This window comes from Ptychodera flava (assembly GCF_041260155.1).
Source record: "Ptychodera flava strain L36383 chromosome 3 unlocalized genomic scaffold, AS_Pfla_20210202 Scaffold_26__1_contigs__length_13983176_pilon, whole genome shotgun sequence".
NCBI classification, from domain to species: Eukaryota; Metazoa; Hemichordata; class Enteropneusta; family Ptychoderidae; genus Ptychodera; species Ptychodera flava.
Window position 1 is genome coordinate 11,837,048 of NW_027248280.1, and position 72,089 is coordinate 11,909,136.

The following is a 72,089-nucleotide window of genomic DNA, read 5'->3' on the forward strand; positions in this document are numbered from 1 at the left end:
ATATATATCGGATATTTACGCGCGATTTCACTGAATCTAGTAACGTCTAGTATCGAAGCTAGAGTCAGTCCTTGGAAGTCGGGTTTGGCCAGAACTGTGAGGCGGTGAAATCTCCGATATATAGCGGATATTGACGCGCCACTTTACTGAATCTAGTACCGTCTATAGTATCGAAGCTAGAGTCAGTCCTTGGAAGTCGGGTTTGACCAGAACTCTGAGATGGTGCAATCTCCGATATATATCGGATATTTACTTGCGATTTGACTGAAATTAGTACCGTGTTTTTACGGTCTAGTATCGATATTAGAGTCACCAAATCGGCGAAAAATATCGGATATATATCGGAGATTTCACAGATCCGGCGTGCCGTGGCACAAGGCAAGTCATGCAAGTATCATCTAGTATCGATATTAGAGTCCCCAAATCGCCGATAAATATCGGGTAAATATCGGATATTTGAAAATTTGAAAAATTGAAATAATCTGCCACGTAGTCGTGACAGTCCCTCCTCCAAGCAAGAGACGTCCTTTTCAGGCTCCCTGGGTCAACCCATGGAGGTAAGGGTCAGCCATAGTCCGTATCGTGTTGAGGACTTGAGGGTGAGCATATCAAGGTCCGCATTGCCATAATGTTGGCCAGAAAATTCATCGTCGATAATCCCCTCATTAACTAATACTGTGAGCAAACTAACTTCATTTACACTTCGCCGCGAAATGTATACAGCTGGCACTTTTCGCATCTGATTAACAGGCGTTAATAGGTGTCAAGTTAGCATCGGGGAAGTTGTAATGTGTAGTCATCAGAGACGGCTAATATTTTACACGTAAAAACTGTATGTGGTATTGGTTAAAAATCTAATACAACTGATTGAGAATAATGAAACCGGCAAAAACTAAGGAGGAGTTTTTTTAAAAAAATACCTTAGGTAAAGGCATAATGCTGTATATAAAGTCTTCGCAGTGGGTAAATTAATTGCGTCATTCGAACGTTTTTGGACTCCCTAGAATATTGTCCATCAGCACAACAACAAACCTTAGGAGGATTTCGGGTCGTAATCAGAAACTTTGGGATGTGAAAAATACGCTCGGGAAATGACATGTTTTTATCGATATCTCGCGATCCGTGCGCAGTCGCCACGTCAAATATCGACCGTTGGCAATAAAAAAATGTGTTTTAAAAATGTTACAAAGTGGGAGTGCTTTAGGGTGTGGTTGAGAAATTGGGTATGGCATGTACTTTCTTTTCCCTCACTTTGACAGTATTATTTTTTCGATCGTCAGTCTATTTTTTCTGAAGCCAGTGGAGGATGAAATGATTTGTTCGCCCTTACCTATAGCCTTTTTTTTCTACACATCCGCCATCCAATAAAAATCAAATGGTTTTCCCATTGTGTAAAGAAATCAGTACCGGCGTTGCCCGGTGCTATGAGCTCAATAGCTTCACTTTTCACTTTTGATTTCGATCTGTTTGGAGGGCACGAGGTGTAGCAGGGGTTTGTAGGGAGTGGATGAGAAGAACGGTATTATTTCGGCTTACATGGAAGCGTGCAATAAGTAAGGAGATACAAACTCGAAAATTGTTAATGCGGCAATTTCGATGACATTGTCCGGTGATATAATTTCAACAATTGGCGGAAATGGGAGAGTAGAACTGTCTGTGCCACAGATCGAGCCAAAAATTTAACTCAAACAGCGAACTAAAACAAACTGGAAATTCTTCACCACAAAGGAGAGCAATATTTGACGCATATATGAACGTTTTACAATTTATTGCGTTGCGGTTATGGGGTGTACAGTCATGACCTAAATAGCAACGCCGCGGCTATTATATGCAAATGTAGTTTGTAACCATAGGCTTTGTATTTCAACGCAACGTCACTTGTCTGTAAATATAACTGAACCTTCTGAAGCATTCGGAGCACAGAGTGCCAGCTGATAGGTGTAAGTGCTGCCTTCTAGATTTTTGATGTCATACTTCTCTCTAGGATAAAGGTAAGTCACGAATTGTTAAAATACACCATCCTAGAGGCCGTGATTTGAACCAGACCCGACCAAACATAACCAGACACAAATAAATGTAAACGCAAGATCAGCCTGATTTTTAGGCAAGTAGGTTTTGTGGATTTTTTGTTTGTCGAGCGAGGCCTAAAACCTTTTCAAGCCACGGCAGAAATAGTAATATTTTAAAATATTGGTCATTCTTCGACAGGTTTTATCTTATAACACACATATACCATTCACCGCGTCGTAACATAGTCTACCGTCGCTATTATGATTGCTTTAAGAGCGAGCATTGGATATTCTGTTACACGGAAGCGGACCTTGCTTTTAAACAATTTAGACTCGGACACATGACGGAGGTTAATTTTCGTCTGCACTAAGTCTAATAGTGTGTCAAACAAGCCTATAATCAGGTAGAATCAGGTAGAATATAATTTGATTTATATCTACCTTTATTATTAAGCATAATCTGCTTCTCAAAGTTATCGATCATGGGCGTTGAGGAAATTCAAACCGTTGAGTATGAATCATTTGGAAATTACATCCTCGACGTCACTGGTTTGTTACCGTTCGCTCGGAGAACCTGCGCTGACACGAATTAATAGCATGTGAACAAGTGGGGCGCAGCTGTGTACAGTGACCTTTGAACACGATGACAATCAGGGTCATAAAGTCCAGACATTTGAAGTGCATGTGAAGTTTTCTTATCATAAATACCTTGGGAGTTTGATACATAATGTAGGCAATTGTTAAAATTATTTGTAGTTTCCATGCGGTAAAAGAGGCAGTTATGCGTCCTTTAACGTGAACGTGAACTTTTTGAGAGCGAGGAAGATAGAGTTAGTTGCCTGTGTAAAGATTAAGAATTATTTCATTCGTGATAGTAAATGCTTACTAATTACGCATCATTTTGTCCAATAAATCGAACGGTAGATGCAAACTTGATTAGTAATTAATTTTTGTTGGTAGTCATCAAAGAACCGCGGGAACTAACTTGAAATAATAGCTGACTATAATTACATATTAAGTTTCTATCCAATTAGGATACGTTTCCCCGAAGTCCTGAGGCAGGCGAGTGAATCAGTTCCTTCAATGGCATTGCAGGCCGTGAATAATAGAAGCGTAACCATGTGAACTATAGGAGGTGTGACAAACATTTTGCTGATTAAGTTGTTGGTGTTTCTGTCGTCGCCACTAGCGAGTTCGCACTCTGATCATGAACTGTGACACACACTAATCTTTTCCATTAAGTGTAACATATTACATATTCATCAAGATTTCAACATATCACCATAAAATCCTCCCATAAAGGTAGTGCGCGCCTAAAATTTTCCCTAAGGAAATTTTCAACCATTGTCTTTTAAAACAAAAAACAAAAAAACAAAAAAAAACAACAAAAAAACAAACAAAGAAACCCCACAAATCTGAGAGTAACCGTGGATATTTTGGCACTAGACGAACAAACTACCTAACATTTACCGATGTTTGAAATTCAAATGGCCGCCATTCCAGTGTTAAAGCCCCACTAGCTGTAGCTTTACCATTATTTTTATGATTTTACATTCACACTAAAATGAGTTTGTGAGAGGTAGAGCAGCACACTGTCCGAATTTCTGTCCCCGAGTCGCATTCTTCCCAACCCGGTGATTGCTGCATTGCAGCAATCGATACATGCAATCATTATGTCATCTAAGAGGATATAGTTGAAACCTGACAAAAGGACGAATCTATTCATACCGAACTCTGTACCGTGACGAGCGTCTTAACTTGCGGGGTCAATTAATGTCGCACACAGGCTGACACTTTCGGTTAGTTTTTTTTTTCTGTTTCATTATTTGTCAAATAATATTATGTTAATTGAGCTGTCCCCAACCATATCACTTAACAGTCAGTAACTGATCATCCAACGAAAAACCCAGGTCTTAATTCCATCCCGTATTTCTAGGGTTTTATCAAGTCATAACCGTAATGGTAATGATGGTACTTTCTTTGTGTTCACTTATTTTATTCTCATGCGATGCTTTTTTTTTAGTTCTATAGATCCAATCCTCTTCTGAGCTGTGTCTTGATAGTTTCAAATGTAAATATGGATTCTGTTAAAGTTTGCGAAGAAATCTATGGAGCCCTTTTGCAGTGCGCTGTTTGTAAGAGTCGCTTGAAGCAACCTAAAGTACTGCCACACTGCTCCCATGTATTCTGTCGAGGATGTCTGGAAAGTGTCCTCCGCGTATCACGCGGTAAATTGTTGTGTCCGACTTGTAGAGCCGACAACACCTCAGCTGTTCTGGATGGTACAGTCGACAGCCTTGCGGATGGTCACTTTATAAACAAGCTGGGGGATATTGTCAGCAGACATCGGGATGGGCCTGGTAACGCGAACCGACACGTTCTATTCAGCTCGGCTAGGCATGGCTCAGCGTCCAGGGGTCTAGCTGGCGCCAGCGAGATTCGTTCAGCGGATGGATTTAACACATCAACTCCGCCGCAACTGGAGTGCCCAGTGTGCTCAATGCGATTCAACGACCTGTACTTGCTGCAGTCCCATGCTGAGGTGTGCACAGACGATCAATACGGTGGGTTCTTCACTTGCCCAAACTGCAGTAACGTGTACCTTACGAATGATATATTCACAATCCAGGCTCACCTGGTCGACTGTATGCCCGACGTATCAATAACAGGGGATGCGGATCACCGACACCAACCAGGAGGAGGTGCGCGAGGGCGCCGTAGGGAGAATCGCGAATGGTTCATGTGTCCCAGTTGTGACGCCATCTGCGATGACATGGCGTCGATGGAAGCCCATGTAGCTATCCATCACGGGCAAGAATCACTCGCTCCGAGTCAAAGTCAAACGAACAGTAGTGAAGGAGACACTGGACGTTCACCTTCGAACTTGATATTGGCATCTCACGAAGCATCTGAGAGAGAGCAAAAGAGCGAAAATCCCGCAGATTCACCAGATGCTCCAAATCATCTATATGCTTCAGTCGCAAGTGCAGGATATCTTGAGGCCAGTGAAGTCAGAGTTGAACTTGACGATGGCTACCTTACACCCGTTGAGCCATCTGTTCCGCCTCGCACTCTTCAAAATCAGCAAGAGCCGACGGCGACTTCTCGTCATGAATCAAAGTGGAAACGTAAATTGCGAAAATGTATAATCTCCTGAAGGATATGTATATTGTTGAAAGATACCTGTCGCCAATCATCTTCCGATACCAGGTGTGACACCAAAGTAAAATAAAACAAACAAACAAACAATCAAGAGAACAGAACGGGTAAATCTGCAATGCGTCGAGTTATAAGCCATAATTAACGTGCTGACATGCATCAACGTAGAAGCACATTTACTAAATATATTTACACATACTATATCCGACCGATGTAAACGAATAGAGTGGACGGTACATTACGGCACCGTAGTACGCCGACTTTCTAGTAAACGAATATTATATATATATATATATTACAACTTTACGAATATTACGACTATACATTTACGAATTTGTTTCGAAAAGTTACTTTTTATATACAGTAAGCGTTTTATTTACACTTAGCACACAAATATTTGCGAAGTATCTATTGCATCATTTGAAACTTTTTCAATCAATCATTCTTTATGAAAAAAATATAGAACATAAAAAAGGATAAGGTCATAACACAAATCATTACTCCCGTTCTCTTGTCAATAATTATTCAGTTTATGCAGGAGGTCGTGATTATTTTCTGTGCTTGTCTTTTCTTACATCGAACGACGGAACGATGATAGAAAACAACACGTATAGGCCTATATTCTACTTTGTACCAAGTGACAAGGAAGAGACATTTTATGATGTTTAATTTCTAACTTTGGCAATTCTGTAATATTTTAACGTTAGCTTTTTACACGTTGGCATCTTTAATTGAAGCAAGCGACAAGATTGTACACGTGATGAATGTGCCCAGGTGGCAATCATTTAGTTAAAGTGCCGGCGAGCAAGGAATATGTTTGGAGATGCAACACGTTATGAAGAGTCGGCAATTTTTTTTGTATTACGTATACGAGACGGTGTGTCTTTAGAATGCAATGTGTATTACCTTTTGAGTAGAGGTAGCAGGTAGACTTAGTAAGAGAAGTAAAATTGCATCGTACTAAATGAGAGAAATGAAATTCATTCGAGAGGGGGACGATTATCAGAAAGATGAAGTTGTACCTCAGGCGTTTACGTGTTTTATACGTAAATAAAGCCATCAATTTCAGTTCTACAGGCGTGTTCGTCTTCAAATTACACAAGTACGTACGGACCTGTGGTATCCACTATATATCAAGGAGTGGACGACGTCCGACTACTGATCGCAACAGACGGGTGAAGCTAGTCCCATGTAAACCCAAGAGCGAAGGTGGAGACAGTTGTGACACTTGTAGAACTTTTAGTTACTGTCTCCTTTTTTTTATAATGCTAATTTTGAAAACTTTTGAATGTGGAAGTATGCTCGTCATCTAAAGGTAGTACCTCTATATGATAACTGAATTCATTATGTGGTGTCCCGTTCTGAAAATCTTTCAAGCAAATCGCTGATCAGCAAGTTCTACACTGAGTCAACAACAACCTAGATTCTTCAACATCGGCGGTTAGTACAAATATCAAGTGTCTCCGTTGCACCTGCAAATATAAATGCACTTGTAATTAAACTGAAGCTGGTGAAACTGCTGATGCTTTCTTTTGAGAAACAGTAATTTATAGTGATGAGACGATTGTCATTTTGTGGTCTGGATAAAATACGGTGTGTAACTGTACGCAGCGACAGTGCCAGCACAACATGTGTAAATACCTTTGAGATGCACTTTATCATTGATTGAATAAGGTATGTACTAAAACTGTCCTGACTTCATGCGCCATCAAATTTCGCCCTCGTTCACTGACACACCCTCTTTCTGACATTCGTGACACTGGTCACGTCCAAGATTAATATTTCTTGGCTGGGCTATATCAAGATAACCTGCTTGCTTTGTTGGGATTGCACTTTTTTTATCGAAAATTAGAAAAAATAGTTTGATCCTCTATGACTTTAGATGTGTTATGGAACAGACAGAAGTTAAAAAATACACTGTCGATGTATGTTGTCAAGTCCTATCATTTTGCCACTATTTTATTAATTTATGCTCTAAAGATCATATGTAATTGTTTACATTTCACTGCAATATTTAAATCAGTAACAAATTCAGTGAAAACATTGCTTTGGTTCTTCCTACAAAAAAAACCCAAAAACTATTTTGATGCAGGACTCGGACTGACAATGGGAAGAAATCGTCAAAGCGCAGTAGAAAAAAATCTTCTGCGATTCCAGATGTTTTTCTATGCATTTTTGGAGCTAAATTTATTCCGAATTTTATCACGTTTTATAGCTTTTTTGTGTAAAATCATTAAAACACACACAGTGAAATAAAAATCCAAGGAGAGCAAGTACCAAAAAGCGACTGAGGAAGAGACCGCACACTGGTTTCGAAACGTAGCGTCAAAGGATCACGCTGTCATTTAACAGCCAGGTTAAGGCTACGTCTCGCCATGGCTTATATCTACATCAAGAGCCACATAGACACAATCAAACATAAACACAGAGAACGACACAAATAGTATAGGCGATGTGTGGAGCCGCTAACCCATTTCATCTAATGAAAATAATATGAATCGAACAGTAAAAATCTTCTCATGTGATCAGTATAGTATACAACAACACCGGAGTAAAATTTGACCCGAGCGCGTTCGACAGACGCCACAAGTACCTATCAACCAAAATTTGCACGGTGAACCCCGATTTTTATTCTTGATTTTGAAAGAGAATGGTTGAAAGATTTCGTAAGGACATTTTCAGAAAAAGTTAAGCTCTTCACTTTCGAGGCGCATATCACCTTAAAGAACATTGAAATAAGCTCATATATATTTATTGGCCAACGTCTCAAGCTACATGTAGATATTTGTCAAGCAAATCCACAGGGGGCAGATGAAAGTCCCCTGGGGTGGGGAGGAGGGTTTTTTTGTGCAACGGTTTACCTTATTTGGTTTTATTAATTTTGACTGTGATATTTCAAATAAAGCTTTCGACTCCAAACTGTCTGACTGTGTTTTCAATACCTACAATTCCTTATCTCCTCTTCAACCAGTGCACATACCACTGTAATTGCTGCACAAACATTGCCAACTTGTTAATGACTGCGCGTATCAGCGGATTAGCTATTTAAGTCAACACCACAGCCGTCACACACGTTCCTTATGTTAATGCGTGTGGGACGGCTGTGGTGTTGACTCAATCACTTAATCCGCTGATACCGACAGCGGATTAGCAAGTTGGCAATGTTTTCGGAGTAATTACAGTGGTGTATACACAAGTTGGAGAGGAGATAAGGACTTGTCGGTAATATATAAAGCAGTCAGACGGTGTGGAGTTGAAATCTTTATTTGAAATACCACAGTCAAAATTAATAAAATTACTTGTAGTAATAAAGAAAGCAGTCAGACGGTTTAGAGTTGAACTTTATTTGAAATATCACAGTCAAAATTAATAAAATAAAATAAGGTAAACCGTTACACAAAAACCCTCCTCCCCACCCCAGGGGACTTTCATCTGCCCCCTGTGGCAAATCCCGAACAATGGGTCATGTTTTGCCATATACATCGCTTGATGTGTTTAACTTTGGCGGTACACACCCGTATGAAAATATTAAGAGTAGACCCGGGGCGGAGGTTGTCTCAATATTATCATACCAGACCATTTAGAAACTCCACATATGGCATAGCAGTCACGGTGGTCCTACTGGGTTAACTCGATATGAAGTCACCTACGTATTGTGTTGCCTATTGTAGTTGTGTATTTCCTCTGAAGATAAAATTTACCTGCTGATAAACCAGGCAATTTCCCTCATATGTGGTAGGCTTACGAATGACTTCGCGTACTCTTCACATAGGAATATGCTCAAAAATCTTAAACATACGACAATTTTACAGCGAAAACGGAGTCAGCGTGGACTCTCTGTTGTGCCGCGCAACAAATAAACACAGCCACTGACGTATTTTACAGATAAAACACACAGACAATGTAGCAAATGCCACGAAATAATTTTTTATTGAAAAGGCATGTTGATGTTTAATATCAGGACTTATAATAACTTTTTTGAACTTGTTGATTTCATCATGGATGTGTTAGACAAATATATCAATGTCTTGAACAACAAAAAACTGAAATAGTTAAGCTTAACTTTCAATATTATAAATGATTTTATCCAATTCAGAAACTGAAGCGAGGGTTTTCCGTCTTTGGGAAAACAATTTAAGCTAAACACGGACAGTGTCTGTGGAAAACACACTAAGGATAGTCTCTGGTGGGTGCGGGGAGGGGCAAAGGAGTCGGTCAGACGGCCAATGACGGTGTGCTCGCTATCGTCGGAATTTCATCTTGACGTTTATAATAGACGTAGGGTGATGAAGGTGGCATCGAATAATAATGCTGGCAACAATCTATATTGAGCTGCTTGCTGCGGTGTTTGTTTGTTTGGTTCGCTGAAGCTACCACCTCAATTGACCAAGGACGTTTGTGTGGATGCAGATGCAGACGTTGATACCGAGCCGTTCAACCTCCTTCTGTAGAGGATTTACCATATTATTGGTTTTATTCTCAACTCATAATGAGGAACTTTTGTTACAATAACAATACAAATTGAATATTTTTGTTTGATTTGTGGGATTGATTGAGACGGTGTGCCTTTAATGGCGTTTAGTTTGGGTGTTCTGTCTGAACAATTCGTCAGTGACTGCGTTTACTTTGTTGCGCGGCACAACAGAGAGTCCACGCTGACTCCGTTTGCGCTGTAAAATTAACAGCTTGAACTCTTGCCAATATTTTCAGGGCGTTTTGTCCAACGAAAAATTATAAGCGTATTTTCTTTTATTATTTAAGCATTCAAAAATACGAATAATTTGACTTGTATTTGACAAAGACATTTTCAATATACAATATATTTATTGTTAACGTTGTCCATATCAAAGACATGACTTTAAGTAACAATTTGAAGACGCACATTTTCTGTGCACGTACATCTCACATGCAGACACATAAAACCCGCTGATGAAGCAACAATGCAAAACAACCAGTTTGTTATCTTATGGTTAATGAGCCTCTTAGAAACACACTGTAAAACAAAGATCTTAAAGATTAGTTCAACGTTACTTAACATATCTGTATGGAGACAGCAGCTATATACTATAAACATATATCGCCAGATGACACTTAAAGCGACTCAACAACGAAACTATTACAGGTATGAATAGGAAAGCTGGTAGCCATAGGGGCATGCAAGAATATTCCAAATATTGCAAATACTTTCAAATACATTTACTCTAATAAAGAGGTCTACAGTTATTAAAAATATAAAATATAATATCAAAATATATCGACGAAAATCGTACATGAATGTTCCAGCACTCATTTAGTTGTTATGCGATTGGTTATGACAGTGTCAGTGATACGATCAATATGGGCATCATGAATTGATAAATAACTTCGATAGCGGATTATGTTTTAATTTAGCAAATTTCAGATTTTTTGCATTAAGCGTATTTGCACAAACTTCAGTACAAAAGTTAATCATTGAATTTCTGTCTTCTCTAATTGATAGTCCTACATATTATTTTCACTGCCAGTGGCTGTTTCGTCATCACCCATGGCGCGAAAGAAGTAGGTCAGCAAAGACGCAGCGGCAACAGCAAGAGGAATAGAGATCCAACCAATGATGATGGAATAACCGAATGAATGACAGACACAATACCTTCCAGGGTACCATTTGTTCGTTTCGACTGCATACACGGTGGTTCCAATCAATACCAGCAACGCTACAATAACATCACAAAACATTAAAAACCATTAACGGGCCTCTCTCTCTCTCTCTCTCTCTCTCTTTCTCAGAAAGCATAGTAGTTTAACAAGTGTTGCATTAAATATTGCCACATGCTTCGTGACTATGTTATCCGTGCTTATTTGCAGGATGTAACTGGAGACATTGGCACAGGCGCATGCTGTGCGCGACAAGCAATGTGAAGCAACCAAGACGTACACATTCCATTGCAGTCGGAGGGTCTATTTTAGGCTATTTATTTTTCCGTTGGCGATTGTATTGTATTTTTTGCTCATTTTACAAATATACTAACGAAGAAGACGAAATAGGAGAAGACGAGAGAGCGTAAATGTATAGTGATATTAATGATAATATTGATAAGACTCAAAAGCGTATATTGCGCACCTGTTGCGCCGAAAATCAATCCGTTGATTATCCAGAAGCGTGGTGTCAAGCGTTTAAGGAAGGCGTTATCGGTCTTTCCAGTGACTTTGCCAATCAGTGCTGCCAAAGCTATTAGCCATGATGTCCCGGCAACTATGACTGCAGTCAACATAAGACCCCGGGCAGCTCTAGCGTGACCTGCATAGAGAGAAATCAGAACATATTAAAGACAAAGGTGCATCACAGCTACAGCAGAACTGTATTGTAAAATTGGGAAATAAACCCTATCATAATTGAACTCATATTAGATAGACCTGAGTATAGACCGAAAGATCCGTCGCTCGAGGGTGCTCTCGAGGCTCTCAGAGGAGAACGTAGAGAACGCCCTCGAGTGACGGATTTTTCAGTCTAAACTGAGTACAACAAAGCAAATGCTTTAACAATTAATGTCTGTAGCATACATATTCGGTACAGTGTGAAAGTAAGACTCATAAAGAACTATACTTTATGCGAATAAAACATTTTTTGTCGTTATGCAGGCTGAAAAAAATCTTTATTTTCTTTTTCAACCTTTGTATGTTTGTTATTTGCTTTGTAAGTATGATCTAATTTCAATTACAGTGGAAATTGATTGAGTGTCTGGTTTGCCTTGCAAAGCTCGACGAGTCTGCATGTTGCTTATCATTACAAAAGTCAACATTTGCAACAAATAGAGTCTTTGGTGTTAGATTACTGCGCGCGGCGAACGTTTCCCATACACTGTCTGGTCGACAATCACGACAGCCGTTTCAGCATGCCACTCACAACAAGCTTGACTCTGCACTACACATCGTCAAAGTTTTCTTTCGGGTATTTACGTTAGTTTGGGAAATACAACTCCGACGAAACTCACCAGCATATTTTTTTCGTGTCGGATCTATATTTTGAAGATACACATGTAGTCCTCAATATCAACCGGACTGACTCTGGGCGTTCAGTTGAACACTGCTTCAGTAAGGTGAAGAAAATGTTGAAGGCAGAGAGACACCGTCTCCTCCATGCTAACTTACCCATTGCCGTATGTGATGCCGTCCTGGAAATTACGTGCCAAAATGCACTGAATTATTTCAGAAACACTGGGTGTGTTATTTAATGGCACAAAATGTAATGTGTTGATTGAGAATTGCACTTGATGGCATAATAACACTGTTCCTCTCGCCTATTTTGTAGCTGTGTCATGTTTTTAAGGTTGAGAGAAATGTCAAGGACGAAAGTTTCATCCAACTCAGACAAAATGTTCGCGAGGCGAACATTTCCCAGACACTGTCTACATGGTCTAGTCTACAATCACGACAGTCGTGTCAGCATGCCACTCACAACAAGCACACTGCACTACCTATCACATAACCAAAGTTTTCTTTTAGGTGTTCATTGAGAACTTTATGAAGAAACAAGTAAATTCTTTGCAAAATAAACTTTTCTTCTCCTCTCGATATCAGTAATCACGATAACAATCCCTTCAGCATACAGTCTGTAGCATGTCAAGTGCAGTCTGCTCTATCAACAAGTTTCCTCAATGAATATTATCAACCAGAAAACTCTTAACACTCCTGCATGAAACTTTTTTCCTGTTTCTCTTTTGTCTCAGTTAAAAGAAACTTTCTTCACTGACACTTCTCTCAAATACATGACACAGCTAAAAAACAGACTAGTAGAAAAGTGTTGATTTTACACATGCAAGAGCAATTCTCAACACAGTACATTTTGTGCCGTTAACTACACACGCAGTGTTTCTGAAATAATTCACTGTATCCCGGGCGGCATCATACACGACAACGGGTAAGTTAGCATGGAGGAGACGGCGAATCTCTCTGCCTTCAAAAATTTTCTTCACCTTGGTGAAGCAATGTTCAACTACACGCCCAGAGTCAGTCCGGTTGATGTTGAGGACTTTTTCGAGATGTAGATCCGACACTCGAATAGTATGCCAGTGAGTTTCGTTGGAGTTGCATTTCCATACCTGAAAGAACTTTGATGATATGTAGTGCAGTGCCAAGCTTGTTGTGAGTGGCATGCTGAAACGACTGTCGTGATTGTAGACTAGACAGTGTATGGGAAATTCGCCGCGCGTTGTAATCTAACACGAAAGACTCAATTTGTTGCAAATGTTTACTTTTCTAATGATAAGCAACAAGTAGACTTGTTGAGCTCTGCAAGGCAAACCGGACACTCAATCAAATTCCACTGTATAACTTTACTATCCCAATGCTAAATAACCTCTATAACACATGTGAAGATCACTTTCCAGCCCATTCGATATCGCACATACTTCCAGGATTGTTCTTTTGAAGAAAATAATGTGAATTTTCAAATAACAAAGAGGTCTGGAAGTTTCTGTTTCAGCCTGAAAATTTACGATTAACTTTTGTTATAAATTGGGTTAGTGTTACAAATAGGGTTTATTGTTACAAATAGGGGTGATACATCCATAGGAAGGTGGATCGTACGGTTTTTCTCACAGAGGTGCCCGCTTCCAAATGATGGCAACTTTGCTACACAATGAGGCCAGAAAATTTTTGACGATCCAATTTCAGGTTAGTACGGAACACAAATAGCAGCAGATATCGAGTGTTATAATCTACAGCATGAGTAACGGCCAGTACCTGTAATTATTTCAAATAAAAGTGATAAAAAGTTACGGTCAAGTTCGCTTGTCGGAGATCGTCAATCACTTTTGTTCTTTTATAAGATCTTTGGGGGAGACAGTAGTTTTGGTCAGAATTCAAGGGCTATATTTGGCAGCATAATCTGGTCAGACGAGTCTTTTCGCGAGCCGTGTATTTTGTAGTTGATTTGTAATATTTGTAACATAACAGATGACATGCAATCTAGATCTTTTGGGACACCCCTCAACGCGTACGATAACAGCGGCTCAGATGATATGACGTTCTTGTCTTTATGTTCAAGTTTTCTCAAATTCTCTCCGTTGCTTTGTTGCCACTGACTGGCGCTCGGTCCATGTCAGCCAAAACGACTCCGTAAACGGTCTTCACTACAGCACGGTTCCTCTAGAGGGACCGTGACCACAGAAATGTTGTAAAGAGCGAAGACAAACTATTGTCTGAGAAACGCTCGTAGTTAGTGATGTTAGTTGGTTTTCAAGGCGCGTGAAGTTAAAAAAAAGAAGCTCATTGAATCACAGTACGGAGATCCTTTTTTACCTTAATGATCACAGACACTGCCAATCTTTATCTACGTACATAGCAGGTATTTTTGTTGCGTTGTCAACCACTATGTTCTATACGCTTTGTCACTCATTATCGGAATCGCTTGATCATAATCTTCCCCGGCTATGAACCCTTTCTGAGATCGAATGCTGACATAAAATTGCATTATATTTACGCTTGTTTAGACAGCATCGAGATGCCTCAGCAGTCCCGACAGTTATATGTAGGTCGATCAATTAATACTGTCAAAAACTTACAGCTCATCCGTCAACATATTTTGCATAATCCCTTTCCGGGCACTCCCCATATGTATTTATTCATCGGACACTGTGCACATCGTCCTCTGAAAGGAAACATCGCTCCCGAAAATCGCCCTTTTTAGCCTTATTTTGACCGTTGACAAGTTAAAGAGTGAATAAACTGTTTTAGTTGAATAGTTGCGATTGATTTCACTATCTTGTTTTGGTGTTTTATCTGTCGAGTGATTTTTTATGGTTATTCAAAAGGAAAAACTGAACCAATTTAATAATTCGCTTTTTCTCAGTTCAGCATTTTGTCATTTTGCAGCACGCTCAAAAGAGGTTAACTCGAGAACGCGTGAACTGAAGTTCACCAGATTTTCACAGATGTTTGTCGAATACGTCGTCTCTTAAATAGTGTTTCAGTTTTTTTAATTTAGGTCTTTAGAGTCGAGTTATCTCTGTTTAATTAGATGGTATTGTGAGACTAATAAGTTGATAAACTTTGATTCAGCACTGTGAAAAAACTAAAGCCTCTTTCAAAAATCTGAGACACGTTTTGTAGCCAGTAATCTGAAGTGCCCCCTCCCGCTCTGACTTAAACTTTTCTACGTGAGCTTACCCATTTTCTTTATACTTTTACTAAAATCTTAATAAAAAATCATTGCTCATTAGATTTCTTGATCAAACAATAAAATCATAGAAATAGCATTGAGGTAAATAATATATAATACTTGGGTACGTAAAAAAAAAACTTGACGGCAAAATTCACGGTTGAAAAGAAGTCATCGCAAAGGTGTATTGCTACCTTAAGAGTGTGACTGGCAGAATGATCAAGAGACTGTGTTCTATATATGAACTGTTAACAAAATTGAAAAATAAACAAACCTATAGCTGCGCAAATAAATCGTTCTGCCGTGGTCATTATAGGATATACCTTACCAAAGGCACTGGAAATTTCGCCGACGCGAGAAAATCCACACGCTGTTGAGGCAAAAGTGGGCGTTTCTGCACTAAAAACATATCATAAATATTTCAATGAGTTAACTTTTACAGATCATTAACAGCGCCGAGAGCTAGGAGAGCCTTAGTAGGGAAACACAATATTGTACAACTTTGAGATTCTTAATATATGTCTTACATACATTTGTTAAAGCCAAAGCAACCAGTGCAGTGTATGCGGAAGACTAATTCGGCCTTACTTGCCGCGTAACGTTTTACGTTGTTCCACACCGTAATTTGGCTTTGAAGACACAATTAACATTTCAACGTTGAGTTTCATTGGAATCAAATTGTTTAATTTCCCCCATTAAATTGAACTCTCGTGAACTAAATGTTTACTTTTAGAAGTCAACCGGGGGTTAGAGGTCTTACGTTTACGGTTAGTCTCATAAAAATGGCTGTACGAGTGCGACCCGCTTTTTATTCACCTCAATTAGACCGAGACTAAGAGGTACGTCCAGTGAAACCCGAGTGTCCACATCGAAACCGTTTTGTCGATTGGCGTTCTTTTACTTTATGGCTTCACAAACAAATCACCGGAATTCCGTGTTCAGAGCTGATTGCCAATGAATGTTTATCTTTGAAAGTTTCAGATTCGAACATGAAAATACAAGATGTGGCACGTATTAGTCCATAACTGTTGATTTATACAATGCCTTTGGATGACAACGAAGAAGTTAAGGTCCGGTCGAATTTTGATTCCCAGAGTTACATAAAATAAGCAGATCGAATGGACAGCTTTCACGGTAAACTCATGTCAATGTATACCAAGTGGCATGATTATTTTGCATTTTAATTTTTTAGATTTGTTCAGTAGAACTTTTCGAGTGTTTTCATGTTGTTTCGCGCCATGTTAAGTGTTGAGTTTTGCTTTGATGTATTGTATTTAGCTCCTTCATTTTACAACGTCTGCAATCATAACTCAGAGATACATGGCATACCGTTCTTATCACTTTAATCCTGTATCAATATGCACTGAAGTATACCATATATTGCGGGTATGAGGACACAAAACTTTGATGAACGAAACGTGTTTTTCATGACCCCATTTTGCGGCCGATTGATCCCTTTCGAAAAAGTGGCTCCTCACGGCAGAAATCACTGTACAGGACGCCGTTCTCCCCACCCAAACTTGTTCCCCCCACCCAAACTTGTTCAGTTGTTGCATTCCTTACAGTGTGACAGGCTGGGAAGCAAATATGCGGGTTTGGTCCTTTTGTGTCATAAATACTTACTTGGCCCAAATAATGTTATCGAAGATCTCAGCGATCCACATCAATCCAGGTCGACTCAGATGTATGCGCAACTGTCACGAAACTCTCAAGATACAGATGTGTAATTTACACAACATCTGTAGATCAAAATGTCCTACTTCTTAATTTGAAACTTTTACGCGACGCAAATTCAGATACTCCAAGCCCAAGTAAACGTGCCGTGCCTGGCAAAAAATTGTACAGCAGAATTAAAAACTCGGTATGTTCTTCATTATCTGATTACACTCCGTGTGATAGGTCAGCTCAATTTTTTTGAAGACAAAATAACATATATTTCAAGGTGTGTAAGGGTGGCTCAAACCTTAAACTTGGACCACTAACTGGGACTCCCATCCAGTTTGGTCAAATTGTAATGCGGGATCTGTCCCGCTTGGCCTCTAGGACTGGCCACAGTACGCCAATAGGACAGGTCACAGTTGGCTAAAAAACATTCCGGGACCGGTCCCTGTTGACCTCCGGGACTAGTCCCAGTTCGCTTCATAGACACGTCAAGTTTATGAATGGGGACTACTATGAAAGAATACAGTTACTGGTAATCTGCAATAATAATAGATTCCGACTAAGGCAAACGAAATGTGTGCGCACATAGGTCTTTGAAATTTCCATGAAAAAATATCTGTGTGTTTAAATAGGATTTTACCCAGCAGCGTTTCTGCCTAAGACTAAAATTTCACATCTTATTATATAATAGTATAACTTATGATGATGAAAAGAAGTGCTGATCTGATTCTTGAATAGACACTTATATTGTTGCATGAAAAAATTATGAACATATTACGTGTGTGTTTTAATGTTCTTATGTGTTTGTATACCGCCTTCCCGCTTATGTTTTAAAACATTTGAGAGGGTGCAAAATGAAGAATTTCATTATTTTGGCCTAACTGTGATGTAGACATGACAATCTTAGCGGTAGTACATCCTGTGCTATGGTGTGTGTGGAAATCTATTTGTACTGATCAGGTGATAGAGAGACCATGTACTGATGAAAAAATGAGATGAAAACAACTGTCACGGTGCAAGATTAGCTACTCAAAATGCGTATGTTTACAGTAAAAAAAACCAACAAAAACACTTTGAACGAAAACTCGCCAGGTTTAATAGAATTGCAGTTCATTTGAAGTATGAGTGATATCTTAATTTGGACCTAGTTTTATTTCTAAAACATATATACTTTAACAGGAGAGAGGCAATCATCAATTGTTAGGTCTACAACAATAGAAATGCATGTACAGGCACAATCTTTTCCTGGTAATGGAGGAAACATCAATGAGGTGATAACATTTTAAGACAAAAGGTTTTCAATGCACAAATTAACCAAGCTGACAACAACAAGTACTACCTCAAAATTTCGTAGATATGTAGCATGTCTGTCTCAGTGTTCTTTATTTCAGTCTGTATGTCTGTCATAGCTCTATGGAACTATGAGTCCCAAAATTGAAATGAGACCACACCGTGCTAGAATGAAACGGTAAGATTTTAACTTTGCCACACAAACAACAGACTATACAATTTTTACAACACAGAAAACAGAAACAAAACAAATGCATACTATTGCTACCAAAACATAATAGCGGGGTGGTAAGGATCTAGTGGGGTGGGAAACCGCTATCCAATTTTGGTTACATCTTAGTTCACCTATGGGATCAGTCCTAGAGTTGATCTTTGATCGGTTTTTGAAGCAGACTGGGACTAGTCCTGGAGGCCAGTTGGGACGATCCAAGAGTACATTTTAAGCCAACTGGGACCGGTCCTGGAAGCCAACTGGGACTGGTCTCAGAGTGCATTTTTAGCCAACCGTGAGTTCCAGTTAGGGTTTTGAGCTACCCTTACATACCTTATATTTAACGTCCTGTTTTGAAGCATGGAGGAGGCTACCTCCATGTTTGAAGGTAAAAAAAATCGACGATGTATTGACTCGATGCAGCTGGCAAATGGACGTTAATGAAACGATACGAGTATTTATCGGGGAAGTTGGCCGTGTTCTAGTAAGCTCTTTCGCACGAAACACGCTGATCCCCATCTAGTCTCGCATGCCAGACCTCTAACCTGCGTGCGGCGCGAGCGGCCAAGCCGCGAGGTGCGTGTAGCCGCAGGTAACGAGGTCTGGCTAGAACCAACATGCTATTACTGTCCAATAGAATGCTTCGAAAATCGGCTAGATGAGAGAGCACATCTATTGCTCATTCATATTGTAGGCGGAGCATCTAAAATAGCCTTTTGAACTCGCCTGAATGATTGTGTCATTCATCCAGAAATGTTTCATTGGAAGTAAACTGCCCTACGTTGACCTCAGTACGACTTCATGAAATCACAGTTACGCTATCCCCAACCGTGATGAAATAGAAAAAAAATGTGCAAAAACGCTCAATTCCATTGACGAAAGTGGTGATGGACAGCCTGAAACCAAAGCAGGGGTAGCCATGACAGATTATCTGGAAGCAGACGACGTTTCCGTGAATTTGCCGACCTGATATGGCAAATCTCTCGTTTTATGATTGCTCCGGGCGTTGCTTCAATGCTTGCGATTGTCGATCGTCGACATCATCCTCCATTGAGTTTACATTTTCATTTTGCTCCGTTCCAATGAAGCTCAGTCTTTTGGTCCCATTCGACTGACGATGAGCTGGTGGTAAATGTCCTCACAAATAAATTCTCGCCCGAGATTTTAACTGGAGTGTTTTTTCGATGTGGGTATATGAAACATGGTGGACAAATAGAGTGAAAATGCGTTATTGTCGTCCGTACGCGGTGGTCCAAAGTTATACTTATTAGCAGAGGAAAGACAGCCCACTTTGACGTCATCACACTCCTGAGCAGTTGGCCCTAGCCATACCTCGTAACCTGCGGTTACTTGCGGCTCGCAGCTCACGGCTTCGCTGCATGAGCGACTAATCCCCATCGGGTGCCGAAATGAAAATCTCAGACGTCGTGATGGGTACGTCCTACTTAAGCATGTCTACGATTATAATTGAACTGGTTATTTTCTCTGTTACATGTATGTCGCCATTACCTCATGGACCATCAGAGCAATATTCATGTCACGAGCTTTTACCAAATAATATTTTTGCCACTTACATATGTAGAATGCGCCTCGGGGGCAGATATTTGGAAATCGAAAATTCAATTTTTCCCAAGAATTTAACACGGGAAAGAAGTTTCAGATTTGATCAATAAGTTCTTGAAAGTTTTACTAGTTCAGCATGGTATAAGTTTAAAAAGCTACAGTAGCCTTTAAACCTATTTAAGTCGAGTAAAAGACTGCATCTTATGAAAGTTATGTTGGAATACTAAGTAAACAAGCTACACAATTCCTATTAACGTGTGCACATGCATTTACTGACAGTTCCTACAAATTTGAACCAATTAAAGCATTTTGCCAAGTTCATTGTGTTTTTTAACTTTTATCTTCAAAGGAATCAAAGCGTCACGTTCATTATTTGGATCGGGATGATCTCAAATTAGAATAAAGGAGCCATGCAATGAGAAAAGGGCCCTCTTGGCTAAGCAATCACTTTTTGATTTTTTATCATATCATTACACTATGAAGCTTAGATTTTCATTTGATCAAGTTTTTAGGGTCAGGTCAAGCCTAATGTGCATATTTATACATAATTTGCATATGTAATGAGTCAGCTTGGCTTCAGTAATGTTGATTACAAATACTTAAATACAGCTAATTATTCAGGTTATCCTGCAATTGCATAAGTTGTTTTTAATATTGAATATAATGTATTGTATTTCTGTCATATTGCACGGCTTTCCTTTTCAAAAGTAGACTTATTAAAATAAACAAACAATATTGAAAAAGGTGGAGCATTGCCAGCAACTGTAATATTTTAAAGGCAAACTGAGAAGCTAAGAGAAATATAACCAAGTCTCTCTAAAAAGGAAAGTAGCTTTTTCATTTGATGGTTTTCCAGTTTCTTTGTTCTTTATATCAAATATGTTTTCTCATCCTAATTTTATTGTCATCGAGTATGGAAAAGACACCTACCTTTGTACATTTCAGAGCACGAATAATACGAATAAGTAGAAACGATTAAATTAATCTTATGATAGAAATTAGCAAAGAATAAGATTTAGCGGGATGGCTGTTTCACACTGGCCGTTACTTTTGTTAGTGATTGTCGCTCAGCAAAAGTCTAGGTCGAGGTCATAGCAAAGGTCATAGCCTCATGCTCGTGAAAAAATAATTGAAAAAGTAACTATTTACTGCAATATTGCGTGAGTTCCCGAACAGATTGAGATGGTCATTTAATATGCGGCAAGATACGCTTCGAGTTACCAATTGCTCAGTCTCCTTTCTATTCAGCGATCCGATAGTAACTGGCCATCGTGAAGAACATTTTTCAAATACTTATTGGCAGTGGTGTCGAACTCTGTAAATTTTGATTTAGAAGTGAGCCTTACACGCGGTAGACCAGAAAAGCATCTTGGAAGTTTTATAGTATGAACACTTGTCCCCGAGGAGCTTTCTACCTTAATATCGAGGTTTCGTGTCTGGCGTTCCAGTGAACTCATAAAAAAACGGGAACTACTAACTTGTGATATCTGAATTGTACAGGTATTCACAGGTTCTAGATCTTGCTCCACCATAGATGTAGCAACTCTCCCATAAGCCGTAATAAGTCTGCGTGCCTGAATCCGACTCCACCACCCAGTAGTTGGTCGCTGTGCTCACGATGTAAAAGATGACTGTTACAGCTCCCAATACAACGCTTGAGACAGGTCCGACGAGAGACATTGTTGATGATAAGACTGTTTTTGCAGATTTCGGTATGTATATTGGGAAGAAAGGACACGCAACGCCGCAAGCTATAGAAGCGCAAACCGTTTGAAGACTAGTCCAAAATTAAGTGAAGATATTGGTGGACTCCGAAGAAAAGACGCTATACGAAGGAAATTATGGGATATACTTGGGCGGGTTCAAGCTTAATCAATTATGAAGAACAGGTACGGAACTTCGTTTTTCGGACAAAGGAGTATAGTGTGTGTAGTAACGCGGGGGTTAGTGTAAATATAATTGGAGAAGGTATTTCAATCCATGACCATAAATAGCGATAAAAAACTCAGGGAAAAGCCAATTTTCCTCATAACGCCCTTCGATTGCTCTCGTCGAGTATGTTTGACTGTATATAATCGGATCATTATCTTTCACCACCTGAATACGCCTCCCTAAATGGGGCACGTCAGTGCGTGTACCCTGCACCCTCCCCTGAGAGTCAATGCGATAATATTGCTATTCTTAATAACTACATTTACTTTGAGACAGTTTCATTGAGAAGCCGTGATTTTAAACAAATGCTACACATGTCTGTTGGCTAAACTTTGTCAAAAAATAAATCAAGACATTTGGGTGACATTAAATTCTGTACTGAGTTTAAGAGTGAGTGGAATTAACACGTTAACGTCGTTAACATAAGCCTAGTACCAAAGCCAGCTAAAACGTAGCGAAAGATAGAATTGTTGAAACAAACAAAAGACATAACAAGTGTATGGGACTCGGAAAAAGGCCGAATGACGAGATTGCTTGTCTAATGACACGGCATCGAATTGTAACCGCTGAGCCATAATCACAGTTATGCAAAAGTGACAAAGATCAAAGAACACCTGAGAACGTCAAAATAACCTACGTAATTTCGGGTACATTTATGGATACCCATTTTCCCTGAGAGTGCGTCACCGGCCCGGGGGCCAGACTCCTGTTTTTCTTAATTTTGGTAAAGCGTATGGTAAAATTTACTTCCAACGATGGCGTAGGTTGGTGGTAGTGTGTGCACGGTAATGCTCAGTGACTAAATTGGGGACTCAATTCTGTTTGCTGTTTGTTGCCTCAAGGTTGTTCTCGTCTCGAAAATAACTTTTGTTCAAACTTAAAACTTTCAACCGCTTCCTTTAAAAATCACTTCTCAAAAAAAAAAATCGGTAATGCCGAGCAAATTTTGACAATTAAGACATTATTGTCCAATACTTACGGACATTTGAAATTCAAAATAACCAGTGTGTTATTCCTACTATGGAGAAAAAATAACATTACCGATTTTCACAAAACTAAGAAGGTGAACTCTTATTTACTTTATAAGCTTCAAATGAATCCCCCAAAAGCGGTAGCTCAATGGAATATTGTAAATGTTTGGGAGTCCGAATATCTGTCCCCGAGGCGCATTCTGCCTTAATGTTTACTAAACGTTACCCGTCTTCTTTGTGTTTGTGACACACTGGAGTCATGGCTACCATTATGGCTAGCCGTTAGGAAGCATTATTTTTCTCAGTAACGCCATTCTCTAAAACGTATAAGCATTTCTGCTGTAATCAAAGCGCGGCATCACTCTCTTAGTGTTCAGTTTGACTGAATCATGGATTACTCGCTAAATACATACTTGGCCTATTTTACACCCCACAAGCATTGTGCTGGATGGACTCTTTGCCGCATACTCTCATAACTCTGCGAAGGGGCATGGACTTTATTCTACCTCAGTTGGACGACGCCGCGTCGTCACTCAACGCCACCGATTGAACGCGATGCACATATTTACAGTACAGAGCACCCCACTGTTTGCTTAATACTGTTTTATTGGTTCCCTGAAAATATATTGCCCAGTTTGTTGTAAATAGATTTAATACCACGCGATCAGATAAAAAGCAACCTTTGACTGATTTAGAGTTATCAGATGTTTCAGGTCGGAGACCGACATTTTTAAGACCTCACAAATGTCCCTTACCTCAAACTCGTCCCGAATTTTCAGTTGAACTTGATTTCGGTACAGTCTGATGGTTTTTTTTAATCTCGGTACGAAGTTGTAGAACATTGATGCGTCTTGTCTCATCTGTTGTTCAAGTCATTTTTGACAAATGCATTCACTTTCAACATGGTTTTCATTCCCGATGCATAATTTTTTATCTTGCGAAACTAGACCGAATTGCGTGTCACGTTTATGACTGGTTTAGAGGGTTGATGAAATCACCATGGGATTTCACGCATGCGCAGTACAAGCTCTGGCTGTTGATAGCAACTTAATTTCATACCTGAACTGATTTGCTTCAACGTTAGTACATTGACATCATATGTCAAACATATGATTTTTATTGTCCAATATTTTGACCACACAGGCATTTCGTAACCATAAAAAATATCCAATAATCTTCTGAAAACTTAACTTATTGTTTGATATATCGTTTTGTGTGATGCCAGTCAGAGTACAGTTTGTGAACAATATTTTGATCTGGCACATGATTTTGCAGCCATCTCAGAATTAGTAAAATAATTACTGACATAGGAAACTCTCTTCTAAACAGTAGTTTGTGTGTAAGATTTCTCAGACCCGCCAAGTTATATATATATATATATATATATATATATATATATATATATATATATATATATATATATATATATATATATATATATATATATATATATATATATATATATATATATATATATGTGGTTCTGTGCATACTTAATTCAAGGTTTGAGCAGATATGGAGATCAGTGGTATGCACACAGGGTCTCGCGAGCAATATTCGTCTAGAAGTTATGAATATGATCAATAAATATTTTGTGTCTAGTGTGTGCCTATTACATTACCCTAGCTATCTGTGTATAGTATTTCAAAGAAAACAGTCTATGTCTTTAATTGCCCTCGCTAATCCCCTTGTTCTGCCGATCACCGATGCGGGGGCTTATGGCCTTGACCAAATACCTCGTTAGCAGCTCATAAGGTAGTAGACGGATCCGTCTGGTCGGGTAAGCTAATTCACGTGCCGCGTGCCAAAGTTCACGATGCACGATTAGCATGTTAAGCTAGAAATAGATGCATTTTCACTCTAATTCACCTTATCGATTCATCTGCACTGTTAAATCACATTTAACAGACGCCCTATGTGTGCATAAAGTGGTGACCTGCGATATATACACGAGTTCAACATGTGCTGGCCGGCAAGGAACTGGAAAAAAATTATAGGGACGGAGGGCGAATTTTTCAAAATGATGCTGAGAAAAGTGACTCTCCCTAATTGTTATGCCGTCCCTGTACGTGCATGCAACACCAATAATGCTTTTTATTTGACAAATATTTACTTATTCATAATGTGATGCCTCATCCCACCAAATATGAAGGCTGTTGCACTAATACACCGGTAAATAAGTTAAATTCAGGTCAAATGTCATCCTCGTCACTTGATATTTTAGCAGAAATCTTAGTTAACATAATCATCTCCGTCCACTAAACTTCAGACCTCGACCTCTGTTAGCTAGCCTATAATTTATAGATGTGCATAATTAGTGAGGTACAGGATCATTTGAGGGTCGAAGGTCAGTGTCCAATACCAGTCACAGTTCGAGAGACACCAGCCGTCTTTGACTCTTACGTAAGATAAGCCACAGCTTAATTGCAGAGGGGGGGTAGGGCAGGTCAAAGGTCATAAATTCTCAAAAATAATATTGTACAAATCTTCGTAATAGTATCCTGGCTTAAGACCTAGATATTTAAAGTATAGCAACCTCACCATATGGTCTACAAAATCCATGTACATAATTTTGATTGATCAATTTTTAATTTTACAATTTTACGCGGTGTGATTTTGAAAAATAATGTCCCTCCCTCCCTATAATTTCTCTCCAGTCCCTCCCTGCATATGCCCCTTGATGTAGAAATCATAAACACACATTCTCCGGTCACCAGTTCATGCATTCTAGAAGGCAGCGTTGAAGCCCGAAAGTTAATTTATCCATGAAAATGAATCAATGAATTAAATTTGAGTGTAAATGCACCTATTTCTGGCTTAACTATGATGCTAATCGTGCATCGTGAACTTTGGCTCGCGGCTCGCTGCTCGTGGCACGTGAATTAGGGTGATAAACTGGTAAGCAATTCAAGAGATGGATGCACTTGAACTTTATTAAGGTAGGATATCATCAGTTGTCTTCTATCTTACATGGTGTTGTGAGAGAAATATGGTGTTTTAGCAATTCACTAAAACTTAAATAAAGTCACTGTACCAATATTATGCTCTCCATCAACCCCGATGAAACTATCATAAAACTGAAGCAAATACTTGACATTTGAATGCTGTACCTGGGCAAACAGTGCACCATTCTGACCCCCACAGTGTGTATGTGAATCAGCAAGTAAAACATGGCCTTGATTCACAATAAATAAAATTGACATATTTCTTCTTACATATACTAAAGCCATTTTTGCCCTCTGTTTACAATAATCCAAGTAAAACTCCAATAACCCTTGTCTTGGTTCAGACATATGATGAGTATAAACTGGTCCAATTTCATTTGAATGAAAACTTAGCTTTAATTTATTTCCTAGCAGTCTCATTCCTTCTAAGGGTGAAAGGTTGAGATGAGGAGATAATTCATTCAAACGATAGATGTCATGAGCTTGATTACCAAGAACACAGGACATAATAATCCAACCAGCCATTCCTGGGAAATACTGATGATTCTGGTAGGATCTGTATTGGACACTCTTGGTAGTACCATTGTGCAAGCAGTAAACAAATCAATGTACGTGCATTACTCCCTGATCGCATGTTGTTGCTATGCAATGATCCTTGTGAAATGACATTGTTACATGACCAGTAACTTACACATCCATGTGACTGTGGTTTTGGACATAAACATACCAAATGTCGCAAGTGGGCATATTTGTGAAGTTGAAGGGAAGATTGACTCATTGATTTTCTGTTTTGCTTCTGTTTTATTTGTTTGTCAGAGACAGACTGCTGCTGTACAGGTATTGAAGAAAGGGTTGTCTCTGTCTGCAGTATTGCTGCATCTGGTGGTACATGGTGCCTGGAATGGGAAGTTTGTGTATGTGGAAGTGCTGAATCAGATGGTGAAGGTAAGTTAGCTGTTTGTGTCTGTGGTATTGCTGCATCATTCGTTGATGAGGGGGATATCTGAGTCTGAGGAAATACTGCACCATCTTCTGAAGACCTAGTTGTCTGTGTCTGTGGTATTGCTTCATCAGTTGCTGAAGGCTGGCATATATCTGTGTTGGAGGTATTGATGCATTAATAGATGAGGAATGGGATGTTTGTGTCTGCTGTGCTGATGTATTTGTAGAGGGAGAAGAAATGTTACTTTGTGTGGTGTGTGCATTCATCTCCTTGTGTTGTTTGTTTCGGAATTGGCTTGTCTGTGCGTTTGGTATGAGAGAGGCACGGTTTTTTATGTCATCTTCAAATTGCTGTGTTAGGTAATATTGTATGTCATGAATTCTGCAAGATGTTGGTAGAGTGTCACTGTCAGTTGTTTCAGTGGATTCATTAGAAGGCTGGCTGTGTATGTCTTTGATGATGCTTTCATTCCAGCTGTTAGATAAGTGAACAACTTCAGCAGTTAGGAGAGGAGAACATATTGGACAGCCACTTTGAGATAAGCAAGTTATGTGAAAGGTGTGGCCACAAGTGAGGCGTTTTGAAAGATTGGAAGAGGAAGAGATAGAGCAGTTCGGACTATCACAAATAAGATCTTCACTTGGCCGATGATGGTCGGACCATCTGAATCCAAGTGGAAGGCACTTTGCTGTGATGTCTGTGTTGAAAGTTGGAAGATGATATGTGGTGCTGTTGACTTCTGTATGTTGTTCATGTTCAGCTGCAGACTGCATTACCTGATTGATAATATCAAGAAGTGTCTCGGCACTTCTGCCAGCTAACAGTGTTAGGTCATGGTCATCTTTACCATGGTTATGGTGTTGCAAGAAGTCTCGAATGAGAGTGTTATGTTTTGTGTGGTGTAGCATGTGTGCTTGCCTTTGTATGGTGATACCGTCATCGTGAGGCTGTATGTGGTGTCTTAGTGATGAATGAAATAGTTCAACTTTCTTCTCAGTGATGATGTGTTAGTTTTGTGTAAGATGATTATATCCAGGTAAATGGGATGAGTGATAGAGGTCATCAGAAAGTAAGCTAAGAAGGGACTTGTTATAATGGTGTCTATTGGATATTATAAAGTATATTTCTAACCGCTTTAGTACTTTGAGAAGCATATTACGGTCTTTACCTTGAACAAATACAGGATAATGAAAATATACGAGGGGAATTAATTCATCTAGAAGATAAAGCATAAACTAGACTTCCACAGATTTACACATTGTTAATTTGCTGATCACATAACGACGAATGCGAATCCATCCACTGAAAGCCAAATAAATACAAAGTGACACTTTGTAAGGTTTAGGAGATTTTGCTAAAATGAACGTTTATCAAAAACCCCATTGCAGAGTAACTGGAAGAAAAACCTTGCAGATATGACAATATCACGAGAAGCGTTTAAGTGATATGAAATTGACCAACAGTTGGTACAAAGGAAAGTATTTCTGTGGGAATACTTGTATCATTATCACTGAATGAAGCTATTATTTTTTTTACCAAAGTACCACACTGGCCAGTCACCAGGTGCTAAAATAGCTTGCTATGAGGTATATGTCTTCAGCTGTGGGATATCAGAAGCATCATCCACAGTTTGAGTAGATCTTGTTTTCTCTTGAGTGGCTGCTCAATCTCATCAACCAGTACAGTTGTATTTAGAGTATGGAGTTCTTCCACATCAACATCAGTGTATGGTCTGTAGGGCAAATGAAATTTAAAAAAATTATTTACATTAAAGATATTGGTACACAAAACAATGTTATCACTCAATATAATTGAAACATATGATATTTCTATTTTCAGAGAAGATGTACCTTTCCTTGTATCTCATCAGGGACACATTTCATCGTGAACAGGTAAGTATTACTATTACTCAAATGATTTTATTTTTATGCATTCATCTATATTCAATGTAATGTGTATAATAGTATACACATATTTCCTGGTGATGAGGGTAATAGCATATGTTTGTTTACATGAGGGACTGTAAGTACATCCCAAAATAGTTTGTTTCTCTCAGGTTTTGGTCATGGGAAACAGACTCTTTTGGGAAATTCACAGGTTCTAGTGTACACAAAAGGTTTGTTGTTACCTAAATATTGCCAGTCAATATATGCTTTGTAACACACCTCATCCATTGCTTCATGACTTCTTCTGAATATGTTATAATTAAGACAAATCTTTACTGTCACTGTCTGCACTGCAGATGACATTTCCATTTTTTGCAAGTGTAGATGGGTTGTCAAACTTATCCAAGTAACTGATTCATGTATCAGTTCCAAAATAACTCTTCCCATAAGAACATATGTTGAGAATTGCATAAGCGATTATGGATCAGGTGTGTTGTAATACATAATAATATTTCTTTAAAATTGTAACACAATAGACGACATGTGTATTTCAGTGTCAGTAGCAAAACCAAACAATGTCAAAAGGTGACAGCCTTGTCCCATTAAATGTCATTGTTATGTGATAAGATATTGGAATCCTACCTCATGTTCTTAAGGGAAGAGATGGCATGTTGTGTATCCAGTGGTGATATTGTATCGGGAGACTCTCAAGGAAACTTAAAGCATAGTCTTGCATGAACAATTTGAATTCCTTTCGCATGACATGGGGTGCTATCCCTCCTCTCACAAGTATCTGCTGTCCATTTTTATAGATAAATATATTTCTATAATGCAAAAATAGTACAATTAAGTGCACTTCATAATCTCTTTAAATCCTTCATGTCTCAAATGTTACATGTTTGGATATGAATACGGTGCAATAATTAATGCATTATGAAAACATTATTGACTAATGATTGTGAGCAGTGCACAATATAGTTACTATCAAAGTCATGTCATTATAAATTGACCCTTTCATACAATTGATGTTGGAGAAATTTTTTTTCTTATAGATTATGTGATACACATTTCACAAATATAGTGTGTGTGTGTGTGTGTGGTGAATTCTACAACAATTACAATGATGAGTCTGATATAAATTTTCAATTTTACCTGTGTATTGATTCACCAGCTGGCAGATCGAGTGACTCTACAGGCAAGATATCCAGCATTGTTGTTGCCATATGTACAGCCTGACTGGTTTTCAGTTCCTTGTGTCCAGAGGCCATCGATTTAAATCCATGGATATTATGGAAATCATCAATAGGGCGAGGATGAATGCTTTCCCTCTTGACTTAAATAAATAGACAAACAAATAATTTTAAAAGTAAGGTAAATTACACACATCTATCCAATTTTAGGCATTTATTCAATTATTCAATATGCTCACAGCAAAATATGAGAAAAAATGATCTTCAAAACAATTTGGTTTCATGATATCAGTGCAGTTGATATTTTGCATTTTTACTTGAAAAAAAAATATTTAAAATGTATTTAAAGTGTTCTTTGTCATGAATTGATTACTGTATGTATGTAGGTCAATCATGCAAAGCTAGAAAGTAGTATTTACTTGTAACTTATTCATCAGGTATGTCTTGATTCGCTTCCCATGTTCTCCGGCAATCTGCTGTCTCTTTTTCAACAAAGTGCGGGGGTGTTGAGATAGACCAAAAATGTGGCACATATCCTGCGCTTCTTGGGATAAGCCCTGCATATTAAAATATATCCCCATTGCCTCCTGGAAGCCTCTTGTCTTCTGTGATCTGAATGATGGAAATGGCAGATTCTATTTTATATGCATACATAACAAGAACATAACAATAAAAAAAAATAAAATGACACTGAAGAGATAAAGTTGTCTCTTGATATCATTTGTTACTCCTGACAGACTGCATCACTGAGTTTTTCTAGAATTTACTGAAATGTTCTGTTCTATCAGAGCATTGCTTTCAGCCTTTTTTTTTGACATCAAATTATTATTTCAAAGATTCCAGTAAACTGATAATAGTAAGCATCAGTGTAACAGGATATACCTTCATAAATCTGTGTTTCTATAGTTACAATAGTAATACTTATAGCAATGTCATTTTAGACTACTGCAAAGCACCAAAAGATATATAATCAACCTCACTAAGCTTTAATTTATGTGTCTGCACTCTATATACTACACTTCAAAGTATGTGACTGTGTCCAAAGTAAAAGAGTTATCATCACTAAATTGCAATTGTGTTTCACCTGTAATATGCAAGTAAACTCAGGACAGTCAATATTCTCTTCTCTTGTTGCCTTTTTCTTTCGACAGACATGATGGGTCAACTATTGCACGGTAAATCTCCTGATAAAGATCTGGGACATATTTCTTAGCAAAATATTCCATTTTTTTCACATCAAGCAACACACCATTTTGTTGTGACCTGTACAGCATTTCCTGCAGTGTTTTCAATTGTTCAGAAATGTCGAACCTGCATGAACAAATTAAAAGGTACACAATGAAATATATCTGAAATTGGATGATATATTTGTTGATAAAGCAAAGAATAGAAAAGACATAGCTATGGGGCTTTAATGTTTTTGATAAGAAGCCATTGAAAGATAGTGACACCCCCAAAATTATATTCAATGGATTGTTGTCAGTCATTACTTTGTCCGCTTGGAGATTTTTTGTAAATTTGTTGAATAAAGTTTGCAAAGGATGACTACAGTGCAGTAGGATGCATGGTGTATGACTTGTACAAATTCAATAACTCTATATCTTAACCTTATGATTTACCAGTCATCCACTCTCAGTGTTTCAAATGTTTTTTTTTCAAAGCTGAGAAAAGTATGTATACAATAAATTATACCAACCTTGCAACTTGGAAATAATGCCATTCCATTGAGTTTTTGACAGCAACACATGACCCTCATTTGTAGAAAGAACGGTACCACAGTACACGGAATCAGTCTTATTGAAAATTGTTGGTTGCTGCTTGTAGAAGACAAAATAAGATGCAGTTTAGTAGAAATACCAGCATTATTCACCTGTTGTGATTTTGGGGAATCAGGATGTGTATACAGAGTTCTCCTTGAATAAGATAAAAGGGGCGTGGGGGCCCTCTTATAAATTCAGAGAGTCCTCTTGTGAAATGCTTTGCAACAAATAATTTTTCAATCGCTGCCGAGAAAATTCACAAAAAATCATGGCCAAATCAGTGATAGTGACATTAAACAGTGTTTACTTTCTGGTTTTAATTTGAATGTGTGCCGGAGCATTCATTTGATTTCTCATCAATCCCTGAAATCTCGTATGTGTGACCGCTTCTTTCTGCAGTGCTTCACAACACATGAGCCCTATTGTGAAAATTTCCTACGGAGAATTCTGTGTATACCCAATCAGTGGATAAAAACATATGCAGGAGCTTGCACTTTTTTGGGGGGTGAGGGTAAAATTCATATGTTTTTGTTTATTGTTATCAGTATCATCATTTTTGCAGAGTGTGGCCATCCTTAAAAATACGCCAACTAATTAATTACTCTGTAGTTAGCTAAACTCACAAACCTATATTACTTCATGATTTTGTGCAATGACCCCATTAAATGATTATGTTTTTGATAAATTGAAGATTAATTACTCTTGACATCTTTCAGTTCACAATTTTTTCCCAATTAAACCACCAACAGTTTAGTGCGCCCTCATGCACCAGTTCTCAATATTTCAGGTCAATAACCTGGAGTCAATACAGCCGAAAACAACACCGGCCGCCGAAGGACCTGTCACAACATACCCTCGCTGTTGTTCTCGATTTACACTTACCAGTGGAGACCTGTCTCGAATATTGCTGTTCCCGATATTGCCGCCTGCGATTTTCTTTGGTGGAAGGTACAGTGAAAACACGGGAAAAAACTCCAGATCTGCTTTTGATTTGCATCTGGTACACCATCGCGTCCCCGGGACGTACTGTTCATCTTTTGCACCAATTTCATCGAAGACCTGGAATAGCCTTTATGGGATTGGACGCTCACATATCTTATCACTGTGGGCCCATGGTGCCGGACAGGAACATAGTCGCCTGTTTCTTCTGATGACCGCTTTTAAATGATGTAAACAAATAAGATCACCGGGACTTTGACAACACCGTCTAATTCCACTGTCAAATGACATAAATTTCCTGTGCAAGTGGTTTTCCACGCGTTTTAACCGGCAAGTACACACTCAGACATCTTGAACAACACTTCATTGAGTTTTAGTAGAAAAATTCGCGCCAATATTTTTATCGTCTGCTGCTGTATCATATGTGTGTACAAATGACAGTTTCACGGCTCTGGCATATACTGTCAGTGAATAGATCATGTAGAGGAAATAATTCATTCTTGAAAAAATGGCAAGCGCCTTTATTATGTGCAAAGCCAGTAAACTAGTAGACAAGTGCATGTTGTCGCATTTGAAAGTTTGCACTACTAGCGATTGAAACTGACGAATGTAAACAAACATGCGTAAATTTAGCGCCACCCTTTTTCAAATAGTGTTCCTATTTTTATTCAGGATCTTTTTTTTTAGGCAAAGGGTATGTTGTAGTTTATAATAAAGAGAGTTGTTGTACACATTTATAGCAATCCCTTTTGCGTATTTTTCATCCCTTTTGAGAAAAGAGAAGACCTCCGTGTATTTCTATGCATGAAAACTACTTCCGGTGAAGCATGCGCAGAACGTTTTTCTCCCCTGTGCGGGGAACCAGACTACGAAAAGGGTCAGGTATGCGCCATTCTATTCACGGCACTGATTGGACATCACTATGGAACATGTCGATTGGCTAAGGGGAGCACCTGCGTCTGCTGCGTCCGCTGCAGTATTATACACGTTATTTCAAATTTCAAAAACAAACAAAAAACTAACTCGATTCTGTCATTCGGATGAAGTACGCTCTTTCAAAAATATATCAGCTCGTACGACGTTTTGCATAATGAAACAGATTGATTTTTGAAGACTTGTGTAATGTTCATGTAACTGCCCCTCCTACTTTGTTGCTGAGTAACTGTCAAGGGCGCAGTCATTTCGAGCATTCCAGCCTGACATCACGCGCCACGCGCATCCGCCATTTTGCCCAAAATCTGGGCAAAATGGCAGCCGCATACCTGACCCTTTTCGTGAGTGTAGCTTAGCCAGCGGTAGAAAGGGGGCAGGGAACCAGACGAGGTGCAAGCTCGTCTGGTCCCCTGCCCGATTTCTACCGCTGGCTGCGCTGCTCACGAAAATAGGGTCAGGTGTGGGCTATTGTAATTATAGCTTTCATTGGTCAATAGTACCAGGGCAGTGATTGCATTGAATTTATTTCGAATTCCAAATTAGAATCACCTTCGTATTTTGATTTCGTTTGCCCCTTGAGTAATTTTACCTCCGTTGTTTCCCGAACCAAGCATCTTATGTCGATATCGAATTGAAAACGAAAAATCACTTATTTCGCTGCCGTACATAGTCTGTCACGTATTAGAAAAAAAAGGATAATAATTGTCAACCATTTGCAGTAATAGAGCGCGAAGCCACTGCAGTGAACTGCAATAAAACTGCTTACACTAATTAGTTTCAGCTGTAGCCGTGGCCACTTTGGTGTTGAACAAGGCTACTTGATAAAGACCAAAAAGTCTGCTTGTACAAAGGCAAAACTAGCTCTGTCTGAGGCTCGAGTTGTAAATGAGAGTTTACGATTGGCACCCTGTGTTCAAGATTAAGATACAATGTAACATTACCATGCACTGGTCCATGTACAAATCTTTTTCATTTCAACTTCCCCAGACAAACTGTCTGCATGGGACATACAATGTTGTCGACTTTGCTAGCTGGCTACAGCTGAAACTTATTAGTGTGAGCAGTTTCATTGCAGTTCACTGCAGTGACTTCGCGCTCTATTACAGTAACTGAAAATGGTAATAATTGTCAATCAAAAACTAAATGCCATCATAAAAGTATAAAGTCAGGGTCTTGAAAGTGCAGCCGTTTAAAAATCTTCAACGCTGTCATTTCCACGTTTGCCACAGTACAGATGTGCTGATCACATGATCTTGTCAGGCGACTGTGCTCCTTAATAAGCTGTCCAAATTCTGACTAAAATGGCGGCCCACGCGTAGCCCCTACCTGACTCTGTTTCCGTTAGCAGCACAAGCGCAGCCAGCGGTAGAAAGGGGTGAGGGGGTCGGGATCAGACTAGGTGCAACCGAGTGAGCTAATGGATAGGTAGAAGCATAAACAGCACAATTACGTAAACTTATAAATTTTCACAGTAAGTCAGTAACTTATTTGCCGTGTCAAGAATCTATCTACAGATAACATACTAGAATTGTATGATACTACTTTCTAAAATCTGATTTTTCTTCTATTTCTTGATATGGGTGTTCTCATTTTTAATGTCTGATACATAAGTCATAATTATACGTAGGTCTAGTTAGGTAGGTATGCAGGCAGGTAGGTTTGACTTTAAAACCTGTAGTTTTTTTTCGAATTATTATTTTATTACGTACAGGCCACAATATTTTCTAGGTGTTTGGGTGAAGAGGTATTAAGGTCGTCGCTAATTTATCTCATGGTCTTTAAGACGACAGCTTTTATTGTAGTTACAGATATTGTGGCATCATATAATATCACCACCTTTGCCTAAACATTTAGCAGAGGACTCAACAATGGCAGAATTCTGATAATGATTCAGACCATCTTATGCTGCTTTTGATTTCACAAGATTTTAATTGGCAACCATTTCTTAACCATAACACTGAACTTTTGGCGAGTCGGGCCACAGGTCTACCACCGTCCCCTCTTAGGTACAGAGTCATATGCAGATGAGTATATATGTAGTAAAGATTATAGCAATGACTGATGATGCTTGAACAACTGTAACATATCGGCTTTTAGAGATCGTTTTCGTAACACCTTTCAATTCGTACCCTGTCCTTGCAATCCAACGATCGGCTGGAGTCATTTTTCGTACATTATTCACTTGGACTGTTTAGAGGTGACGATGTGAATGAGTGACATGACCTTAGACAGGGTCATTTTAAACCTGGTGCAAATTTGAGTCTGCATATGGTATAATCAACGGAAACGAGGCAACCAAAAATCTTGATAATCACTGCTGAATGACACTGTACCGAGGTGGTTAACGTTAAGATATAACTTTCCAGCGGTGTTAACCCCCTGTGCCCATATCGTGTTTCAATAAAAAATTACAAACGACCTCAAAAGACGGATAAAACTGCAGCAAGTGAAAATGAATTTAGTAAAAAAACGGCCGACCAGCGGAAGATGAAATAGTTGTTAAAAGGCAGAGGATGCAGTTGTTGCAGTTTTTATCCCCTACCTATTAAGGAGTACTTTTTCTCCCACTGGTCTACCAATATTTTACTCGTATTTCAATATGTGGCACCAGTTCATTTTGTGAAACTGTTCAGTATATCGAATGCAACACAACAGTGTGCATACGTAACTGATTAGAGTATTCACATGGTCCAATATAAGAAGAAATTTAGTAACTCATCTACATAATACGTTTGTGAAATATCACGTCCTAGCAAAGCTTGAAATACTGTGAATTAATTTAGACAACAATAGTAAGAAAACATTCTTTAAAATCAAAACACGGTCATTAGCCTTTGATCGTGGTACGCGTTTCTCTCTGTTACTTTTGGCAATAGCAACAGAGCATTATATTTTATCCATGAATTATATTTGGTGATTTTCGTAGCAAACCAGGCGATATTCAGCTCTTAGTCAACCTATTTCAGTTCTAGCGTAGTCAACAAACATCTGACAATGTGCGAAATCGCTTTGTGGAGAATTTTCCATCTATGGCGGACCACTACCTCCCTCAGATAGAATAGCGAATCACTTAAGAAAGATGCGACTACACTTGCATATGTTTTGCATATATTCAACAAGAAGAAATTCTCCTACTGAAGTGGATCACAAAATCCACTTCGAAAGGCATTCATACTTCATTCCTTACAACCAATTTTCCTGTCGTTCATCAGTATGTTTCATGATTTTTTTATGAACAAGGATGTCTCCGTGATATCACTCGATTCCAAATGATTATGTTAAGTTTAACGAGCCATTAACTTACTTGCTTTGAATGACTTATTTTGATACATAATAAAATGACAAGGAGAATATGTTATGTTTCCTGTCATTTCGTGTCAGAGCAATTGGGAGATTAAGTGCTCTTTGCCGATAGAGATTTCGAATGACACAATTGAATTCAAAATTGTCCTGAAAGAGATGAATATGTAAAATTATGTTAAAGTGGTAAGACCAATGCACAATTTGTCCAGGACACAGAGTAGTTCTGTAGCGCATGCTCTTATGTACGACCAGCATGCCTATTTACTACAAGATTGAGGAAACAGGTTGACAAAGGCATGCAAGCAGACTTAGTAAGGTAACGTGACGAACAAATGTTGACGTGGTTCAAATGACCGAACACTTAACGAATGAGTTATCGCATGCATAATGCAGGACGGGCAGTGCTGTCTAAACAACACTGAGGACAGAAATGGCAGGCTCTACAGCCGTGGTCGGAATAGTTCTCTTTGTCGGAGCTTATATACTAATTGTTTTAAGTACAATGACTGATTTTTGGATTGAGATTGGGCCATTGACAACTGGGGTGACATTTTCGGAAGGTTTGTGGAAGATCTGCCATTATTTCGACGGTGAAGAGGCGTGTCTGAGTTCAGAAGGCAAACATTACAGTAAGTATAGCCCCATTCCTCCAACCTTGAATAGGTATTGAAAATAGTTATGCCCACTCCTATACAAACTAATAAATAAGCAAACAAATAAACAGAAAATATCGACGAAGCAATGCAAAAAGCGGAAGCATTGGCCACTCGGTTTTAAAAAGTGAATTTTCGGCTTACTCTAAAATCACTTCACTTGCCTTTATAACGCACATCATCAGTATTGGCTTTTCAAAGTTGGTGAAAAGTGTTCGCTGTAGTGTCAATACAAGGTATGTTTTAGGGACACTGTTTCTCACATTATAATAACTTGTTAATTCTAGGTAATCCAGAATTCCTGTATGGTGCAAGAGCGTGTATGATATCAGCCTGCATTTATGGTGTGATCGCCTGGCTCTGTACACGGTCAATTTTCGTCAAAGAAAAAAAAAGAGGACGAATGATAGCCATCGCAATAATGTATATCAGCACAGGTGGGATGATGTCAAAACGTTTTGCACAAATGTTTATGCCGCGAACTAGATTGCTTAACTGGTATTATTGTGTTACAATGACTAAACGTTTGTTAGAGAGCTATCTGATGCATGAAGAAGTCTGAATATTCCACTGTAAGTTAGAAACGGCGACCTTAATGTCAAACCGACGAACTTCCGTATTTCTGTTTGTGACGGTGGTTGCTTTAATATTAGTCAGTTCTGCCGAAGGCTAAGAGCATTGTTCCCTGTAAAGATAGTCGTCGAATCGCCAATTTTATGAAATTTTTGATCTTATGTTATAGGCTCGGAATGTCATGTGAATTCATTGCTAAAATGGTAATATGAATTTCAATCTCTCTTCAGGTTTACTCGTTCTGCTCGGAACAACATGGTTCGCGATTGGCCATCCAAACCAATCAGAAAACACCTCGTTCGGTTTCTCAATCATTTTAGGCTGGGTCTCAGTTGCCGTAGCGTTTGCAAGTGGATTCCTGATCATAATCCAAGCATATCGTGCAGAATGATACATCCAGGCATCAGCGCAGAGGCGATCGACCACCAAGTCAGTTTTATGTCAACTCAATAATCAATGCCTGTTGACCTGATCGCAGTGTGTCAGCACGAGCGTATTAGAATTATCAAACCCGAAAAGGGGAGTACGCAAGAATTTTAATTCCTGATAATGATTTATATGCCGAATTTATGTTTATCTTATTATACCGCTGTGTAAGATAATTAATTCTATAAAAAAATAAATAAAGAAACAAATCTGCTGTATTTTTTGTCACGTGTTTCAGCAGTTACTTCCCATTTTTTTTTTACAGTGACCATTCAAGCGTGCACTGTGTGTAAGATTTTGTACGTGCACCCTCGGCGCCATTGTTGTGGCATTTTTGAGGTCGAGTAGTGTAAATATAAATTTCATCAATCAGAGATGCTGTCGCTCCCGAGTGGCTGTAGGACATTTTATCAGTTGCTCAATCGTCACGTCAGCACGTCTTTAAGTTCGTCAATACTGTTGTTGTAGGTTACCATACAAAGGTCTTCTAAAGGCACTCAGTCATTTAATTTCAAAGAACACAAACATGCCTCTTTAGTGGACGTCGGTCATACAGATGTTAATGACATCTGGATGAAAGTATTTTACACCGTCAGACATCTTACTCGACAGTAACCCTGCCATTTTGCAAGAATCAACAAAGAGAGTTAGAAAGAATGAAATAAAACACGGACGCAAATTATATTAGTTTTTTACTTGTTATCAGCATTGCATCGCTGCGACCCGTTTTGTTAGTCCCCACGGACACCGTCCGGGGGGACTTATAGGTTTGGTCATGTCCGTGCGTGCGTCCGTGCGTGCGTGCGTGCGTGTGTGCGTCCGTGCGTCCGTCCGTTCACGCAGATATCTCAGAGACGCCTGGAGCGATTTCGTTCAAACTTGGTACAAGGATAGTACCATACCTCATACAGATGCACGTCGATTTGTTTCACAATGCGATCAAATTTGGCCGTGGTAGAGGACTTTTTAGTTTTCACCTCCATAGACCCCATGTATAAGGCAGACCATAGACTCCCATGTATAAGCAGACCATAGACTCCCATGTATAAGGCAGACCATAGACTCCCATGTATAAGGCAGTCCCTAGACTCCCATGTAAAAGCAGTCCATAGACTCCCATGTATAAGGCAGTCCATAGACTCCCATGTATAAGGCAGTCCATAGACTCCCATGTATAAGGCAGTCCATAGGCTCCCAAGATAAATAAAAATTAGTTTCTCATCGTATTCATATTGCAAAAAGGATGCAGTGACACAGTTTTTAGTCCCCACAGATAAAGTCCAGGGGCTCATAGATTGGGTCATGTCAGTCCGTGAGTCCATCCGTTCACGCAGATATCTCAGACACTTTGACAAAATGTCATGTGACCTTGGTGACCTTTGACCTCGAATATACATATTTGTCCATAACTCAGTAACCACAAGTGGAAACCTTTCATATATGGTATGATGGGACACCCTATGACGCCACATATTGTACCTCATTAATTATGTGCATATCTAATTTTGAGCGAGTCAATAGAGCTAGAGGTCTGATTTTTGGTATATATGGATAACTTAGCAATACAATTTTTTTGACAAAATGTCACGTGACCTTGGTGACCTTTAACCTCAAATATACATATTTGTGCATAACTCAGTAATCACTAATGCTAGACCCTTCATATTTGGTATGATGGGACACCTTATGACGCCACATATTGTACCTCATTAATTATGTGCATATCTAATTTTGAGCGAGCCAATAGAGCCAGAGGTCTGATTTTTGGTATGTAGGGATAACTTAGCAATACAATTTTTTTGACAAAATGTCAAGTGATGTCAATGACCTTTGACCTCAAATATACACATTTGTGCATAACTCAGTAACCACAAGTGCTACACTCTTCATATTTGGTATGATGGGACACCTTATGACGCCACATATTGTACCTCATTAATTATGCGCATATGTAATTTTGAGCAAGCCAAAAGAGCTAGAGGTCTGATTTTTGGTATATAGGGATAACTTAGCAATACAATTTTTTGACAAAATGTCACGTGACCTCGGTGACCTTTGACCCCAAATATACACATTTGTCCATAACTCAGGAACCACAAGTGCTACACCCTTCATAATTGGTATGATGGGACACCTTATGACGCCACATATTGTACCTCATTAATTATGCACATATCTAATTTTGAGTGAGCCAATAGAGCTAGAGGTCTGATTTTTGGTATATATAGGGATAACTTAGCAATACAATTTTTTTGACAAAATGTCACGTGACCTTGGTGACCCTTGACCTCAAATATACATATTTGTCCATAACTCAGTAACCACAAGTGCTACACCCTTCATATATGGTATGATGGGACAGCTTATGACGCCACATATTGTTCCTCATTAATTATGTGCATATCTAATTTTGAGCGAGCCAATAGAGCTAGAGGTCTGATTTTGGTATGTAGGGATGACTTAGCAATACAATTTTTTGACAAAATGTCACGTGACCTCGGTGACCTTTGACCCCAAATATACACATTCTTCCATAACTCAGGAACCACAAGGGCTACACCCTTCATAATTGGTATGATGGGACACCTTATGACGCCACATATTGTACCTCATTCATTATGTGCATATCTAATTTTGAACAAGCCAATAGAGGTTAATGTATGATTTTTAGTATATAGGGATAGACTATAGGATAGAAATTTTTTGACAAAATGTCATGTGACCTCGATAACCTTTTACCTAAAATACACGATTATGTCAATAAATAAGTAACCACAAGTGCTATGTCCTTTATATTTAGTAGGATGGGAGACCTTATGACAACACATGCTTTACCTCGTTAATTATGCCCATATATAATTGTGGGCAAGCCAATAGAGCTAGAGGTCTGAATTTTGGCATATATGGATTAATTAGCAATACAATGTTTTTTTTCAAAAGTCACGTGACCTTGATGACGTTTGACCTTGAATATGCATATATATGCATAACTCAGTAATCACAAGTTCTTTATGCTTCAATTTTGATAGGATAATAGACCTTAAGATGTCACATCTTGTACCTCATTTATTATGCACATATGTATTTCTTGGCTGGCCAATACAGCTAGAGGTTTGATCTTTTTTCCCGATTTAGAACCATAACTTAGACATGCCTCTTGTTTCAAATTGGGAACAATGACATAGACCTATGTGTCCATAGATCTGAACATATACACTTTAGTGATACTTCTTAATGATCTCATTTCCCTGCCCCCTCAAGACTAATACTCCTATTACAAGTGGGGACTATGTCATTGTCAATGACTTGCTGCAGATGAATCATGGTATCCGTTGTCCGCTAAGTAGATAATCACAAGAGCGCCCAAAACGGGCGCTGCTGACGCACATATTGTGAACAGTCGAGCAGCATGAACGGCGGCTGTTTGCGAAATGTAAATAGTATTGAGACAAGGAAATACTGAGATGTCGATAAAAACGGGAAGTTGTTTTTAGTTTGTCAAGTTTGCGTATTCTGTGTACCGGGAGCTGACTTCTCACTGACTGATGACTTATTGTAAAGGTCAAGTCAATTCCGCCTTTTAGGCGACTTCCTAAATGTCTAGCCAATCTAAAAGTCGATATGGTGGCCGCTGCAGTTTTGTATGCTTTTTTGTATGTTTCCATTCGTTGTGCAGGGTTGTATTTATATACACTTTTATTCCATAATCATATTATGTTTACCGAACACAGTAACATACCATGACATTATTAATGTAGTGCGTGGGAATCCGCAACCGTGACGACCTAATGGTGGAAAGAATGGTCAAAATTGAGATTCCATGTCGGGCACTGGCAGACTGCATAAAGTTTTGCCCTTTTGGCAGTCGCTTCAGCCAGGTTTTAAAAGATATCATTCAATGCGACACTTCCTCTGCTTTCAAAAATAGGGCAAGGTATTAAGTATGTTAGCTTCGTCACACGTGACCTGTCGACCTTACAGGCAATGCATGGGTCAATACTTTTGTCGACTCACCGGCAACTTGATCAGACCGCTCTAACGCTCACATCTGTAACCTCCATAAATGTAATAATGTCCACAAATGTAATATCAACCACAGTTGTAATAAAATCAACCACAAATGTAATAAATCAGTCAACCATTAATGTAACGACAAGCTACCACAAATGTGATAAACAAATTAACCATAAATGTAATAAAACTCAACCATAAATGTAATAAACTTGAACTTGTACATGTGATCATTTGTTTATCAATGCCGTGGGTAAATAAGTCTAGTGTAATATTATTGCATAGTTTCCGAAACACAGAATAGAATTCTTGGGGAACACTATCAGAAAACGGCGAGGTACTGGTCAAACCTTTAGATAATGGAAGTGGAATAGTAGTTCTTAACACCGATTATTACATAATAAGGAAGCGTCAAAACTCGTCAACCAGTGATACCACACAAAGTTTATGACAGATGACTCAGAACAAATAACAGAGAAATATACAACATTATAACAGAAACTTACGACACAAAACATGTTGACGAGAACATATATCCATATTTCAATCAAGTAAAAACAATACGAACACTACCTTGAACACAGTAGAACAAAATTAAACATCCTAGCATCCGCAGTGAAGGAACAAACTTCAAGTGGGACAACTTAGAAATACAGACAATCTATCGATTATGCCTGACAATTTATCCACTGAAGACGAATTTGAGGCAACTGATTAAGAAATAATGTGTGGAGTTTCAATACAAGTGTACAACTCTTTATCGTGCCGTTCAGCGTCCTATTTGGCCTAATTTGTGCGGAGGGACAATTATTTTATGCAAATAGTGAGTGAATAAATTCATAATGTCGACTTCGCGCTGCAACGTGCTCAATCGAATCGTCACTTGAATCATATACCCCGTGAGATAAAATCGCCTGTCACTCAACTTACTCCACCTGTTCGCCATGGTGCACTGAGTCTGTTTTGCCTCAGCACAACATCAGGGTAGCTATAGAGGGCGCAACACAAGTTACCGACCACCGCCAGGGACTTCATAATCACAGTACACAATATAGTTGTGAAATTCAGTACATCCTACAGTACCTAGTCATGTATCTCATTGCCGAGTTAAAATACTGTAATCACAGACTGAGATACAACATGAAATGTCAAACACTTTTGACAGTTCTGTGCTCTTTTTATATTTCTCGTTGCGGAGCGACTGCTTGTGGTTAGTGAAGCGCGTCGCGAAGGTGCCATCAGTTAGGCCGATGTAAACCTTCTCGGAGAAGGAAAGAGTACAGAACAGTCAAAATTTGTATGGAACTTAAAAAACAAGAACCAATTCTATGACATTTCATGGTCAATTATTGACAAGGCATCGAGCGAGTCTAACATATTAAGCAAGCGATGCAATCTGTGTATATCAGAAAAGCTACACATTATCAATACTGAGAAATCTATGCTATTAAACAAACGCTCTGACTTGGTTTCAAAATGTCGCTACCAAAACAAATATTATCCATCAAATTTTAACACCACCTACAAATAGAATGGCACGACTCAAAGATATAAAAGAAAGTGTGGGGCTAAGGGTAATTTCACTTCATCTGTCTGACGATTAGGATGCATGAAACTTACGTAACAGATATTATTATTTTGTACTTGAAGTAATATATATATATATATAATATATATATATATATATATATATAATATATATATATATATATATATATATATATATATATATATATATATATATATATATATATATATATATCACATGAACTGGCCCGAATTCCCACCTGTGTGACGTAGAACAGGACGGATAAGAAATCCGAATTACCCCTGTTGTACGTCATCAACCGGAACTTTTTTCTGCATGAGTATACCATTCGTCTCACCGCGGCCGGCTCCGAGGGCCGGCTGAGCTTGCGAAGTATTTACCTGACCAGCTTTAAAGCGTGATTTCCGTAAAAATATTTAGAAAAAATAAAGTGATACTTGTTTGTGATAAGCTGTATTCAGAATGGCCTGAAAGTTTGACATGCTTGGTTAAATATCAAGGTGTTGAACTGTACTAAAAATACTATATCCTATAAACCTGACGGGCTGCAGACGGTAACTGCTGACGACTAACGATGGGGCCGGAAAATAGCGGGAACATTAGGACAAATTTTTTGTCGTCTGCGCCTTTCTCAGTATTTTGCCAGTCGGTAAGGTGCGTCTAACGTTCGCTGCTACGAAAACTCAGCAGAAAACACGGCAAAATGACCCAAGAACGTCCAGAAGATCTCGACGAAGAAATTCGCGAGCTATTCAGTCTAGCGGAGGAATTGGGAGCTACTGGAACCGACGATTTTTTTGGTATGGAGGAAAATACGCGGCCCGCTTCCTCTAACGTTCAGCCATCGCGATCGCGCTACGTCGAGTTCTTGGAGACCGACAAGCAAGAGCTGATCACCGAACAGAGGAAGAAAAATACGGTGCAATCCACAAATTGTGCCGTAAACCAGTTCAACAAGTGGATGCGTAATATGCGACCTTCAGAAACAAGACCGATATCCGAAATTCCACCAGATGTCCTTGACTGCTATCTCGGCAGCTTTTACGCTCGCGTCCGTCAAAAAGATGGTTCTGAGTACGAACCAGACTCGCTTACGACCTACCAGCGTGGGATAGATCGCTTCCTCGGTGAGAATGGTTACAAATTCTCGATCAGCCGCGATAAAATTTAGCAATTCGCAGGCAACTTTGAGAGCTAAACGTGCCCAATTGAAGACCCAGGGCAAAAGCAACAAACCAAATGCAGCCGAAAATTAACTGAACGCAAGGAGGAGCTCGTTTTTGAAAAAAGTGTGATCGGCACACACAACCCCGAAGCGCTACTATTTCTCGTTTGGCTAAACAACCAGAAACACTTCGAGTTCAGAGGCTGTCAAGAGAGCAGACAGATGCTGTGGGGTGACATCGCCTTGAAGCATACCGCTGACAACACCGAATTCTTAGAATTCAACGAGAGGGAAAATAAGACAAGATCTTCCGGGAAAGTGAACGAACAACCTAGGGCCTATCTACCGAAGTTCGCTATTCCTGACGACCCCTCTCGCTGTCCCGTGTACGCGTATAAACAGTATGCGCTCCGTCGACCGCCAAGTCATCAAGCGAACGACGCGCCCTTCTGTCTGGCGATAAATTACAAACCAGAAACATCTATTTGGTTCAAACGTCAACCGATGGGAGCGAACAAGTTAGATACCATCTTATGTACGATCTGTAAAAAAGCCGGTATCGATGGTAAAAAAACCAACCACAGCGTGAGACGAACAACCATCAGACGTCTACATGACAGCGGAGTTCCCCCAACAAAACTCATGCAGCTCTCCGGTCACCGAAACGTGCAAAGCGTGAACCATTACGCGGTGAATTCGCTCGACGATCAGCAGCGGATGTCGGAGATTCTCTCGCGATCATCACGTTTAAAACCAACCTGCACTGCGTCAGAAATAACACCAAATGACAGACCGGAAGACGCCAACAACCCAGAACCGCGACCGGTTATTTCTGGGGCAACGTTAACATCGAACGTCAGCAGCAACGTCGTCTCCTCCGCGACCGCGTTTCAACATCCTGCGGCAATGTTCAGCGGCAGTCGGTGGAATATTTGGTACTGCAACTTATAATAATTGCACGATCAACGTTGCAGTAAATATCGGAGGAGCAACATCACCTCAGTCTCCGAAACGCAAACGTCGTCGTGTAGCAGTGATATACGACAGCAGTGAGGACAGCCAAAGTCAGTAAGCCGGTCGGCCATCTATGATCTAACCCAAACCATAAACGGCCCTTTTGAGGGCCACCACATTTTCCAAAAAGAGAACTACCGTTACTTTGTCATGACGTTCAAAATGACCTTTTAAATGTAAAGTTTTTATTGTTCTAACAACAATTTCTAGCGATAAGGTGCCAAACAGAGACGGTCGAAGCTGTCATCAAATTGCAAATCGACCGGCCCACCCCGGCAGTAAAGTGATTGACAGACGTTTCCTTTGCTCTGTATCAAATTTAAGCCCACGTGACTAACACCGGCTCCCTGATTGGTAGCCTTCAAACCTGACTCACATTTATGAATGAAAGTAATCTGCAGTTAGTAACACCAGGAGTAACCGACCGTTCACAGCTAGCTATGCGCAAACTGGAAAGAAAGTAATCCGGCCCACAAAAATTCAAATCGATGGAATATCTCTGCTATCCTACGAAATAATTTTGTCACATTTTATCTAACGTAGAGTTCGGAGACTGTTCATGTGATAAATATATAATCCCATGAAATTTTTCTTTGTTTGACGTCATCGTACACTCGTGTTTTTCTCGGAGCCGTACAACTTCTCGCCTTCGGCTCGAAGTTGTACGGCTCCGCGAAAAAACACTCGTGTACGATGACGTCAAACAAAGAAAAATTTCATGGGATTATATATATATATATATTCCCCTATTTTTTTTATCTGTTTCTCTCTGTCACAGATTACAAATGATAAGTACAGGAGTAGGGGAAAAATCAGGGATGGGTACGAAAATACTTGCCATGGCTCTTTTGGCAGTTGTCGTCACTAATATAGCAATTTATAGCATCAAAAACAATTTCCGTATCTTCTAAGAATTAATCCATTTTCTAATCTTATCAAACCCTTCACGTTCATTCTGTTCTAGTCCCAGACTGATTTATAGTTGTGCCTTATCCTCAATACTCGCGGTTGACGAAAACGTTCTACATTAGATTTCAACAGCTATTTTCACAGCAAACGCAAAATAGAAAGATACGGAAAATCGTATCGATAAAATTACGATAGCTGTCGACGAGTTTTCTGAGACAAAATCCTAACTTTTATGTTTACGTATAGAAAACATCGAGTTGCTTGATACTCTAAGCTCCTGCTTTGGATCATTAATTACTACCAAAACTAATACTTCGAATTAATACCTTCACTTGTGTGTTAGTTTTCTGCGGAGGGGCCCGGGGGGGGGGGGGGCAAAAGACACGAGGCGTGAACTGATGTGTGTAAGTCACGGTGTATGTTTATGTGTGCGTGTGTGTATTAGTTTTATACGTATGCACTTTTTCGAGCTCTTAGAGGGCTCTGATTGTAACTCATACATGTACAACTGCGCTCTTTAAGTAAAGTTTAATAATCGGCAAATGTGAACACAATAAACTCGGTGCGGCAAGTGACGGCACAGTATGGCACAACATCAATAATTAAATTCCTAAAGGCCATCACAGTAGCATTGCGATAAAATTTCCTATTAGAAAACATCAAGCGACATGAATGCTCTCAACAGGTGCAAGGTCAATGTCAGCTTGACTAGTGATGAATTTTTCGTGTGGGCAGGTCAACGGAAAGTTTAAGCTTGTTATGAAAATCGCGCACTCATTGGTGTTTTGTAGAAATTCATGCTCATATATGATTTTCTTTGGCATTATAAATCCGTTTATTTTCAAGGAATGCTATCTTTGTTAGAAAATGCTAGTACACGGATATTGAATCACAAAATTGACATCCACACATTGATGGCTATCGTCGACACTCTCACCATTGGAAAATTGTATGTGGCAGGCATAGTGAAGTACTTGGAAATTGTATAATTATTGTACCTCGAGTTTCTACCATTTAAAATCAACAACAGGGGTAAGAAATGTCACTGCATGATCCACGTTCTTATGAACCATAACAACATCGATTTAGACACGCACACGCAGAAAGAGCTGAGCAACAAAACCCTCCTTAGCCCAACGGGCGAAATATGAAGGCCATTCGTCAGCTTTTACTATTGACGGCGCCATGGAAGCATTCTAATGTTGGTATATACGTTTAAGGTGAAGCGGGTGGTCAGTTATATTAATGAGAAACGTTTTTATGTTAATGTCTACTGCATAGTCACTCCATAAACTGGTAGAATGTCTAAGCCAATAGATTAACCTAGTATTAAAAGAGATCACAGTGCTAAAACATTGACGTTAAATATTCTTAACATAAAAAAACTAAATGACCAGGATTTGGAAGTTCAAAAAAACGTTTATTAGATAACCCCGAATACATGAAAGTTATGAACTCAAACATTGAGGAAATCACCATTGAAAGTGATAGAGTACACCACGCCCCAAAGTGGCTTCGAATATGCGAAATATCATATATTACGATAAAAATATTCTTGCAGTAGAAATTAAAAAACGAAAAAACGAAGACGAAGAATTATTACGCCTTGATTCATTGGAAGGGCATTTGAATTAACAGGCGTTAGCTGATTATGAAAGAACAAAATACTATTTGGAAAAATAATGTTAAACAGTGTACAAGGAGCTGCAATACGATCATAGGTAAAATGGTACATTAACATGGCAGAAGCAGTAAATATAATCTAGACCTTGAAAAACGAAATTTCAACAGGAAAAATATTTTTTAAAAAACTAAAGGTAAAAGACAGAAAAATGGTTAAGCACGAAGAAATACTTGGTGAACTACAACGCTTTTATAAGATCCTGTATAAATTAAAACATAGGGCCAAAGTCCCTGAAGCTACTATAGACATGGATACAAAATTAAGTATTTCCTGACTGTATGAAATTATCTCACTAAGGTCATCCTAGGGACTTGTAAACCAAATATTAAAGCTGTCTGACCAGCGGTTTTGAAAAAACAAGCAACTCAACAGTTGACAGAGCTCTGCTGTGTTATGTAGAGAATAACCTTTTGTGACACATGTATTGATGAAGAAGGTGGATATCTTTGATAGCTCATTTCAGGATGGCCTGACCAAAAATGGAAAAAAAAATCCGTAAAAATTCAGATTTGCATATTTTAACAAATCTAAGTTGGGTTATCCCTAGGGACCTGTATACCAAATAACAAAGCTGTCTGACGAATGGTTATGAAGAAGATTTTTTACTACAAACGCCTTGTTGGCGCTAATTTGCATACATACATACATACATACATACATCATACATACATACATATACATACATACATACATACATACATACATACATACATACATACATACATACATACATACATACATACATACAGACTGACGGTGCACGCCGGATGGATACCCATCCCAATAGCTTCTATTAGTCTATAGTCTATAGTAGCTAATAAACGAGAGTTAATTATATTCTTAATGAAAGTAAACAAGACTTGCTTAAATCAAGATTTACGTCATAAAAAAATAAAAAAACAGCATATCTGTCAGGTTATAAAGATTCTTAAGCTGGTTACCTTTATCAGTATTTTCATCCTATTACCAAGCACATTTTAACTTTCAAATTAACATTGCAAGTAAGTTATGTTGAATAAGTTGAGACTGTACATACTCAGAGAAAGCACACTGAAGAGACAAATGTTTGAAACTTAAGAAGTTCAAGGTCATCAAAAGCATTATAAGGAATCATGTAACTTCATTGCACTGTTTACACAGATTGCATAATTGCTATAAATAGCACATGAGGAATCTTACAGCCAAGCTTTACCATAAAAACCCTATCACTTTGACCACTCTTTTAATTGACCACTCTATTTTTTTCCTCAAAAAGTAATTTTATTTTATCCTTACCAAGTCAACCATAAATGGAAATTAGAACTTTCTCTATCTCTATTGACTATTTTGAGCAATTTCTTTTAGATAACATACAGGGCACAATAAATGACAGTTCAGAATATGTCAAAGTTGGGATTCAGGAAAGTTGCCTTTACATGTTTTAATCCTCCAAGATGGTAAGCATTTCACTATGAACTGTCAAAAAAGTTGAACTTTCTGATAATTCTACACTAAAATTATTTTGGCTTTGATGATTTCCTAATTAATTCAATTATTTAAAATCATATTGATTATTTTTTTCTGGGTGAATTGATAGGGTTTATACAGTACAAGAATTACATACAATGTAAGTCAAATTTTGACCAAAAATGACAAAAAAATTCCTTAAAAATACACATTTGCATATTTCATCACAATTTGAACAAATCTAAGTTGGGTTACCCCTAGGGACCTGTATACCGAATAACAAAGCTGTCTGACCAGCGGTTATGAAGAAGAAGATTTTTTACCAAAAACGCCTTTTTTGGCATTAATTTGCCTATTTTCAACAATATCAAAAAATAAAAAAAAACTAGTTTCTCAAAATCATATTTTTCATCTACACAACAAATATCAAAGCAGTAAGTACTGCGGTTCTCAAGATATTTGAGTGGACGGACGCCTCACAAACGGACATACATACATACATACATACATACATACATACATACATACATACTGACGACGGACGCCGGACGGATACCCATCCCAATAGCTTCTATAGACTATAGTCTATAGTAGCTAAAAATCAAAAGACTAAAGAAAATACAATGACTGTTTCAGTACTGTAAACATACATGAATTAAGATGATCAAAGAAGGAACTCTGTGAATGCCAACTAACAAAAAGAGGCTTTTTGAAATCCTGAAAATATCCCAGAAATAAAACCACAGGCAGTGATAGATTGAGGCTCAAGAATTTTATTTGACATTTTGGAGTAAACGTGGAACCTACCTTGAAAAAAGTTTAAAATCAATCACTCAGCCGGACAGAAGAGGTCCTTCTTTCAAATACTCACAGGTCATTCAAAAATTTCTCTCCTCCACAAACCATGTAAAAATCCCAACAGTATACAAAATTCGCGACCCGTTTCATTTCAAATACTCATTTTAAAATTTCAAACGGGTGTATGGCAGCCGGAATTTCCAAAGTCTCATCAATCGTCATTCACGAAGATCAAAAATCCTTCATCAAGGGCAAGAATATCATTTTAAATATCAGAATAATGCCAGATATAACATAATATACAGAAAATGAAAACTTTCAAGGTGCTGAGCAGCTCGTTTACATTTATTAGCAGTCTTGAGTGCATGGAATCTGATGCACCAGGTTTTAGAATTATTTGGGTTTGGAAATATGTTTCGCACATTGGTGAAAACGTCTTAAATAATTGTTTTTCAAAGGGTTTGATTTACAACTTGGAATAACACAGGGTTGTCCCCTGTCAACAGCCTTTTTTTGCTGTATAGATTAAAATATAGTAGTTTCTGTCGGGTGTCCGAACATCGAAAAGAGATAACACTTCCCGGCCCCGCAAATACGGGAAAGAAAACAGTAGATTTTGTTAATTGCGAGGCTGAAGAGTCATTCAATGCTTATTAAAGTGGCCGTATTGAGTTCAACATTGGCACCACCGTCCATAAAAATGAACCACTGATTGAAGCATACAAGAAATCACTTGAATCGGATGACGGATTGATCATTTCATTTGCTTTGCTTAGTCTGAGGTGAACCTGAAAGGCTTATGATAGCTGTATTGTCCGTGTCTTTAAGATTCTAGGATTGAAGGTGAACGCGCTGTTTCAATTTCGTTTGACGGTTTGCATTAAGCGAGCGATTATTGTCCATGGTGCACAGCTACGTGAGATTCCATCGAGGTCATATCTTCGCAGATGACATCACAACTTGGGCACAAGAACCACTCCTGACAATTCGCTGTTGGGCGCCCGCAAACATCTTCTCGCACCCCGAGTTGATGATACCCGTCTCTCACTATTGATACGTTGGGCATACATCTGACTAGATGGGCCTGGATTGTGAGTATATCATTTGTTAGATACACGTTACTGCAGTTTGGACAAATAAAGACCCCGCCGTCTTGATCATCTATGCACACTTCAACATGAGACAGCAGAAATGCCAGGTCATGGAATTGCTCTTTACACACTGGGCACTGGAGCTGCGGTGAAGATGCCCTGTCAAATCCTTGGTCTGTTGAAGGAATCCCACATGCTGTTGCAGCTTGCACCCTGGAACTTGAACCATGCTGAGACGAGCTGAGTAGAACGGGTTGATTTGCATTGCTAGATGAATTCCGATATCTGTCGACTATTTCGCCCAGCTTGTTTATAAAGTGGCCATCCTTAAGGCTGTCGACGCAGCCTTCCTCAACAGCTGCACTGTTGTCGATTTACAAGTCGGACACAATAATTCACCATCCGATACGTCAAGGATTCTTTCCAGACATCCTCGACAGAAGACATGACAGCAGTATGGCAGTACTTTAGGTTTCTTCAGGCGACTCTGACAAACAGCACACTGCAAAAGGGCGCCATAGATTTCTTCGCAAACTTCAACAGATTCCATATTTACTATCGAATCTTCGAGATACAACTATTAAGATGACTGGATGTATAGAAAGAAAATAGCATCGCATGACAAAAAGGAAAATCAAATGTGAACTTAATGTGCTCACATGTTTTAAAACAGGTTCATTAGTAGTAGTAGGCTTCACAGAACAATCAGATATCTGTTATATCATTTTATGTAGCAGGTTTCATCAACTTTCGCACAGTATTCTCTGAGTTCAATCACTAATTAAAAAACTTTATTTAATATGCAAATGAGCTGTTTATTGACTTGACACTGCTAAATGCTTCATGGCACAATTAGATATCTATCAGATCAACATATGTAGCACGTTTCATCAATTTAACGCTGTAAATTTGAAGTAATATCACTAATTACAATGTTTATGAAGTATGCAACACAACCCTTAATTAACTCGACACTTTTCAGTATTTCGTAACACAATCATATATTTTCAGATCAATATCTGTGCCAGGTTTCACAAAATTGTGTGCCGTAATTTTAGAGTTATTTACCTAATTACAAAATTCATTAAATACGTAAATGAACCTTTAATTGACTTCACACTACTAAGTACTTTACGACACAGTCAGATATCTGTCGGATCAGTATCTGAAGCAGATTTCAACAAAGTTAGTGCATAGTTTTATGACTAATTACAAAACTTCATAAAATATGCAAATGCTATTTAATAACGTGCACTGCCCAATGCTTCTCAGTACAATTAGATGTCTAACGGATCAACATCTGTAGCACGTTTCATCAAATTTAATACTGTAATTTTGGAGTAATATCACTAATTACAAAGTTCATTAAATATGCAAATGAACCCTTAATTAACTTGAAACTGCTCAATGTTTCATATCACAATTAGATATTTATCAGATCAATATCTGTAGCAGGTTTCACCAAATTTGGTGCCGTAAATTCAGAGTTATATACCTAATTACAAAGTTCATTTAATACGTCAATGAACCCTTATTTGACTCACACTCCTAAATGCCTTACAACACAGTCAGATTACTGTAGGGTGAGTACCTGCAGCAGATTTCATCAACTTTGGTACAGTTATTTTGGAGTTATATGACTGATTAAAGAACTTTAAATACATGCAAATGAGCTATTTATTTACTTGACACTGCCAAATTAGTAGATAAATAACATGACACTCGCAGTACCATCATAATGTTTTGAGATTGTCATCTGTGAAAAGTTTCATGACATTTTTGTAGTATTTCTTGTTATATGTCGACGCTGTCATTGCTGTCTCCATAGGGAAACCATTACATGAAAAATAATGATATGTCATAACTTCATTAATATGCAAGCCACACTATCAAAAATCTTGCAATTAGCATATGGTACCTGTCTACCAAATCTGACTTGAATCTGTTCAGGCGTTTTTGAGTTATCGTGTAAAAAGACAGACAGACACAGACAAAGACACATACACACACACACACACACACACGGAAAGAGACAGACATCGGTATGACATTACCCAACGTGTGAACACGTGAGCTAAAAAACACAAAACAGCTATCACATCAGCTTGCGACCTACATCGACTTGCTTGGTAAGATGAGTTTGTTACGAGTAGATTAATTGGTCGATTCGTCATTTTGAAAAAATGTTAAAGTATCCTGCAATTGGATAGCATCTCTCTATCTCTCGCTGACTTTAGTATATCGCTGTACTGTACTGTAGAAATAAATTACCTGGACACACGGCTACATTATTTGCTATATGGACACCAATGGTAAAATTAAATATTGCCCAACTTACTTATCTAACTCCTTGGGTATGTCGAATAACGATAACGAAACATGCACTCGAAGGATTTGGACTTGTCCCTGATTGCCGGCATGTTCAAAGGTTACTAAACACGGCTGCGCCCAGCCTTGTACTCAGATTGCCTTTGTTAGTATTGTGTAACAATTTCGTGTCATTACTGATTCCACCTAATGGTAACATAGAGATAACTTGGATAATATCGTCTTCCGAAAGATTTGTACTCGATATATCAACGTTTTTCTCGACGCGCATATTTGATACTCTAGAGACGAAGATCAGTAAATAGTCAAGCTTGTATATGATCCCTGGTATTATAAGCTTAAACCCGTATTTTTCTACCTGATTAAATGCCGGTCTCACACATTGTGGCGTGCCAGTCAAATTTGTTTGTAAACATGCCTCACTCGACACCACAAGACGTACATGTCAAACTGACTTGAGAACACGGTAGTGGAAGATTACACAACGTATAGGCGTCGATTATACAGCCTTATATTATTGTTATAATCCATTACTTACTTCTATTCTCAACGCCTGGAGCACTCGCTTGCTTCCCAGAAAGAAGTATGGCTGAAGTATTAAAAGAGGAAGCGATAACACCTGACGTGACTGTAGGCCACTTCTGCTCCGAATGCTTCTGAAACTACGTCATGGGTACAACATGGAAACTGACCTCGTCGGCTTGATCAGTGTACCGCACCTTTTTGCCTTGCTGAATGGGTACATTTATTTTTCAATTGCCGATTTTGTACCACTGTCAGTATGTCATTTGCTACTTTCAGCTTACTTTGTTTATATTTGACTGTTCATTGCACATTAACATGCAAGGCCTCTAAAAGTTTTGGCTTATAACATTGTGAAGGTCTTTTGTAGACAGTGTACCATTGATAAATTTACAGATGAACTTGAAGCTTACCAAAATTTACAACATGTAAAGTGGCTAAGAATCATCTCTTAAAACCATCTAATACGCTGCTAAATAATCAAAACGAGAAACAAACAAGGTCGTGGTTTATTAACTATATCCGTGTAAGATGTAAACTATTATCATTATGAGGTTTGATCGAAACCACGTGGTATTTTTCAGATATGTGGTTCCTCATATTTGACATATTTCTGTGCAACATGAATTCGTATTAATACGGACAAATCTTGATCCCGCGAACATGACGCAATGTTTTATTTAATTTGGACGTTTAGCGAAATGAACAGACGATAGATTTATTGGATCATGTTTTCGTCATGGCCGCTCTTTAATACCGTGTATTCACATAACGCAGACTACGAAAATATGATTTACTAGTACTCTCTCTAAACTCTGCTGCTAACACGAGGCCTTTGCAGAAAGTTTACTATTGATCGTTAGATCAAACCAATAATAGCGCAAATCATAGCAATCTGATTGGCCGAGACATGAAAAGAACGGTTAGCACACGTGCAAGCTGTCAGCAACAGCAAAACTCCTCTTCTGACATTCCACGCCAGAAGTCCGATATCTATTATGATATCAATAAACAACACCAAGCGATGGTATACCACTCGATTTCGACCAATGTGTAGCTGGTCCAAATCTCGTGGTCCACCATCGCTTGTAGTTATTTATTGCATAAATTAATAATTGAGTAGTATACAACTCCTAATAATTCACACCGTATAAAGTGGGCTAGTCCAATCGCAGAAAAACTCTCGAATACTCTGATAAGCTGTTCTAGTCAATGTCATGACCTTAGCAGGCAACTTTATTTGAATACATAAATAATGTCGTGGGTTAAAGACTTCTCAACTTGATTTTGAACTTTGTAACGATGATATTCAGTACAAAATATCTACGTAAGATATAAAATATTATCACATTGAAGTTTTACAATAACCGTGGTGCATTTTCGTGACGTGGTTTTGCACATATATACAGACATACGAATTCTATGCTGGCATTGATTTGTTTGAACCCCAGTGTTGGTGCACAATTTGCAATACTTTACAGGGAACTTGTTTATCACTGCAAAACCGCGGAAATTTATGGTTCCTGACAGTAAATACATACCTGTACAGGTTTTCGACGTAAGTAGGTTAGTTTTTTGTGGATATAACGTCATTCGAGATAAAAAAGGGGAAGTTTTATAAGTTCCTCCAAAACTGATTTTATTTGTTGAGGTCAGCGAATGATAACAGATGTACCCATGCAAACTAGAAGTATAAAAGGCATTTTGCTTATGAAATGTATTTTTGTTTTTGACTTCGCCACTGAGGACTTATGAACACATACATAACGACAAAGTATTGAACCTAACAGATATTTACGTCATTGTTGGCAAGACTTTAATATATCAATCGGACAAAACATTCCTTCTGTAATCAGTGATTGTGAAATAATATTGTAATATCTCGATATGTCCACTTATAACAAACTCTTAATCCTGTTGAGGGGTCGCAGTTAAAAACATTGTAGCAACTGAGATCCGTAACTGAACAACAACTTTTAAGGATGGAGATATTCAGCTGGGTAGATTTGACTGTGATGTGTTCGCTACGTGCGTGAGTATTGTACGTCGAGAGTACGATTCGGATCCAGAATTTACAAAATTTTCTGGCCAGGGTTGATAGCTCTGCTGTTGGAAAAATTGTCCCTGAGGCTATCTTAAGTGATGCATTCATTATTTTGGTAAAGTCTGTGTGCAATATAGGAAAGAAATGTTAGAAAATATGTATGTGCGAGTGTAGCATAAACTATTCCACGTAGAGCGGAGTCGCAGTCGAAAAATGTGACGACTACGCTTGGCTGTTGAACTACTCATTCATTAGGGTGGTGGTTAACCAAGCGGTTTTGACTTTGGTGTCTCCGTTGAGTGACTTGATACGTTGTGAATACGAATCGGTAGATAAATTAATGACATTTCTACTTTGAAAGTAACTTTGTAGTCTTGCTGGTGACCGTAACTGTGTCGGAGGCTGTAATTTCGCGCAATTCAACAATGTATGTATTGCTTTGATAAAGTTTGAATGTGATTTATGACAGCAAATACGTCTATGTGGTGCTTCATGAACTAACTCTACAGCGTGTTAAGGGCTCAAAGTTTAAAACAATACTAGTAACTTAGCTCGGTTATCGAACTGCTCTTTTTAAGCGTTTCTGCGCAGGGTTGTCGTACAGTGTGCATCGTCGTGTAGCGCTCCTTCTATTTTCGTTTTTTCAACGTTATTTTTCTTTGCTGCTGGATTGCACTATATTTATTTATTCCGGTTTGGTGTTGTTGGTACAAGTACGTCGTTGTGTTATTGTCTTGTGGACCGTTTGGTGGATTTTAAAACGATTTTAGGCTGTTTCTGACTGAGAACTGCAAACTTTTCAATGCCCGAGGGCCAACGTGGACACAGACGGTAGCAGAAGCACCTGTTCCTGCAGCCACGTCAAGTCACGCCACGCCACGCCACGCCACGTTCGAACAGAGTACACCGTAACTACACTGTAATTACTCCTTCTGGTCTTAGGACTCGAACGCTGTTAAAGTCCTTGAATTTCAAGCTGCTTCCCTGTGAAATATCTTTTAAAGTACTGCTGGTACTGGTAGGTTTAAAATTTCTCAAGTCACTTCGTAAAGAAATCGACCAACGTGGTGTGAGCATTCCTAGTACCTGTCTGGATTTTCACGTCGAAGTATAGTTCAGATATTATGACAAGTATTGTGTGCGACGCCTGCCTTACCGACATAACTATTCGATCAAGAATTTATCAGTGCTTATACTGTGTGGACTTCTTTCTCTGCGAGCCTTGTTTTTATAAAACTTCAACATCGAAAGACGACTCAGAATATGGTTATGGCGGCCAGGTAGTGACGACTACAAAGAGCGGACATTGCGGCTTCAATCATCAGTTTCGTATTATTGAAGTACTGATCTTCTCTTCGTCATCAAAGAAACCTCTCAAATTTTGACTTCTTTGGAACTTGCTCTTCTAATTTGTAAAAATGACATACTGTTCCGGTATCTTTTCTTTCATTCCAACACTGTTTGTTGTTTTGAGCATTATCTTTTTTCGAATTTCATTCTGTTCATGGTTTTCCAATCAGCAATGTCAGATTCAAAGTATTTCAGTCAATAGTCAACGTAGAAACTTCTCTGAATTTATCATTGAAGATTCTCATAAGTATTTGTCATTGAATTGCTTAGATTTTCTGATACCGCCGACAGCGGCAAGCAAGGTACGCACAATTAATTCAAACAACCTTCAAAAGAATTCTACAGGTGGTGTTTTGTGCATAATTATTTTGATATTGGCAGGTGATATTGAATTGAATCCAGGGCCTATTTTAATTGCAAATTTCCTTGCGGTGATTGCCAAAACCTGTCAAATCAAACCAGTATGGATTGTTATGCTCTTCCTGTGAGAAATGGTTCCACACAAATGTGAAGGAGTTTCTTCGATTGAATACACGAGACTTTATGAAAATCCATTAGAGCACTGGTATTGTTCACTATGCTCTCTCCCACCTTTCACTGATTCATTTATTGATAAGTGTCTTCAGGGTAACGTCGAAATGACACACAAAATTTCTGAAGTCCGCGATTCAAGTGCGAATAACAAGCCTGACAAAAATATGTCAAATACCCCTCTTATAGACAAAGGCTCATACGATTGTTTCAAGAGAAAGGGGCTCCATATTATCCACATCAATGCTCGTAGCTTACTACCAAAGATTGAAGAAATTAAGATTTTAGCCAGGGAATCTAAGGCAGCAATAATTGGCGTGAGTGAAACATGGTTAGATAACTCCATAACGGATAGTGAGATTGATGTACCTGGGTATGAAATACAGAGGAATGACCGTAATAGAGAAGGTGGGGGAGTTTGCATGTACATTCGTTCCAATTTTGCTTTCCGACAGCGCTCGGATTTACAAAATGATACCTTAGAGGCCATATGGATTGATTTGCTCCTGCCAAAGTCAAAGCCAATTTTAATTGGTACTTTATATAGACCTCCAAAATTTTCCAACTTTTTTTCGAATTTGGAAGATTTACTCACGACACATTGCATTTCCGACCAAGAATCAATATTTATTGGTGACTTTAATTGTAATGTAACGTTCGATGACAACTGTCTAACTAGACATTTTTATAATTTTTGTAATATTTTTGCTTTACAACAATTGATATGTGAACCTACTAGAGTCACTAAACATAGTTCTACTATCATTGACCTTATCTTGACCTCAGATCATGACAAAATTTGCCAGTCTGGCGTTTTACCAATCGGTATCAGCGATCACTATGTTACATACTGTACCAGGAAGGTTACTAAAATTCAATTTGAGTCTCACAAAACGGTCAGGATAAGATCAATGAAAGGTTATTCCACAGGTTTATTCACTGAAATGCTTAATAAGGTCGATTGGTATCAGGTCATTGACTGTGACCAGGCCGAAGAAGCGTGGATTACATTTAAATCCTTGTTTCTATCTGTTGTAGACAAAATTGCCCCTATCAAAGAGATTCGTTTGAAACAAAGGTCGGAACCGTGGATTAACTCTGATATTTTAGACGGAATTAAAGAGAGAGATCGCTTATTTAGGAAATTAAAAAAACACGGGGAGGACAGCCTATTTAGGCAGTTTCGCCTTCAGAGAAATAGGGTTTCCAGACTTATCAAACGAGCAAAATCCGAATTCTTCAAGACAAAATTAGTCAATTGTGGAAATAACAGCAAAGAGATTTGGAAAATCTTGAAAAGCTTGGGAGCTCCCCTTAAAAAAGTTGGTTCTACTTTCACAAATATTGGCTTGGTTATAGGCAATGAGGTTTGTTTTGATAAAACAAAAGTTGCACAAAGATTTAATCACTTCTTCAGCACAATAGCATCTTCACTTGTTGACAAACTACCTCCTATGTCAGGTAAGTTTGGCATAGACCATGTCAAACATTTTTACTCTAGCAAAGGAGTTGTAGAAAACGATTTCAAACTGTCCCTTGTTAGTGATTATGTTGTCTACAAGCATCTTTCCTCTCTTGACAGCACTAAATCGACAGGTTTAGACAATATTCCAGCCAAATTTATTAAAGACGGCGCTGAGCAAATTGCTGCTCCTCTAACTCATGTTATTAATTTATCAATTCATCAACAAGTTGTTCCGAATGATTTAAAAAATGCCAAAGTTGTCCCAGTTTACAAAAAGAATGACAAAACTTTTGAAGGTAATTATCGGCCAGTTTCGATTACAAGCATTGTTTCTAAAGTTCTGGAGAGAATAATTTATGACCAGCTAGAAGAGTACCTTTTGAAAAACAATCAGGAATTTCAGTCAGGATTTCGACCAGGGTACTTTACTGATACATGCTTGATTTACATCACTGATCACATTAAACACCAGATTGACCAGGGTAAACGAACAGGGATGGTACTTATCGACCTTCAGAAGGCATTTGATACCGTGGATCATACGATCTTATTAGATAAGCTTAAAGCGTTAGGCCTTAGTCAAAAAGCTGTTCGTTGGTTCAGTTCTTATCTGACTGGCAGACAGCAAGTGGTCACCGTAAATAATCATATGTCATCATTTAATCAGATTAATTGTGGGGTGCCTCAAGGATCGATACTGGGTCCGATTCTATTTTCAATATATGTTAATGACATGTGTTCTGCTGTAAATTGTAAACTTCTTTTGTATGCTGATGATTCAGCACTGATGGTCTCTAACAAGGATATTGGTAAAATACAAAACGAACTAAGCTTAGAATTGCAAAGTTTGAATGAATGGTTAGTGGATAACAAATTGACTTTACATCTTGGTAAAACTGAGTCAATTCTTTTTGGCTCGAAACATTTCTTAAAAGAACAGTCTAAGCTGGAAATAGTCTGTAACGATACCAATGTCATCGCCAAGGACATCGTTAATTATTTGGGTGCCGATCTGGATCAAACACTATCAGGAGAGAGTATGGCCACACAAATAATTCAGAAGGCAAACATTCGTCTTAAGTTTTTGTTTCGCAAACGTCACTTTTTGGATAGGAAAACACGTATACTTCTTGCCAACAGTCTCATTAATTGTCATTTTGATTATGCCTGTGCCTACTGGTATCAAGGTTTGAAGGTTGGCAGTAAACATAGACTACAACAACACAAAATAAAATAATAAGGTTTGTTCTAGATATGCACCCCAGGGAACATATTGGGCCAGCTCACTTTGAAAAACTTGGGTGGCTTTGTGTAGAGCAAAGAGTGTCGTATCTGAAACTGAATCTCATGGATAAAATAATAAGGGGTCAAGCTCCATCCTACTAGCGTCAAATTTTATTACCAGACAAAATGTACACAATTATAATACACGTTCTGGCAATAACTCAGTTTTTATCCCAGGAGGAGCTAAATTATTTCAAACAAGTTTTCAGTACTCAGCTTCGCAGTTATGGAATTGCCTTCCACGTAGTATAAGGAATATTGATTCCAATTACAATTTTAAAAAAAGTTAAAACGTCATTTGCAAGATTCTTATGTCGAACGTGTCAGGAGAGATTTCATTTAATCTTTGGTGTGATTTGCAGAGCGTTTTAGTCCGTTTAACTTATTTTTGGAAGTGCTTGTTTTACTCTCTGTTGTCGGATTTCTTACTTTGTACTTTTTCCATTTTTTTGTTAGTCTTTTGTTAATATGGACCACAGTGGAAATAAGTCTTTCGACTTTTCTGTGTAATCCATGCACAATTTTGTTCATTTTGTGGTGTTTTATGTATCATTTTGTGCAAATAAATAAATAAAATAAAAATAAATAAAAAAATAAGCGTAATTAATCTCTGCGGATTTGACTGTGGTCTCTTTGCTTGGTGACAGGGTGCCGCTCGTTGGATGCTGGAATCCGGTTGAGTGTTTATTGACTGTTTTTATCTGAATTGACACATCTGCTGATAGACAAAATTATCCTCTCTTCAACTGTCTGTCACCAAGTGAAGCGAATGCATTATTCGTTTGTGTGCGATGTCTGATGACGAGTATGTGTGTGACTGCTCCATGAACTCTACATCAATGGGAGGGGTCGCAGTCAGAAAAATTGTATGAACTTACGTGGTATGTCAAACTACTCCTTTTACCACCCGGATCAAAATGTTCAGGGATCGGGACTAATTAATGTGTAAAAAGGTTATAAAATGTTTCTGTCTTTTGTTTTCCTCTAAAACTGCTATTCTTATATAAACATCGTGCTACATATCTGGATTAAATCCGAACAGAGGTTATGCAAAGGGCAGATATTTTACCTAGCAGTTTTGGCTTCATGCCTTCTTCGCCAGTGAGTCGTCACCTTGTGAGTTCGAAGCTAATCAAGAATTTACGGATTAAGGTTTTCCCAGATATTGCCTTTCGCCCTGTTAAACGATTTATTAATTGCTTTCAAATTGATAAAGTTCTTTGTGCGATAAATCATAGCAAGTGCGAAGTGTCGTTTGTAGCCGCGAAACGACAATGGCAACAGAAAGTCGACAACAACCAGGGTCATCATCCAGTTATGGGTACTTATTGGTATTAGAAATATCCGGTTATCTGCTTATAGACTTCAATGTACGATAGATGCTTAGGAAGTCATTCTTATTTAAAGCATTATAAGTTTTGGCTGAAGTCCCCTTCGACTATTAATGCTTATTTGAGCATGTAGCGTTTTATGAGCGAATGCTTGTTGGAGATTGTTCCATCTTTAATGAAATCTTTTGCAAAATTGGTTACTTGTCCGCTGTGCGGTTTTGAAACTCTAAACCGACCAATTTACTTGCAAACGTAGATAGGGAAATGGATAAAAACGGAAGATATCGCCGAGACCTACCTCTGTCGTACGGTTCAAGTATGGAAGCCAAAATACCATTCCTGGTATGTGTTCGCCGAAGTATAAGACATAATCAACGCTTATATCGGCAGTAGCCAACAGTGGGGATTACGCATCAATCAAAGCCGTCCAGTTTGTTTCTCGTGCGGCTTGTCCAAATGCTTGTCAAAATGTCAATCGTGGGACATTTTGTTTTTATCTGCAAACACGTTACTAAGTGATCTGCAACCAATAGTGACGCTTTCTGGCCTCTGATGCTTCAATATCATGATGACAAAAATTGCCGAAGGATGCTGCACAAACTTGGAAAGGTCTCGGATATTTAAAAAACGGTCATTATGGACAAGAACAGTCACCGATATCTAAACAGGTTGGTACGAATAGGTAGGAAAAATACGGGAAAACGAAAAGACAAATTCAAAGCAAATAGACTCTGTGTATGTATCTCGTGCATGTCGTTCACTTAACATTTGGTGTTTCTCACGGAAAGTCATCGAGAGCCAAGAATAGACACGTCCCTTGCCTCGCTTTGCACCGTCCAGGTGACAAGGCTCACGATGGCTAAATGTGTTCAAACGTTGGATGTATGGATGCGCACGACTTACCGACAGATTGCCTTGGAGCGTGTACCAGTCGGGATGGCATATGGCTGTTTGACTTTGGGAAAATGAACCTCCCCTCTCCGCACGTGACCTTCAAGACTATGACCAATGTTTTCATACTGGCGGAGAAAAAATCAGTTTGTTATTTAAGGCCCTCGTCAACACATCCATTGGCGCAAATAATTCAAATAACGCTCGACTCATAAATTTCGCTGCATAAGGTTTCTACCCCGAAACGTTTAGTCAGTTATAGGTGCTGCCTGTTTTTGTCTAAATATTTCGGCGTCTAGATCAAAACCTGGGAAGGCTGATTCTAAATCGGTCAAAATGTAGCTATAGTTGGACGCATTTTTTCCGGTGAATTGACGCTTTTCACAGATATAACTAATTTTTGTCAAAGTTTTCAAAGTACCGAGTGTAGTGAAAATTTTAATAATTTTGCTACGATGAAGTGATCTTGATCATAAAACTGCATGATTTGACGGGAGAAAAACGCAACAAGCACGTGTGCCTTCTTCATCTACCTGAGTCAATAATTTCGAATTCATTATTTTTTTATGTTGTTTATTCCCGGAAGGCGTGTTGTACACTTTAGTGTTCGCAAAGTTATTTCATATATGCAGAATACAGGAGGCTAGTCACACAATCGACGAAATGCCTCTTTGATTAAAATTCGTTGAATCTGACTACTGAAAGATTTACCAACCAATTGAGCAAACGGGTATATTAACAGACAGATTAAAATACATAATTGTGCTGAAAACTTAAAAAAGTAGACAAATAAGTATCCTGCGACCAGTACCATTTTCGTTGGCCTGTTTTCTCGTGTAAAGATATCACAGCGTATCCGCTATCATTTAAAGTTCCATTAGCTGTATCTTCTGGAGATTTTTCCGTTAGTTTTGATTGAAATGATCACTGGCTCATGTTGAATAGCCTGTCAAATAACATAGAATCGCATATTATTCGGAAACATTACGTGCCCTACAACTAAATAACGCGTGATTTTACAACGAAAATTTCAATTTTGTCCGGACAGAAATACAAACTCTGTTGACACGCGGATTGCAACAAAGGCATTCTTCTGCACCTGCGCGAGCCATTTACAGCAATTTCAAAATAAATATTCATTACTTATGCCCGGTACTTACGTCGTAGCCCATTGTCCGAGCACGTTGCGTAGCCAGATGTCTGGCAATCCACTAAGCAATGTTGTTTTGATCCCGCAATAAACGTGAACTTGTACATATCGCGTGATCGCGGCGTCAACATTATCTTCGTTCTCCCCAGCACGCTGAGCATGCCAGACGTCAACAAACGAGCTCGGAAGGGCAACACGTTTGAACAAAATTAGCAGTTTTATGTGGCTATAACATCACTAATCATGTTTGTTTCTTCGTAAAACAACATTTTGCAACAAATATGAGCCTCCAACATGGAATTTTCCGAGGTAAAAAATGGTCAAAAGTTACAAATAATGGCCCTTTAAAATCACATTCATCAAGTCCCATCTACGCCATGACGAAACCAACGTCTGTTCAAAATCCAGCGTAGGCACCTCGTCCCATACTGATCTGATTTCACAAAATTTTCTAGTTTTTCTTCAATGTATTTTTCTTCTTGTCCATTGATTTTTATCACGCCTGCTTTATTTATTAAACCTAACAAATCCTCACATAGAACTTTTTAAAATACATAGATAAACTTCTCTTCTCAATTTTGTGGAAGGGTCCCGAGAATATTTCAAGAAAAACAATGTCAGGCTCATTGGCAGAAGGGGTCGGGGTCTTGGCATGCCTGATATTTCTCTACCCATAAAGCACAGAGCATTAATTGGCTTCGTCGTCTTTTTGACAACGATATTGCTCATCCCTGGATAAGAATTTTTCAAGACAAATTGAAACACTTCGGTAGTATGGATCTTATTCTGAAATGTAATTCAGTATGAAATCGCTTCCTGTACAATTATCAGTTTTTGAGAATACTTTGCTTAACGGTTGGTCAGAAATCAGTAGCTTTTCTGAAACTAAAATGCATTACTTGAACCAGTTAATTTAGAACAATAGTAAAATCCTTATAGGAGGTATAAGTGTGTTTTACAAAAAAATTGCAGACTTTGAATTCAAGTATATAGGTCAAATGTTTGACAGAAGAGGCAGATGTGAAAACATAACTGCTACTTGTGAGCAACAACATGCTTTCTTAAAATGGCACGGCAATGTACACGCACTGCCTGTCGCTGTCTCGGTTCGTGTTTTCCGATAAGCCCTGCAATCTGTAGCCCTGCGTACGATGCTGTGTGTTCCGCTACAGCTAATAGCCCCGCTCACCACAGCCCTGCAAAGACCCGTACGTAGAGTTGGTGACTTCAAATCCATTTTTGGACTTGACGTAAAAAGCCAAATTACTGCCGAAATTCAGCGTTCTTGGGCCCAAGTCGTATCCCTGCCTACCTCAGCTACTCGATCGCTTCCAAAAATGCCAGTCTTATTCTTTTTCGTAAATAACCGTCGATGTCGGCAACTCTCTCGCTAGCCCTGCGTACGTACGCAGTGTACGCTGTGCATTCCCTGTGTGCGTTCCTAACACACAGCGTACACTGCGTACGTACGCATGGCTAGCGAGAGAGTTGCCGACATCGACGGTTATTTACGAAAAATAAAAATAAAGACTGGCATTACTCGATCGCTTCCAAAAATGCCAGTCTTATTCTTTTTTCGTAAATAACCGTCGATGTCGGCAACTCTCTCGCTAGCCCTGCGTACGTACGCAGTGTACGCTGTGCATTCCCTGTGTGCGTTCCTAACACACAGCGTACACTGCGTACGTACGCATGGCTAGCGAGAGAGTTGCCGACATCGACGGTTATTTACGAAAAATAAAAATAAAAGACTGGCATTTTTGGAAGCGATCGAGTAGCTGAGGTAGGCAGGGATACGACTTGGGCCCAAGAACGCTGAATTTCGGCAGTAATTTGGCTTTTTACGTCAAGTCCAAAAATGGATTTGAAGTCACCAACTCTACGTACGGGTCTTTGCAGGGCTGTGGTGAGCGGGCTATTAGCTGTAGCGGAACACACAGCATCGTACGCAGGGCTATGCAATCTGATATGTCACACAGGAAAGAAGGGTGGTTATAGCAAACCCGGAAGCAGCAGCTCCGCAGTAATCTTAATAGGTCTGCTCTATCGGCCAAAATATATTCAGAACTGCACTGCAAGGTGTAACTGTGATGGACACGTCCTCCCTCTCCGCCTCCCCCGTCCGTGTGTTTAGCTTATAATCACCGCCTGTAAGCCAGTCGATTTTTGCCAGTAACCAGAATGGAGGTAGTTCAGAAATGCCCGCGAAGGCCCATATTTCGATGCAGTGTGCCAGGGCTCAAGTTTTGAATCTCGCACAGTAAAACGTTTTAAATACATCAAAGAAGGTCTGGCATTCGACGTGTTCATCCAACTTAGGGCACCGGGCCGGGTAATGCACGGATATGAGGGCGCATTCCCCAATAGCTTTACTAAGGCACTTGAATCTTCGCATATTTGTGATGTGAGAAAAATCAAAATAAAACGATGAACTCCTCTGCAGGAAAGGGTTTATCTTCTCATTATTCACAGTTGGAAATCAGAAAACTATGGTTATCAAAACTATGTTGTCAGAATTTTGAAATGTGGATCGAGCTGTTCTATGTATAGAAGAAATTTGCTTCAGTTCAGTGAGTATCTCCCTGTGTACAGATCATGGAGAATTGTGGGTAGCCTAACTTACTGTGCGCCATCGCACGCCGGCGACCCTACACTGATTGTACCAGCGTATGCACTTCCCTCAGATGCTTCATTTTCTACGTTTAATGAATGAGAATAATTGTATCATTTTGACTTATATGGAAGCGTGCGATCAGTAAGGAAATACCACCACGAAAATTTTAATGCTGCAAAGTCGATGACATTGTCTGGTGATATAATTCAGCAATTGTCGGAAATGAGAGAGTAGAGGGAAACTGTGTGTGCCACAGATCAAATAAAAAAAATTAACTCAAACAGCGAATTAAAACAGCCAGGAAATTCTTCACCGCAAAGGAGGAAAATACTTGACGCATAGATGAACGTTTCAAAATTTTTGCTTTGCCGCTATAGGGTGTATAGTCATGACCTAAATAACGCTGCGGCCATTATATGTAAATGAAGTTTGTAACCATGTTCATTGTATTTCAACGCAACGTCGCTGGTATGTAAATTGAAGCTTCTGAAGCATTCGGAGCAAAGGTTACCAGCTGATAGGTGTATTAAGCGCTGCCCTCTGTATTTTTTGAAGTCATACTTCTCTCTAGGATAAAGGTAAGCCGCGCATTGTTAAAATCCACGTTCCTAAAGGCTGTGTTTTGAATCAGACCGGACCAAACATAAAAAGCCACAAACAAGCTTATATGTAATCAGAAGACCAGCCTGTTTTTCAAGCAAGTAATCAAGTTTTGTGGATTTTTGGTTTGTTAAAGGAGGTCTAAAACCTTTTTAAGCCACGGCAGAAATAGTAATATTTTAAAATACTAGCCATTATGTGACAGGTTTAAACTTATAACAGATATATACCATTCACCGCGCCGTAAAATAGCCAACCGTCGCCATTGCTTTAAGTGCGAGCATGGGATATTCCGTTGTACGGAAGCGGACTTTGCTTTTAAACAAATTAGACTCAGACACATGAGAGAGGTTAATTTCGTCTGCACTAAGTCTAATAGTGTGTCAAACAAGCCTATAATCAGGTAGAATATTACTTGATTTATATCTACCTTTGTTATTAAGCATAATCTGCTTCTCAAAGTTATCGATCAAGCGCGTTGAGGAACTTGAAGCCGTTGAGTACAAATCTTTTGGAAGACTACATCATCGACGTCACTGGTTTATTACCGTTCGCTTGAGGAACCTGCGCTGACACGAATTAATAGCATGTGAACAAGTGGGGGGCAGCTGTGTACAGTGACCTTTGAACACGATGACAATCAGGGTCATAGAGGCCAGACATTTGAGTGCATGTGTAGTTTTCTTATCATAAATAACTCGGGAGTTTGATACATTATGTAGGCAAACGTTTAAGTCATTTTTTGTTTCAATGCAGTAAATGAGTAAATGAGTAAACGCAGTAAAAGAGGCAGTTATGCGTCCTTTAACTTGAACATGAACTTTTGAGAGCGAGGAAGAGAAAGTTAGTTGCCTGCGTACAGATTAAGAATTATTTCATTCGTGATAGCAAATGCTTACTAATTACGCATAATTTTGTGCAATAAATCGCACGGTCGACGCAAAATTAATTAGTAATGAATTTCTGTTGTTAGTCATCAAAGAACCGCGGGAACTAAGTTGAAATAATAGCTGACTATTAAGTTTCCATCCAAACAGGATACGTTTCCCCGAAGCCCTGAGACAGGCGAGTGAATCAGTTCCTTCAATAGCATTGCAGTTTGTCAATAATAGAAGCGTAACGAAGTGAACTAGGAGGTGTGAAAGCCATTTTCCTGATTAAGTTGTTGTTTCTATCGTCGCCTCTAGCGAGTTCGGACACTGAAAGCGCACGCGCACCACTATGCTATTGCATCAAGTGTAACATATTTCACATTTATCAAGATTTCAACATTTAGACATAAATACTCCCTTTAAAGGCATGCGGTCATCTGTAATCTAAACATGCCCAAATATGGTCAATGTAATGAAAATGACCATGTGAGGGCGCTTTCGTTAAAAAGCGGCCACCCGCTTAAAATCTATGATTGGTTATATTTTCTCTTTCCATCGTAACTTTGGCAAAATTGGAACAGGTAACAGCATACCTTTACGGTAATGTGCCCCTCGGAAGTGAAGGCTTATTTTTACTCAAACTTTCCCAAAGGAAATTTTCAACCATTGTCTTTTAAAATCAAAAACAAAAATTGTGGGACACAGTGCAAATTTTGATACCAAACGAACAAATTACCAAAAATTTACCGATGTTTGAAATTCAAAATGGCCACCATCCCTGTGTTGCTGCCCCACTAGCTGTAGCTTTTAGGATTATTTTTTTATGAATTTACTTTCAAACTAAAATACGTTTGTTAGAATGTACTAATTTAGGTGTGAGCGTACACTTAGTGTATTATTAACTACCCGCCGGGACGTATAACTTTTCTCACTCCAAGAGCTTAAAAATGAGACCCTATAAGGTAAACCGCGGTTTCCGAATTTCTGTCCCCAAGTCGCATTCTTCCCAACCAGGTATTGATTGTCATATTGTAATTTCACCTAACATACAGTTGAAACTTGGCAAAACGACGAATCTATCCATACCGAACTCTATACCCTGATGAGCATCTTAACTTGCTGGGTCAATTTATCTGGCACATAGGCTGACGTTTTGGGTTAGTTTTATTCTGTTTCATTATTTGTCAAATAATTATGTTAATTAAGCTGTTCTCCTCAACCATGTCGCTTTACAGTCAGTAACAGATCATCGAACGAAAAACCCAGGTCTTAATCCCATCCCGTATTATTAGGTTTTTATCATGTCATAGCCATAATGGTAATGATGGTACTTTCTTTATGTTCACTTTATTTTATTTTCATGCGATGCTTTTTTATTTCTATAGATCCAATCCTCTTCTTAGCTGTGTCTTGAAAGTTTCAGATGTAAATATGGATTCTGTTAAAGTTTGCGAAGAAATCTATGGAGCCCTTTTGCAGTGCGCTGTTTGTCAGAGTCGCCTGAAGCAATCTAAAGTACTGCCATACTGCTCTCATGTCTTCTGTCGAGGATGTCTGGAAAGTGTCCTCCGCGTATCGCGCGGTAAATTGTTGTGTCCGACTTGTAGAGCCGACAACACCTCAGCTGTTCTGGATGGCACAGTCGACAGCCTTGCGGATGGTCACTTTATAAACAAGCTGGGGGATATCGTCAGCAGACATCGGGATGGGCCTGGTAACGCGAACCGACACGTTCTATTCAGCTCGGCTAGGCATGGCTCAGCGTCCAGGGGTCTAGCTGGCGCCAGCGAGATTCGTTCAGCCGATGGATTTAACAGATCAACTCCGAGTCCGTCGCAACTGGAGTGCCCAGTGTGTTCAATGCGATTCCACGACCTGGACTTGCTGCAGTCCCATGCTGAGGTGTGCACAGACGATCAATACGGTGGGTTCTTCACTTGCCCAAACTGCAGTAACGTGTACCTTACGAATGATATATTCACAATCCAGGCTCACCTGGTCGACTGTATGCCCGACGTATCAATAACAGGGGATGCGGATCACCGACACCAACCAGGAGGAGGTGCGCGAGGGCGCCGTAGGGAGAATCGCGAATGGTTCATGTGTCCCAGTTGTGACGCCATCTGCGATGACATGGCCTCGATGGAAGTCCACGTAGCTATCCATCACGGGCAAGAATCACCCGCTCCGAGTCGAAGTCAAACGAACAGTAGTGAAGGCGACCCTGGACGTTCACCTTCGAACTTGATATTGGCATCTCACGACGCAGACGATGACGCCTTGAACAACCTTGCAGGTGCATCTGAGAGAGAGCAAAAGAGCGAAAATCCCACAGATTCACCAGATGCTCCAAATCATTTATATGCTTCAGTCGCAAGTGCAGGATATCTTGAGGCCAGTGACGTCAGAGTTGAACTTGACGATGGCTACCTTACACCCGTTGAGCCATCTGTTCCGCCTCGCACTCTTCAAAATCAGCAAGAGCCGACGCCGACTTCTCGTCAGGAATCAAAGTGGAAACGTAAATTGAGAAAATGTATAATCTCCTGAAGGATATGTACGTTGTTGAAAGATATCTGTCGCCAATCATCTTCCAATACTAGGTGTGACACCACAATAAACCAAAACAAACAAGCAAGCAAACAAACAAAAACAAAACAAAACTAAATTTCATTTCCTACGTGAAGAATTGTTAAATTTGCCGCTCTACTTTTACGAGATACAGAGCATAGCTTTGAGCTTTAATATCAACTACCATTACCAGTTTGCTCGCCGGCGTTGCAGAAGCGCTGGACACGGCTTGTAAGGTTATAGTCGAGGGTTCGATACGCAGCTGAGTGTTCGGATGTTCACATGAATAATGAAAAGAACAGAACGGGTAAATCTGCAAGACCTCGAGTCGTAAGCCATAATTTACGTTTATTTCGTGTATTTTGTGACTGCATCTACGTAGA

The 72,089-nt window shown here is 39.0% G+C and overlaps 2 protein-coding genes and 2 long non-coding RNA genes across 6 annotated transcripts; 1 reads left to right on the forward strand and 3 right to left on the reverse strand.

Moving 5' to 3' along the window:
• Positions 1–10,649: 10,649 nt before the first annotated feature.
• Positions 10,650–12,300, reverse strand: LOC139125964 (uncharacterized). The gene is made up of 3 exons (XM_070692039.1): positions 12,297–12,300; positions 11,269–11,445; positions 10,650–10,861 (listed from the first exon to the last, which is right to left on the reverse strand). The coding sequence occupies exons 1-3, from the start codon at positions 12,298–12,300 to the stop codon at positions 10,650–10,652; spliced, it is 393 nt and encodes a 130-aa protein (XP_070548140.1).
• Positions 12,301–25,819: 13,519 nt separating this feature from the next.
• LOC139125863 (uncharacterized) lies at positions 25,820–30,064 on the forward strand. Of its 3 annotated transcripts, none has more exons than XR_011550384.1 (4): positions 25,820–25,874; positions 26,697–26,825; positions 28,663–28,715; positions 29,881–30,064. XR_011550384.1 is itself a non-coding variant. In XM_070691959.1 (3 exons), exons 1-3 carry the CDS (start codon positions 26,556–26,558, stop codon positions 29,894–29,896), a joined length of 339 nt encoding a protein of 112 aa, XP_070548060.1. In that variant the 5' UTR covers positions 26,500–26,555; the 3' UTR covers positions 29,897–30,064. The 3 variants fall into 3 exon arrangements, 1 of the variants encoding a protein (XP_070548060.1); XR_011550385.1 differs by having other exon boundaries at positions 25,826–25,874; positions 26,703–26,825; XM_070691959.1 differs by lacking the exon at positions 25,820–25,874 and having other exon boundaries at positions 26,500–26,825.
• LOC139125864 (uncharacterized) lies at positions 28,448–29,994 on the reverse strand. The gene is made up of 3 exons (XR_011550386.1): positions 29,862–29,994; positions 29,352–29,533; positions 28,448–28,555 (listed from the first exon to the last, which is right to left on the reverse strand). It is a non-coding gene; the product is annotated as an uncharacterized lncRNA (long non-coding RNA).
• A 353-nt stretch (positions 30,065–30,417) lies between the features above and the next one.
• On the reverse strand, positions 30,418–31,045 carry LOC139125865 (uncharacterized). Its single transcript, XR_011550387.1, has 2 exons — positions 30,984–31,045; positions 30,418–30,511 (listed from the first exon to the last, which is right to left on the reverse strand). It is a non-coding gene; the product is annotated as an uncharacterized lncRNA (long non-coding RNA).
• Positions 31,046–72,089: the final 41,044 nt, after the last annotated feature.

Excerpts from the sequence above, each read along its gene's own strand:
- LOC139125863 (XM_070691959.1), top strand. The coding sequence starts at position 26,556 with ATGACCAGTAACTTACACATCCATGTGACTGTGGTTTTGGACATAAAC. Across the intron at positions 26,826-28,662 it reads TGCTGAATCAGATGGTGAAG|AGAAGATGTACCTTTCCTTG; the intron begins GTAAGTTAGCTG and ends TTCTATTTTCAG.
- LOC139125964 (XM_070692039.1), bottom strand. Across the intron at positions 10,862-11,268 it reads ATTGATTTTCGGCGCAACAG|CGTTGCTGGTATTGATTGGA; the intron begins GTGCGCAATATA and ends ATGTTATTGTAG.